Source organism: Arachis hypogaea, chromosome 10 (genome assembly GCF_003086295.3).
Source record: "Arachis hypogaea cultivar Tifrunner chromosome 10, arahy.Tifrunner.gnm2.J5K5, whole genome shotgun sequence".
NCBI classification, from domain to species: Eukaryota; Viridiplantae; Streptophyta; class Magnoliopsida; order Fabales; family Fabaceae; genus Arachis; species Arachis hypogaea.
The window spans coordinates 76,995,841-77,067,929 of NC_092045.1; the positions used below are offsets into that span (position 1 = coordinate 76,995,841).

At 40.1% G+C, this 72,089-nt stretch overlaps 1 protein-coding gene and 1 non-coding gene across 2 annotated transcripts; one reads left to right on the forward strand and one right to left on the reverse strand.

Moving 5' to 3' along the window:
• Nucleotides 1-24,328: 24,328 nt before the first annotated feature.
• LOC112718870 (small nucleolar RNA R71) lies at nucleotides 24,329-24,436 on the reverse strand. Its single transcript, XR_003161197.1, has one exon. It is a non-coding gene; the product is annotated as a small nucleolar RNA R71 (small nucleolar RNA).
• A 9,613-nt stretch (nucleotides 24,437-34,049) lies between these two features.
• Nucleotides 34,050-34,608, forward strand: LOC140175672 (uncharacterized mitochondrial protein AtMg00860-like). Its single transcript, XM_072204205.1, has 2 exons — nucleotides 34,050-34,301; nucleotides 34,420-34,608. The coding sequence occupies exons 1-2, from the start codon at nucleotides 34,050-34,052 to the stop codon at nucleotides 34,606-34,608; spliced, it is 441 nt and encodes a 146-aa protein (XP_072060306.1).
• Nucleotides 34,609-72,089: the final 37,481 nt, after the last annotated feature.

The window sequence follows — 72,089 nt, forward strand, 5'->3', positions numbered from 1 at the left end:
GTCACAACTAGAGGCTAATTATTTATGTTACCTATCTATATTTTGTTTTATCTTATTCTTTTCGATGGACTTATCTTTACATCGTGATAAACCCCAATTTTGTGGTTTATCTTGTGTTGATTTTAGGGGATTTTGTCAATACTTTCTGCACTTATCCACATAAAATGCATGGTTTTGTGTTCCCTTCCTTATTTTGTCTCATGGTTGAAAACATTCTTATTTGACCCTAAAAATGCTATATTTTAATCTCCTCTATCACCATTCGATGCCGTAATGCATTTGTTAAGTGATTTCAGAGTTTACAGGGAAAGATTGGTCTAGAAGATAGAAAAAAAAGCATACACAAGTGGAAGGAACATGAAAAATTGGAGCTTTGGAGAAGTGCCACTGATGCGCACGCGTGACCCACGCTTACGCGTGGATTGCGAATTCATCGACGCGCACACGTGACAGACGCGTACGCGTGACGTTCAACACGTGACCCCATTAAAGAACTCGTGGCTGGCAATTTCTGAGGCTCTCCAGGCCCAAATTCAAGCTGATTCTACATGGAAAAGACCCAAGGAACCAATGGGGAGAGGGGGGAGGGATCATTCATTACACACCTAGACACAATTTTAGCTAGTTTTTAGTTCTTGTTCTTCTAGAGAGAGAAACCTCTATTCCTCTCTAGATCTAGTTTGATTTGATCTTCCATTGTTGAAATTATGGATTGGGTTTTGTTAATTTCTAGTTTTGATCACTTAATTTGAATTTCCTAGCATAATTTTACTTAGATCTTATATTGAGTTAATGTTATTTTGTTATTTCCCGATTTCTTCTCACTCATGAATTTTGTGGATCTTGAATCTCTATGAATACATTGATGTTTTCCATGATTATTAGTGTTGTTTGAGTTGTTTTCCATTGATAATTGTTAGTGGGTATCTTTACTTTCCAATTTAATTGCAATTTGAATATGTCTTTTCTTAATGCATGTTATGTGTTTGATGAAATGTTTCCTTTGATTATGGAGTCATTTTCCTTACTCTTGGCCTAGGCTAAGGGAATTGGGTAAACTTGAGTCATTGGGTCTAATTGATTTGGTGATTTGAGAACCTTTAGTGGTCAAGTTGATACCTGTTCATGCCCTGGGTCGAGCTGTACGACCCGAGCTGAGTGAAGACAAGTCGACCGACCTCTTCAAGTCTGGATTCCCCGATCTCTTCTCAAAGAGCTCGGCCAAATTACCAGAGGAGCCCAAAGAAGGCCCAAACGAAGGAACCCAACCCAAATCTAAAGGCAGTTAAAGCCTAGAAAGATAAAGGCGGTTCCCCTTAAAGATAAGATGACTTCACTCAAAGATAAGATAAGATAACTATCTTATCTCTAGAAAGGTCACTCCACACTATTATAAATACATTGGAGCACCCAGGTATAACTCATACTCTGATTTTACTCTAAAAACCTGCTTAAATCCCATGCTAACTTAAGCATCGGAGTCTCTTGTAGGTACCACCACCCTTCGGTGACGAAGCATCAGCTGCACCATCAAGTCCAACAAGTCGGACACGTCAACTCCAACCACCACCACAGATCTCATCCGAGATCGACCTACAGTTTCAGGTAACCCTCAGAACAATACCCATTGACATTAATCCACTACTAAGTCAATTGGTAGTTGGATTGGGACTTATGAGTTGAGATTGATCAAGCCACTTGACGTACCTCAAGCTTAGGAGTAGATATTATGTACTTAAAGCTCTTAGAGGTTGAATTAGTGAGTTTGGTTCCTCATAATTGTCAAGATACGGTTGTTAGACAAGGATGGTAACCCCAATTCCTATGCTTAGCCAAGAGTTCCTTTTATTATTCATATTTGAAAACAAAAAATCTCAATTGCTTGATTCTTGTCTTAGTTAATAGCTTAGTCTAAGAGTAGAAGTAGATTATATGCTCTTGTTAGATTGAAATTGCTCATACATTGCTTTAGTTATTTGATTCAGTTTCTTACAGTTTAAGATTCCTTGCATATTAAGTCTAGTAGTTTAAATCTTTGATCATGACTTCCAACCCCGGATTTCTAACCAATGTTGAAGCACATGTTTGCCCATTCCTTATGAGACGACCCGAGGTTTGAATAATTTGGTTTACTTTTATTGGGGTTGAACTTTGTAACAACCAAACTTTAAAATTTGATTTGAGGATCGATTATCGGCTTGGACTATACTATTAACGAAACCATTTTGTTAAATTCCGGACCGGTATAAGTCATTCTCTATCACATCGTCTCAGTTTGCGATTTTATTTTTACTCCTTTTCAGGCTTCTCGATTAATCTCCCTTCAATTATACTCATAAACTATGTACTAAAAATTCACCTTGAGAGTTGTACCACCTTATTATCATTAACTTATGACAGGAGCATAATGATTTGAATCAGCCCTCTAGGTGATTTCCTAATCATTGAACTCGTCTTCTTCTTCTTCGTCTTTATCGACCTCCTCTTCTTGAATATCGTTGTCCTCTAGTAGTAGTGTCTCATCATCTACCCTAAGGTCAATGATATCATCATCCATAATAGTTAATCTAAGGGTGATCGGATCATCCGTATCAACCACTATTTTCGAAGGAATTGGGTTATTAATTTGGTAAGGTTCTTGACCCTCTGTCCTATCATACTCGATGCGACCTCTTATCTTAGTCTTAACTATATCCACCCAACTAGACTTGCATGACTCCGAAAAAGGTAAATAGTATACTTGTCGTGCCATTTGAGGTAGAGTAAAAGGATCGTAGTGCTTATATTCATAGTCTTTGTGCTTTCATGTTCCTGGTCGCGAACTTAGATCATACTATTCATATTTAAACATGCACACCTTGTACATAGTGTGACAAAATACTCGAATTGAATGATATTGTTCAACACACCATACAAATCAAATGACCATCCACGTATGGAGGGGTTTGCGTACACATGCATTGTAGATTAGTCAAAAATTATGCAGAATTTCAATCTTACATACCGAACTTCCGATGCGCACAACTTTCTCATTTTAAAACATTTTTCATCCCTTCGAACGGCGTAAACTTCGTGGACTGAATTTTTATATGAAAGAAGTTTGAAACAATTTGGGAGTTCGAAAGCCGAGTTCTGGCTCGCCAAAGTTCGGCCAAATATTAGATTTTCACAAAAGTTCATAAACCTCTATTCTCACCAAAATCAATCAATACCAACACTCCTATCATACAAACAACATCATAACATATCATTCACAGAACTAAAATCTCCATATCCTATCCCAATCAACCATACCTCAATTAACCAACAAGATCATCAATAATTCATCACATATATATTCATTCTCATTATCCTCATCATTCATCATTAAAATCATCATGCATCAATACATTCTCCCCACAACATCAATTGCCAAAATTCATACTCCACCCAAATCAACAATCATCATCAAGAATACTAAACATTTAACACAATCATGCATTCCAACCAATCCTATGGTCATCTAGCCTAAGTTTTCACAAAAGCTTATATATTATATACGAGAAACCAAAACCATACCTTTGCCGATTTCCTGATAAACCCGGAACACCTCAAGCATTCTCGCACCACAATTTCCAAGATTCCAAAATCTCACCAACGAAACCCGGCCTCCGAAACTTGACCCTAAGCTTCCAAATCCTCCAATTGGCTCCATCCAACACTCAATTTCAATCTATTATCATAATGACCACTATAATCAAAATAGAGCTCACTAATTTAACATATATATACCAAGAGTTTGAGGGTGCTTACCTTGCCAACAACTTTAACAAGCTAACCTTGACAAAACCCACAAGCTAATTCAAACCTAAACACCAAAATCATATAAAATTCAACATGCATTCACATTGAATTTTGAAATTGAGGAAGAGAAAATTGAAAATAAAAATGTGGCTTCCTTACCTAATTAAGTTCTGGACTTTGTAGAGCTTGACGCTGCGGTAGTGTTGCCACAAACAGTGCGACAATCGGAGCTATGAATCAAAAGTTATTTGAGATTTAATGAAGAGTTAGGGTTTGGAATCTACCCCCTTCTTCCCCCTTGTGTTTTCTGCGTTCTTCACATGCCCGTTCGGTCTAATCGTGGGCCTAATTCTTTAAAATTGGTGTCAAAATTCATATTTTAACTAATTCTACCGCATTAAATTATAAAATTCTATTTTATAATTTTCCTAATTAATAACTAATTTATTCGCTAATTATTTTGTAATCTCTCGGGTTTTACATCCTACCCCCCTAATAAAAATTTTCGTCCTCGAAAATTTTCTCTCAAATCTTCACATACGGTCCCTTAGATTCATGTATAAGATCATAAGTTAATCAAATCCAAGCCTAAGTCATATCATTTGTTTCACTCTTAGCTTCGTCTAGCTCTTTCTCAATGACTGCAAACTTCCTTACCCTTCAAGAGTTCCATCTAAGTCAAATTGATCTCAAATCCTTCTTAGCTATCTCAATCACTAAACAATTCCTCAATCTCTTATTCTAAGTCAATCTATGATAATCTAAGCCACACATTCTCACTCTCCATTTCTCGATCTGATGTTAATCCTCGAATCATTCTCAGACCCCAAGACTTCTTCCTCCCATCATTACAACTCTAGAGTCACCAAAAACCATTGCGCTTCCACAGTGCCACTCTGTTTCTAAGCCACTAACATCTTAATTACACTTCTACTCTTCTAGAAGACTCTTTAAATCTCTTTATCTCTCTGACTAAACATTGTCAACCATTTATTTAGCTGCACGAGTTCTAGTCCTTGGTTGTCTCCCCACCAAATCCAACACCACCTCCATCACAATTCCAAAGTTAATTCCTCCATCCTTTTTAGTAGTAGCTCGCACAGCAGCAACTCTAAAATTAGTCGTATAATCTCGCTCGCATCCTTGAGACGCCATTTGGGTCTTGTCTACACCAAAAAATTAATATTAAGGTGATCAGTCTTAATATCTAAAGTCTAGTGCTTCAAATCTCCAAAGGTAATGCTCATGAACATTTATGCTATGCATGTCAAGCAGTGGTGCACGAAATTGCAATCACACTTTTGCAATCCCGCACAACTAACCAGCAAGTGCACTGGGTCGTCCAAGTAATACCTTACGTGAGTAAGGGTCGATCCCACGGAGATTGTCGGCTTGAAGCAAGCTATGGTTATCTTGTAACTCTTAGTCAGGATATCAATAATTATCAGGGTTGATTGTAAAAAGCAAAAGAACATGAAATAAGTACTTGTTTTGCAGTGATGGGGAACAGGTTGAGGTTTTGGAGATGCTCTGTTTTCCGAACCTCTGCTTTCCTACTGTCTTCTTCTCCAAACACGCAAGGCTCCTTCCATGGGAAGCTGTATGTAGGGTTTCGCCGTTGTCAAAGGCTACCTCCCATCCTCTCAGTGGAAATGTTCAACGCACCCTGTCACGGCACGGCTATCCATCTGTCGGTTCTCAATCAGGCCGGAATAGAATCCAGTGATTCTTTTGCGTCTGTCACTAACGCCCCACCTTCAGGAGTTTGAAGCTCGTCACAGTCATTCAATCCTTGAATCCTACTCAGAATACCACAGACAAGCTTTAGACCTTCTGGATTCTCTTGAATGCCGCCATCAGTTCTAGCTTATACCACGAAGATTCCGGTTAAAGAATCCAAGAGATATCTACTCAATCTAAGGTAGAATGGAGGTGGTTGTCAGGAACGCGTTCATAATTGAGAATATGATGAGTGTCACGGATCATCACATTCATCCGGTTTAAGAACAAGTAATATCTTAGAACAGAAGCAAGCATGATTGAATGAAAAACAGTAGTAATTGCATTAATCCATCAAGACACAGCAGAGCTCCTCACCCCAACCATGGGGTTTAGAGACTCATGCCGTGGAAGGTACACAAAGAAACGTGTAAAGTGACATGAGGTCTAGATACAATGTCAAAAGATCCTATTAATAGTGAACTAGTAACCTAGGGTATACAGAAATGAGTAAATGACGTAAAAATCCACTTCTGGGTCCACTTAGTGTGTGCTGGGGCTGAGCATTGAAGCTTTCATGTGTAGAGACTTTTTCTGGAGTTAAACGCCAGCTTTCATGCCAGTTTGGGCGTTTAACTCCAATTTTTATGCCAGTTCCAGCGTTAAACGCTGGGAATTTTGAAGCTGATTTGCAACGCCAGTTTGGGCCATCAAATCTCAGGCAAAGTATGGACTATTATACATTGCTGGAAAGCTCAGGATGTCTACTTTCCAACGCCGTTGAGAGCGCGCTAATTGGGCTTTTGTAGCTCCAGAAAATCCACTTCGAGTGCAGGGAGGTCAGAATCCAACAGCATCTGCAGTCCTTTTCAGTCTCTGAATCAGATTTTTGCTCAGGTCCCTCAATTTCAGCCAGAAAATACCTGAAATCATAGAAAAACACACAAACTCATAGTAAAGTCCAGAAAAGTGAATTTTAACTAAAAACTACTAAAAATATACTAAAAACTAATTAAAATATACTAAAAACATACTAAAAACAATGCCAAAAAGCGTACAAATTATCCGCTCATCACAACACCAAACTTAAATTGTTGCTTGTCCCCAAGCAACTGAAAATCAAAATAAGATAAAAAGAAAAGAATATACTATAGACTCCAAAATATCAAGGAAACTTAGCTCCAATTAGATGAGCGGGACTAGTAGCTTTTTGCTTTCGAACAGTTTTGGCATCTCACTTTATCCTTTGAAGCTCAGAATGACTAGCATCTATAGGAACTCAGAACTCAGATAGTGTTATTGATTCTCCTAGTTAAGTGTAATGATTCTTGAACATAGCAATGTCATGAGTCTTGGCTGTGGCCCAAAGCACTCTGTCTTCTAGTATTACCACCGGATACATACATGCCACAGACACATACTTGGGTGAACCTTTTCAGATTATGACCCAGCTTTGCTAGAGTCCCCAATTAGAGGTGTCCAGGGTTCTTAAGCACACTCTTTTTTTGCCTTGGAACACAACTTTATTTCTCTCTTTTTTTTTGAATAAACTGCTTTTTCTTGCTTCAAGAATCAATTTGATTATTTTTCAGATCCTCAATAACAATTCTCCTTTCCCATCATTCTTTCAAGAGCCAACAATTTTAACATTCTCAAAACAACAAATTCAAAAGACATATGCACTGTTCAAGCATTCATTCGGAAAACAAAAAGTATTGTCACCACATCAAACTAATTCAACTAGTTTCAAGGATAAATTCGAAATCCTGTACTTCTTGTTCTTTTGTGATTAAAGCATTTTTCATTTAAGAGAGGTGATGGATTCATAGGACATTCATAGCTTTAAGACATGAATTTTAAATTTTATTAATTATGAATTAAGAACAAGACTCAAAAATAGATATAAGATGAGATTAAAAAAAATAGAAAACAAAAATTTAAATAGGCTCCTAATGATAGAGGTTTTCACAGAGTTAGGACTCAACAACCTTGATTTTGAGAAGTGGATGCTCCCTCAACTTGAGAGGAGAGATTTTGGCGTTTCAACTCTTGGAGTTCACGCCCCTGCTTCTCTTGTTCCTTCAACAATTTGCAGAGCATGCAGTTCTGATTCTGCTGTTCTTCCTTAAGTTGCTCCATAGTTTCTTGCAACTTGGTGATAGATGCTTCTAGGCTAGCCCAGTAGCTAATTTCAGGAAATTCAGGGAGGAACTCCTGCGCCCTCCTCTTGATAGAGTTGTCTTGCATTTGTCCTTCCATTGACTTCTTGGTGATTGGATGTTCAATGGGTATGAATTCATCTACTCCCATCTTTACCCCAGCCTCTTTACAGAGCAAGGAGATTAAGCTTGGGTAAGCCAGTTTGGCTTCAGTGGAATTCTTATTTGCAATTGTGTAGATCTCACAAGCAATTAGATGATGGACCTCCACTTCTTTTCCAAGCATAATGCAATGAATCATCACTGCTCTCTTGATAGTGACCTCAGAACGGTTGCTAGTGGGCAATATGGAACGCCCAATAAAGTCTAGCCAACCTCTTGCAATTGGCTTGAGGTCTCCCCTCTTGAGTTGGTTTGGGACACCCTTTGAATTGGTTATCCACTTAGTTCCAGGGAGGCATATGTCCTCTAGAACTTGATCCAACCCTTTATCTGCTCTCACCATTCTCCTATTAAAGGATTCAGGATCATCTTGCAGTTGAGGCAATTTGAAGATTTCTCTTATTTTGTCCAGATGGAAGTAGATAACTTTCCCTCTGACCATGGTTCTGTAAGTATGGTAAGCAGTTCCAGTCATTCTCTGCTTATCTGTTAGCCACAGATTTGAGTAGAATTCCTGAACCATATTTCTTCCAACCTTTATCTCAGGATTGGTTAGAACTTCCCATCCTCTGTTTCGGATTTGCTCTTGGATCCCTGGATATTCATCTTCTTTCAGATCAAATTTAACTTCCGGGATCACTGACCTCAGACCCATTATTTTGTGATAGTGATCTTCATGTTCCTTGTTTGAGAACTTCTCTTGATTCCAAAGATTCTTTGGATTATTCTCTTTCTTTCCTCTTAGATTGGTTTGTTTTCCCTTAGGAGCCATGATCTTGATGAATTTTGACTTAGTGATCCGGAGAAAGCACACCAAACTTAGAGGTTTGCTTGTCCTCAATCAAAAGAAAGGAAAGAAGAGAGACAAGAGAAGAGCAAATTCGAATGGTGTGGGGGAATAGGGAGGTCGAACGTGCTTTTATAAAGGGGGGAAGGAGAGATTTCGAAAATTTGGAAGGAGATTTGAGAAGATATGGAAAGAAATTGAGAGGAAGGTGAGTTTTTGAACAAGATTTGGGAAAGATTTGAAAGAGTTTTGAAGAATGATTTTGATTTTTGAAGATTTGAAGATGATTGATGAAAGTTTGAAATAGGTTTGTGTAGAAAAGAATGATTGAAAAAAAGAAAGTTTGAAAAATATTTAAGCAGAAAGCAAAATCTCTGTCCCCCACCTTTCTGGCGTTAAACGCCCAGAATGGTATCCATTCTGGCGTTTAACGCCCAATTGTTAGCCAATGTGGGCGTTTAACGCCCAGCCAGGTGCCCTGGCTGGCGTTAAACGCCAGAATTCCCTTTGTCACTGGGCGTTTTGCTAAACGCCCAGGATGCTGCACACCTGGCGTTAAACGCCCAGAATGGTGCCCATTCTGGCGTTTAACGCCCAAAATGGCACCCTTATTGGCGTTAAACGCCCAGAATGGTGCCCATTCTGGCGTTTAACGCCCAAAATGGCACCCTTATTGGCGTTAAACGCCCAGAATGCCCCTTACTGGCGTTTTTTTGCCAGTAAGCTCTTTTTCTCTGCTTTTTGTACTGAATCCTTCTGTAACTCTGTGGATTCCTTCAATTTTGATGATTTCCTCTGTAGAAATAAAACATATAACCTGCTAACGACTGGGTTGCCTCCCAGCAAGCGCTTCTTTATTGTCTTTAGCTGGACTTTTACTGAGGATTATTCCAGTCTCAGTTTTGAGCATTCCTGCTCAAAATTGCTCTCAAGATAATGCTTAATCCTCTGTCCATTAACAATGAACTTTTTGTCAGAATCAATATCCTGAAGCTCAACATATCCATATGGTGACACTCCTGTAATCACATACGAACTCCTCCACCGGGATTTAAGTTTTCTTGGGAACAATCTGAGCCTAGAGTTGAAGAGCAGAACTTTTTGTCCTGGCTCAAAGACTCTGGATGACAACTTCTTGTCATGCCACTTCTTTGCCTTTTCCTTATAAATTTTTGCATTTTCAAAGGCACTGAGTCTAAATTCATCTAGCTCATTTAGCTGGAGCAATCTCTTCTCACCAGCTAACTTAGCATCCAGGTTTAGGAATCTGGTTGCCCAGTAGGCTTTATGTTCCAGTTCCACGGGCAAATGACAGGCCTTCCCATACACAAGCTGGTATGGCGAGGTTCCTATTGGGGTCTTAAATGCTGTTCTGTATGCCCACAGAGCATCGTCCAAGCTCCTTGCCCAATCCTTTCTTCGGGCCATCACAGTTCGTTCTAGGATTCTTTTCAGCTCTCTGTTAGAGACTTCAGCTTGCCCATTTGTCTGTGGATGATACGGGGTAGCCACTTTGTGGCTGATTCCATATCGGACCATAGCAGAGTACAGCTGTTTATTGCAGAAATGAGTGCCCCCATCACTGATTATGACTCTGGGAACACCAAATCTGCTGAAGATGTGTTTCTGGAGGAATTTCAGCACGGTCTTAGTATCATTAGTGGGTGTAGCGATTGCTTCTACCCACTTAGATACATAGTCCACTGCCACCAGAATGTAAGTGTTTGAGTATGATGGTGGGAATGGACCCATAAAGTCAATTCCCCATACATCAAACAACTCAATCTCTAAGATCCCTTGTTGAGGCATGGCATATCCGTGAGGCAAGTTACCAGCTCTTTGGCAACTGTCACAGTTACGCACAAACTCTCGGGCATCTCTATAGAGAGTAGGCCAGTAGAAGCCACATTGGAGGACTTTAGTAGCTGTTCGCTCACTTCCAAAATGCCCTCCATACTGTGATCCATGGCAGTGCCATAGGATCCTTTGTGCTTCTTCTCTGGGTACACATCTGCGGATCATTCCGTCTGCACATCTCTTAAAGAGATATGGCTCATCCCATAGGTAGTACTTGGCATCTGAAATTAATCTCTTTCTTTGCACTCTGCTGTACTCCTGTGGTATGAACCTCACAGCTTTATAATTTGCAATATCTGCAAACCATGGAGCTTCCTGAATGGCAAAGAGTTGCTCATCTGGGAAAGTCTCAGAGATCTCAGTAGAAGGGAGGGACGCCCCAGCTACTGGTTCTATTCGGGACAGATGATCAGCTACCTGGTTCTCTGTCCCTTTTCTGTCTCTTATTTCTATATCAAACTCTTGCAGAAGCAACACCCATCTTATAAGTCTGAGTTTTGAATCCTGCTTTGTGAGTAAGTATTTAAGAGCAGAATGGTCAGTGTACACAATCACCTTGGATCCCACTAGATAGGATCTAAACTTGTCAATGGCATAGACCACTGCAAGTAATTCTTTTTCTGTGGTTGTGTAATTCTTCTGTGCATCATTTAGAACACGGCTGGCATAATAAATGACGTGCAAAAGCTTGTTATGCCTCTGTCCCAACACTGCACCAATGGCATGGTCACTGGCATCACACATTAGTTCAAATGGCAATGTCCAATCTGGTGCAGAGATGACTGGTGCTGTGACCAGCTTGGCTTTCAGGGTCTCAAATGGCTGCAGACACTGTGTGTCAAACACAAATGGTGTGTCAGCAGCTAGCAGGTTGCTCAAAGGTTTTGCAATTTTCGAAAAATCCTTTATGAACCTTCTGTAGAATCCTGCATGCTCAGAAAGCTTCTGATTGCCTTAACATTGGCAGGTGGTGGTAATTTTTCAATTACTTCTACCTTTGCCTTATCCACCTCTATTCCCCTGCTTGAAATTTTGTGCCCAAGGACAATTCCCTCAGTCACCATAAAGTGACATTTCTCCCAGTTTAAAACCAGGTTAGTCTCTTGGCACCTTTTCAGGACAAGTGCTAGGTGGTTAAGACAGGAGCTGAATGAGTCTCCATATACTGAGAAGTCATCCATGAAGACTTCCAGAAATTTCTCCACCATATCAGAGAAGATGGATAGCATGCATCTCTGAAAGGTTGCAGGAGCATTACACAGACCAAAAGGCATCCTCCTGTAGGCAAACACGCCAGAAGGGCAAGTAAATGCTGTTTTCTCCTGGTCCTGAGGATCTACTGCAATTTAGTTGTAACCTGAATAGCCATCCAAAAAGCAGTAATAATCATGACCAACTAGTCTTTCTAGCATTTGGTCTATGAATGGTAAAGGAAAATGATCCTTTCTGGTGGCTGTATTGAGCCTTCTGTAGTCAATACACATACGCCACCCTGTGACTGTTCTTGTAGGAACCAATTCATTTTTTTTGTTATGAACCACTGTCATGCCTCCCTTCTTGGGGACAACTTGGACATGGCTCACCCAGGGACTATCAGAAATAGGATAAATAATCCCAGCCTCTAGTAATTTAGTGACCTCTTTCTGCACCACCTCCTTCATGGCTGGATTTAGCCTCCTTTGTGGTTGGACCACTGGTTTGGCATTATCCTCCAACAGGATCTTGTGCATGCATCTAGCTGGGCTAATGCCCTTAAGATCACTTATGGACCACCCAAGAGCTGTCTTGTGTGTCCTTAGCACTTGAATCAGTGCTTCCTCTTCCTGTGGATTTAAAGCAGAGCTTATAATCACTGGAAAAGTATCACCCTCTCCCAGAAATGCATACTTCAGGGATGGTGGTAGTGGTTTGAGTTCAGGTTTGGGAGGTTTATTCTCCTCCTGAGGAATTTTTGAAAATTCCTTTATTTCCTCTGTTTCTTCTTGATCAGATTGAGCATCCTTGAAGATGTCCTCAAGCTCTGATTCTAGGCTTTCAGTCATATTGATCTCTTCCACCAAAGAGTCAATAATGTTGGCGCCCATGCAGTCATTTGGTGTGTCTGGATGCTGCATAGCTTTTACAGCATTCAACTTGAACTCATCCTCATTGACTCTCAGGGTTACTTCCCCTTTTTGTACATCAATGAGAGTTCATCCAGTTGCTAGGAAAGGTCTCCCTAGAATGAGAGTTGCACTCTTGTGCTCCTCCATTTCCAGCACCACAAAGTCAGTTGGAAAGGCGAATGGCCCAACCTTGACAATCATGTCCTCTATTATGCCTGATGGATGTTTAATGGAGCCATCAGCAAGTTGGAGGCATATCCGGGTTGGTTTGACTTCTTCAGTCAACCCAAGTTTTCTGATAGTGGATGCAGGTATTAGATTGATACTTGCTCCAAGATCACATAGGGCTGTCTTGGTGCAAGCACCTTCTAATGTGCATGGTATCATAAAGCTTCCTAGATCTTGAAGCTTTTCTGGTAAGCTTTTCAGAATGACTGCACTGCATTCTTCAGTGAGAAATACTTTTTCAGTTTCTCTCCAATCCTTCTTATGACTTAAGATCTCTTTCATGAACTTAGCATAAGAAGGTATTTGCTCAAGTGCCTCTGCAAACGGAATCTTTATTTTGAGAGTCCTTAGATAGTCTGCAAAGCGGGCAAATTGCTTATCCTGCTCCGCTTGGCAGAGTTTCTGAGGATAAGGCATCTTGGCTTTATATTCTTCAACCTTAGTTGTTGCAGGCTTATTCCTCACAGAAGTGGTTGAAGAAGCCTTTTTAGAGGGGTTATTGTCAGCACTCTCAGGTGTCTGATCCCCCTTTTGCGTTTGAACGCCAGGATTGGGTGGAAAATGGGCGTTTAACGCCAACTTTTCCCCCTTTTCTGGCGTTTGAACGCCAGGACTGGGCAGGGAATGGGCGTTTAACGCCAGCTTTCCCTCCTTTTCTGGCGTTTGAACGCCAATAGTATTCCTCTCTGGCGTTTGGATAGTGGTTTGGCTCTCCTCTGTCAGTTGTTCCTTATTTGGCTTTTTGCTCTTTTGAGTGGTGTTGTTCAATGTCTTCCCACTCCTCAGTTGAACTGCTTGACATTCTTCTGTTATCTGTTTAGATATCTGCTATTTTGCTTGATTCAACTACAGTTCTATGTTCTTGTTAGCAACTTTAGTTTCATGGAGCATCTCTTTAAATTCTGCTAACTGTTCTGTCATCAGGAGCAATTGTTGATTAAGCTCAATCATCTGTTCTTGAGGATTAGGATCCGTGGCTACTGCCATGACTTCCTCTTTTGGGGAGAACTCATTGCCAGAGTACAAATATTGATTTCTAGCAACAGTGTCTATGAGCTCTTGAGCCTTTTCAATTGTCTTCCTCATGTGTATAGATCCACCAGCTGAGTGGTCTAAAGACATCTGAGCTTTTTCGGTAAGCCCATAGTAGAAGATGTCTAATTGTACCCACTCTGAAAACATTTCAGAGGGGCATTTTCTTAGCATACCTCTATACCTCTCCCAGGCATTATAAAGGGATTCATTATCCTCTTGTTTAAAGCCTTGGATGTCCAGCCTTAGCTGTGTCATCCTCTTTGGAGGGTAAAAGTGATTCAGGAATTTGTCTGATAACTGTTTCCATGTCTTTATGCTTGCTATAGGTTGGTTATTTAACCACCTCTTAGCTTGATCTTTTACAGCAAATGGAAACAGTAATAGTCTGTAGACATCCTGATCCACCTCTTTATCATGTACTGTGTCAGCAATTTGCAAGAATTGTGCCAGAAACTCAGTAGTCTCTTCCTGTGAAAGACCGGAATACTGGCAATTTTGCTGCACTATGATAATGAGTTGAGGATCTAGCTCAAAGCTGCTTGCTTTGATGGGAGGTGTACAGATGCTACTCCCATATGCAGCTGTAATGGGGTTAGCATATGACCCCAGAGTCCTTCTGGACTGTTCAATTCCACTTATGTCCATGATGGATAAAGGGGAATAATATGGATTGCAAGTAGATAAGAATATTTTTATATATATTATTTTTTTTGAATTAACCGAAAAATAAAAACAAAAGGAAAATAAAATGATAAAAAAATTCGAAAATTAAAAGACAATAAGATCAAAGCAAATTGAAAACTGAATCAATTAGTTAATTAAAAAGATTTTGAGATTAGCAATTAGAAAGATATGATTGAAAAATTTTTATGAAAAAGATTTGATTTTTGAAAAAAAAAGAAAGAGAAAAACAACAAAATGACACCAAACTTAAAATTTTTAGAAAATCAAACACTAATTTTCGAAAATTTTTAAGGGAAAAACACAAAGAGGACACCAAACTTAGAATTTTTATGGATCAAAAAGGGACTAAGGACATGCAAATTCGAAAATTAAAAGAAAAGCAAAAGCATGCAGTTGACACCAAACTTAAAATATGAAACTAGACTCAACTAAAAGACTCTAAACCAACAAAAATAAAACAGTCCTAATCTAAGCAACAAGATAAGCCGTTAGTTGTCCAAACTCGAACAATCCCCGGCAACGGTGCCAAAAACTTGGTGCACGAAATTGCAATCACACTTTTGCAATCCCGCACAACTAACCAGCAAGTGCACTGGGTCGTCCAAGTAATACCTTACGTGAGTAAGGGTCGATCCCATGGAGATTGTCGGCTTGAAGCAAGCTATGGTTATCTTGTAACTCTTAGTCAGGATATCAATAATTATCAGGGTTGATTGTAAAAAGCAAAAGAACATGAAATAAGTACTTGTTTTGCAGTGATGGGGAACAGGTTGAGGTTTTGGAGATGCTCTGTCTTCCGAACCTCTGCTTTCCTACTGTCTTCTTCTCCAAACACGCAAGGCTCCTTCCATGGCAAGCTGTATGTAGGGTTTCACCGTTGTCAATGGCTACCTCCCATCCTCTCAGTGGAAATGTTCAACGCACCCTGTCACGGCACGGCTATCCATCTGTCGGTTCTCAATCAGGCCGGAATAGAATCCAGTGATTCTTTTGCGTCTGTCACTAACGCCCCGCCTTCAGGAGTTTGAAGCTTGTCACAGTCATTCAATCCTTGAATCCTACTCAGAATACCACAGACAAGGTTTAGACCTTCCAGATTCTCTTGAATGCCGCCATCAGTTCTAGCTTATACCACGAAGATTCCGGTTAAAGAATCCAAGAGATATCTACTCAATCTAAGGTAGAACGGAGGTGGTTGTCAGGCACGCGTTCATAATTGAGAATATGATGAGTGTCACGGATCATCACATTCATCCGGTTTAAGAACAAGTAATAACTTAGAACAGAAGCAAGCATGATTGAATGAAAAACAATAGTAATTGCATTAATCCATCAAGACACAGCAGAGCTCCTCACCCCCAACCATGGGGTTTAGAGACTCATGCCGTAGAAGGTACACAAAGAAACGTGTAAAGTGACATGAGGTCTGGATACAATGTCAAAAGATCCTATTAATAGTGAACTAATAACCTAGGGTATACAGAAATGAGTAAATGACGTAAAAATCCACTTCTGGGTCCACTTAGTGTGTGCTTGGGCTGAGCATTGAAGCTTTCATGTGTAGAGACTTTTTCTGGAGTTAAACGCCAGCTTTCATGCCAGTTTGGGCATTTAACTCTAATTTTTATGCCAGTTCCAGCGTTAAACGCTAGGAATTTTGAAGCTGATTTGCAACGCCAGTTTGAGCCATCAAATCTCGGGCAAAGTATGGACTATTAGACATTGCTGGAAAGCCCAGGATGTCTACTTTCCAACGCCATTGAGAGCGCGCCAATTGTGCTTCTGTAGCTCCACAAAATTCACTTCGAGTGAAGGGAGGTCAGAATCCAACAGCATCTACAGTCCTTTTCAGTCTCTGAATCAGATTTTTGCTCAGGTCCCTCAATTTCAGCCAGAAAATACCTGAAATCACAGAAAAACACACAAACTCATAGTAAAGTCCAGAAAAGTGAATTTTAACTAAAAACTACTAAAAATATACTAAAAACTAATTAAAATATACTAAAAACATACTAAAAATAATGCCAAAAAGCGTACAAATTATCCGCTCATCAAGCAGACATCCTAAATAGCATGTACACACAGCCAGAGTATGCTCAGAAGCATAGTCAATTCATTCTCGAGGCTCTACGGAAACGAACTGCTCTGATACAATAATATAACACCCTACCACACAGAGTCTTATGCTTAAGTCATATAACTGAGGTGGCAAGGTAGTACGACCTCTAAAAGTAAAAATATATATAATAATAGATGAAAGAAATTTTGTAACGAGGAGCCTTTGAAGGAAAGTTTAAAACAAAAGGTGCAACCCTCACGTAAACGAAAGACTTGCGTACGAAGAAATGTAATAAGTATACACAAGTCCCAAGATCTAAATTACTCAAAACAACCTTAATTCTCCATCAAGCCTCTATGAGGCACAAGAGTAAAATATATAGAAGGAAAAGTCTAAACATATATATATATATAATACACAAAAGCCCCAAGTCCCATCTTCGCTGCAGAGTAAGTCCAGACGCCTAGCGAGGTGCATCTCGACCTGCATTTGAAAAACAGCAATAATGTATGGGATGAGATCCGGGGCTTCTCAGTATAGTTAAGGTTCCCATAGATATAATAAATAAGGTCCCGGGAAAACCAGAGGCAATCCTAGAACTCTGACATTTAGATTATAAAACTAAAAGATTAAAAACGAAGGCCATAAGTACGGGTGTTGTCTAAGGTTCTAAACTAAACCAACTCTATCCAAAACCCTCAATTCTTTGCATTTCCTCTAATCCTCCGACTACGGTGAAACCACAGACAAACAAATAGGCAAAGCAAGCACAGGTAAAATACAAATACAACATGTATCAATTTAGCAAGTAAACAAAATAATCATGTAGGCAAGCCTAATAAATGCACAAGGAAATAAAACATACAAATGCATATGATGCATGTCTGTCTTATGGCTGATAATATCATCTGTCGGTTATATAGCCAACCCAACACGTCTTGGTAGCTAACCATAGACAGAAACACCCATTGCAGAACAAGTGAGTTTGAGCTACAACCCCCTTGCTACTACCCGCTTAACCCAGAGCCAGTAGAATAACAATTACTATAGCTACTACCCAGGCGGGTGTTTAAAAGCTCAACCTAGAGCAAGTGGAATAATCCACTACTGCTGCTACTACCCAGGCGTCACAAACAATGACCTAAAGCAAGCGGGATGAACCACAATCCTTGCTACTGCCCAGGTATCTAAAACATACATTCATTCAATTTATAATCAATCATCATTATTATCAAATCTCAAACATTGACCTGAAGCAAGCGGGACGAACCACAATCCTTGCTACTGCCCAGGTATCACACATATACTTCATATTTTTGCATTTTTATACATAATTCATCATTTTAAATCTTACTTCACCCCCAAGTTACCACTTTTCCTAGATTTATCTTATTACTAGACATTCCACAAAGGTCTAGGGGCTGAAAGAATAAAAATAGAGGTTTAGAGGTTCGAAATTAAGCTTTAAAACACAAAATTCATGTTTTTCGAAACAAGGTCACACGTACGCATGCATGCCAAATAGAAATGCTCATCCGCGTATGGAGGGGTTTGCGTCCGCATGCATCGCAGATTAGTAAAGAATGTTTAAGTCTACAGAATTTCAATCTTACATACCATTTTTCTGATGTGCATAACTTTCCCATTTTAAAATATTTTTAATCTATTCTTTGAATGGCGTAAGCTCCACGGACCCAATTTTTATATGAAACAAGTTTAAAACAATTTGGGAGTTCGGAAGCCGAGTTATGGCTCGCCAAAGTTTGGCCAAAAATCAAATTTTCACAAAAGTTCATAAACCTCTATTCTTAGCAAAATCAACTCAATACCAACACTCCTACCATACAAATAGCATCATAACATATCATTCATAGCATTAAAATCTCCACATCCTACCACAATCAACCATACCTCAATTAACCAACAAGATCTTCAATAATTCATCACATATATATTCATTCCTATTATCCTCATTATTCATCATTAAAATCATCATGCATCAATATATTCTCACCACAACATCAATTGCCGAAATTCATACTCAACCCAAATCAACAATCATCATCAAGAATACTAAACATTTAACACAATCATGTATTCTAACCTATTCTATGGTCATCTAGCCTAAGTTCTCACAAAACCTTATATATTATATATGAGAAACCAAAACCACACCTTGGCCAATTTTCTGATAAACTTGGAACATCTCAAGCGTTCCTGCACCACAAGTTTCTATGATTCAAAGACCTCACTAACAAAACCCGGCCTCCAAAACTTGACTCCAAGCTTCCAAATCCTCAAATTGGCTCCATCCAACACTCAATTTCAATATATTATCATAATTACCACTATAATCAAAATAGAGCTAACTAATTTAACATATATATACCAAGGGTTTGAGGGTGCTTACCTTGCCTACAACTCAAATCAGCTAACCTCGACGAAACCCAAAAGCTAATTCGAACTTAAACACCGAAATCATAAAAAACTCAACATGAATTTACATTGAATTTCAAAATTGAGGAAGATAAAATTGAAAAGAAAAACGTGGATTCCTTACCTAATTAAGTTATGGGCTTTGTAGAGCTTGACGCTGCGATCGCGTAGCTCTAAACGGTGTGATAGTCGGAGCTCCGGATCAAAAGTTTTTTGAGATTTAGTGAAGTGTTAGGGTTTGGAACTTACCCCCTTCTTCCCCCCTTGTGTTTTTTGCGGTCTTCACATGCATGGGAAGTAAAATAAGCTTGAAGCTCATTTATATTTAGGAATTGGGTTGGGCCTTGGGCCCAATACGGGCCCGGTTTGCCTAGTTCAGTCAAATCTTGGGACAAATTCTTTAAAATTAGTGTCAAAATTCATATTTTAATTAATTCTATCACATTAAACTATAAAATTCTATTTTCTAATTTCCATGATTAATAACTAATTTATTCGCTAATTATTTACTAATCTCTCGGGTTTTACACGTGACGTGACCAACTCCTCAGGTTTGGTATCTCGCGTACGCGAGCAAGGGGATGCGTACGCGAGGATGACAAAACGAGACCCCGCGTACGCGAGCAAGGTGCTTGCATATGCGATGCCCCTAGTTTCAGCAAAATAAGTTTTTTTTGTTTTAAAACCTAAATTTGAACCTCTAAACCTCTATTTTTACTCGTTTAGCCCTTAAATCTTAGTAGTATGCTTAGTAATGAGATAAAGCTAGGGAAAGGTGGTAACTTGGAAGTGAATTAAGGTTGAAAAATGATGAATTACGTATGAAAATTGTGAAGAAGAAAAGTATATATGATGCCATGGCTATAATGACTGATGGTGCAAATATTATGAATGAATATGAATGTTTTTGAGGCTTATGCTCTTTATTTATCTGAGATATGAGTTTCCTGGGTTAAGTACTGTGGCTTGCTACTACGTGCTCCAGGTTAAGACTCGATACTCTGTTGACCTTACGTTGTAAGGGTGACCGGGCACGTATTAATTCTTGGAAAGGACATCCCCAATGAGAAGATTTTATATATGAGAAAAGCTATGCATAGACTCTTGGGGATGCGTGACGGAAGACAGTCTAGGATTTAGCAGCCAGACTTGTCGAGTTGGCTTGATAACCGACAAATGAGACTCATCAGCCATAGGACAGGCATACATCATATGCATATTGTTTGATTTGCTTGTTTGTACACTAATTAGGAAGCCCTATGTGATTTTTCATATGTCTAATTATATGTGTTATCTGGATTACTTGTACTCTATCTGTGTTTTTGATGAGCGGATAATTTGTATGCTTTTTGGCATTGTTTTTAGTATGTTTTTTGTATGATATAGTTAGTTTTTAGTATATTTTTATTAGTTTTTAGTTAAAATTCACTTTTCTGGACTTTACTATGAGTTTGTGTGTTTTTCTGTGATTTCAGGTATTTTCTGGCTGAAATTGAGGGACCTGAGCAAAAATCTGATTCAGAGATTGAAAAGGACTGCAGATGCTGTTGGATTCTGACCTTCCTGCACTCGAAGTGGATTTTCTGGAGCTACAGAAGCCCAATTGGCGCGCTCTCAACGGCGTTGGAAAGTAGACATCCTGGGCTTTCCAGCAATATATGATAGTCCATACTTTGCCCAAGATTTGATGGCCCAAACCGGCGTTCAAAGTCACCTTCAGAAATTCCAGCGTTAAACGCCGGAACTGGCACCAAAATGGGAGTTAAACGCCCAAACTGGCACTAAAGCTGGCGTTTAACTCCAAGAAGAGTCTCTGCACGAAACTTCTTCATTGCTCAGCCCAAGCACACACCAAGTGGGCCCGGAAGTGGATTTTTATGTCATTTACTCATTTCTGTAAACCTTAGGATACTAGTTTTCTATAAGTAGGACCTTTTACTATTGTATTGAGAGTCTTTCGATCACTAGAGCTTTTTGATCATACATTTTTATGATTGAACCCTCATTGGGAGGCTGGCCATTCGGCCATGCCTAGACCTTATGCTTATGTATTTTCAACGGTGGAGTTTCTACACACCATAGATTAAGGTGTGGAGCTCTGCTATACCTCGAGTATTAATGCAATTACTATTGTTCTTCCATTCAATTCCGCTTGTTCTTGTTCTAAGATATCACTTGTTCTTCAACTTGATGAATGTGATGATCCGTGACACTCATCATCATTCTCACCTATGAACGTGTGACTGACAACCACCTCCGTTCTACCTTCGATTGGGTGAATATCTCTTGGATTCCTGATTGCACGATGCATGGTTGATCGCCTGACAACCGAGTGCTCGTCTGACAAACGAGCCAACCATTCCGTGAGATCAGAGTCTTTGTGGTATAGGCAAGAACTGATGGCGGCATTCAAGAGAATCCGGAAGGTCTAACCTTGTCTGTGGTATTCTGAGTAGGATTCAATGACTGAATGACTGTGACGTGCTTCAAACTCCTAGCAGGCGGGGCATTAGTGACAGACGCAAAAGAATCGATGGATTCTATTCCGGCCTGACCGAGAACCGACAGCTGAATTCCGCTATGCTGTGACAGAGCATATGCAATCACTTTCACTGAGAGGATGGGAGGTAGCCATTGACAACGGTGAAACCCTACACAAGCTTGCCATGGAAAGGAATAAGAAGGATTGGATGAAGACAGTAGGAAAGCAGAGAGACGGAAGGGAAGGCATCTTCATGCGCTTATCTGAAGTTCCTACCAATGAATTACATAAGTATCTCTATCTTTACCTTTTTGTTATTTTCGTTCATCACCATTACTATTTGAGTTTGCCTGACTAAGATTTACAAGATGACCATAGCTTGCTTCAATACTAACAATCTCCGTGGGATCGACCCTTACTCGCGTAAGGTTTATTACTTGGACGACCCAGTGCACTTGCTGGTTAGTTGTGCGAAGTTGTGTAATGCCATGGTATTGAACACCAAGTTTTTGGGGTTCATGACCGGGGATTATGAGAGTTGTGAAAAAGTATTGTTCACAATTTCGCGCACCAAGTTTTTGGCGCCGTTGCCGGGGATTGTTCAAGTTTTGAGCAAGCTTTTGGTAACATCAGTGCCAAGATCCGGCAACAACACCAAGTTTTTGGCGTTATTGCCAGGGATTGTTCAGTTTGGACAACTGAAGGTTCTTCTTGTTGCTTAGATTAGGTATTTTTTTTTCGAAATTCTTGAAGATGAATTCTAGAGTTTCATGATGATTTGTTGAAATCTGGCTGGCTGAGAAGCCATGTCTAATCTCATTGGACCGAGGTTTCAACTTATCATCACAAGAGCTTGTTGATTTCTATCAATCTTGCTTTTGGAGCAGTGATCTGCTAAGGCTTGGCTGGCCTCTGGCCATGTCTAGTGTTTTGGACCGAAGCTTTCTTTGGAAGCTTGGCTGGCTGTGAAGCCATGTCTAATTCCTGGACCGGAGTCTTAGACTAGCATTGCACTGATTCCTGGAATTCTCATTAAGAATTTTGATACCTTTTTCCACTTAAATTTCGAAAAACACAAAAAAAATTAAAAAAATCATAAAATCCAAAAAAACATTTCTTGTTTGAGTCTAGTGTCTCATCTTAAGTTTGGTGTCAATTGCATGCATTCATTCATGTATCTTGGTGATCTTCAAGATGTTCTTGATGATTTACTTGCTCTAATCTTTGAATTCAATTGACTTGAGAGTTTTGTGTGTCTCATATGCATTTTCATCCTGTTAGTGTCAGCAGTATACAAACTGCTAAGTTTGGTGTCTTGCATGCATTGTTATTTGATTCTTGTTGCATTTTGATTTTTCCTTATTATTAAAAATCCAAAAATATTTTTAATTTGTGTCTTCTCAAGTCAATAATACAGAGAATTGAAGATTCAGAACATACAGCAGAGGAATTGCACAGAAAAAGCTGGGCGTTCAAAACGCCCAGTGAAGAAGGACAGACTGGCGTTTAAACGCCAGCCAGGGTACCTGGTTGGGCGTTTAACGCCCAAAAGGGTAGCATTTTGGGCGTTAAACGCCAGAATGTGCACCATTCTGGGCGTTTAACGCCAGGATGGCTAGAAGGGAAGATTTTGTTTTCAAATCAAATTTTTTCTAAGTTTTCAAAATCTTTTCAAAATCAAATCTTTTTCAAATCAATTTTTCAATCAAATCTTTTTCAAAACCAATTTCTTTCCATTTTTAAAGATACTTACTATCAATTAATGATTTGATTCAACATTTCAAGTATGTTACCTTTTCTGTTGAGAAAGGTTTAATGTTTGAATCATATCTTTTCTTGTTAGTCAAGTTTTTAATTTTCAAATCAAATCTTTTTAAAATGTTTTTCAAATCATATTTTCTCAATCACATCTTTTTAAAACTAATCATATCTTCTTAACCACATCCTTTTCAAAATAGTTTTCAATCAAATCTTTTTGATTTCTAATTTCAAAATCTTTTTCAAAAATCACTTTATTTCTTTCCCACTCTTCATTTTCGAAAATTTAGTAATGTTTTTCAAAAATGTTTTCAAATTTTCCACTTAATTTTCGAAAATCACTTCCCTCCTTCTCACATCCTTCTATTTATGGACTAACACTATCCCTTAATGCAAAATTCGAACTCCATCTCCTTTGATAAGTTCGAATTTTCTACTTCTGTCTTCTACTCTTCTTTTCCTCTGACACTTCAAGGAATCTCTATATTGTGACATAGAGGATTCCACATTTCTTGTTCTCCTCTCTTTCTTATGAGCAGGAGCAAAGACAAAGGCATTCTTGTTGAGGCTGATCCTGAACCTGAAAGGACCTTGAAGAGAAAGCTCAGAGAAGCCAAAGCACAACTCTCCTTAGAGCACCTAACCGAATTCTTCAAAGAAGAAGAACAAATGGCAGCCGAAAACAACAACAATGCCAACAATGCAAGGAAGGTGCTGGGTGACTTTACTGCACCTACTCCCGACTTCTATGGGAGAAGCATCTCTATCCCTGCCATTGGAGCAAACAACTTTGAGCTTAAGCCTCAATTAGTTTCTCTAATGCAACAGAATTGCAAGTTCCATGGACTTCCACTGGAAGATCCTTATCAGGTTTTAGCTGAGTTCTTGCAAATCTGTGACACAGTCAAGACTAATGGGGTTGACCCTGAGGTCTACAGACTTATGCTATTCCCTTTTGCTGTAAGAGACAGAGCTAGAACATGGTTGGATTCTCAACCTAAAGAAAGCCTGGACGCTTGGGAAAAGCTAGTCAATGCCTTCTTGGCAAAGTTCTTTCCACCTCAAAAATTGAGTAAGCTTAGAGTGGAAGTCCAAACCTTCAGACAGAAGGAAGGAGAATCCCTCTATGAAGCTTGGGAAAGATACAAACAATTAATCAGAAAATGTCCCTCTGACATGCTTTCTGAATGGAGTATCATAGGTATTTTCTATGATAGTCTCTCTGAACTGTCCAAGATGTCTTTGGATAGCTCTTCTGGAGGATCTCTTCATCTGAAGAAGACGCCTACTGAAGCTCAAGAACTGATTGAAATGGTTGCAAATAACCAATTCATGTACACTTCTGAAAGAAATCCTGTGAACAATGGGACTAGTCAGAAGAAAGGAGTTCTTGAGATTGACACTCTGAATGCCATTTTGGCTCAGAATAAAATATTGACCCAACAAGTCAATATGATTTCTCAAAGTCTGTCTGGAATGCAAAATGCACCAAGCAGTACTAAGGAAGCTTCATCTGAGGAAGAAGCTTATGATCCTGAGAACCCTTCAATGGAAGAGGTGAATTACATGGGAGAACCCTATGGAAACACCTACAATCCTTCATGGAGGAATCATCCAAATCTCTCATGGAAGGATCAACAGAAACCTCAACAAGGTTTCAATAACAATAATGGTGGAAGAAACAGGTTTAGCAATAGCAAGCCTTTTCCATCATCTTCTCAGCAACAGACAGAGAGCTCTAAGTAGAATACCTCTGACTTAGCAACAATGGTCTCTGATCTAATCAAAACCACTCAAAGTTTCATGACTGAAACAAGGTCCTCCATCAGAAATTTGGAAGGACAAGTGGGTCAGCTGAGCAAGAAAATTACTGAACTCCCTCCTAGTACTCTTCCAAGCAATACAGAAGAAAATCCAAAAGGAGAGTGCAAGGCCATCAACATGGCCGAATTTTGGGAGGAAGAAGAGGCAGTGAACGCCACTGAGGAAGGCCTCACTGGGCGTCCACTGGCCTCCAATGAGTTCCCCAATGAGGAACCATGGGAATCTGAGGCTCAAAATGAGACCATAGAGATTCCACTAGACTTACTTCTGCCATTCATGAGCTCTGATGAGTATTCTTCCTCTGAAGAGGATGAGTATGTCACTGAAGAGCAAGTTGCTAAATACCTTGGAGCAATCATGAAGCTAAATGACAAGTTATTTGGAAATGAGACTTGGGAGGATGAACCCCCTTTGCTCACCAAAGAACTGAATGACTTGTCTAGGCAAAAACTGCCTCAAAAGAGACAGGACCCTGGGAAGTTTTCTATACCTTGTACCATAGGCACCATGACCTTCAAGAAGGCCTTGTGTGATTTAGGGTCAAGTGTAAACCTCATGCCCCTCTCTGTAATGGAGAAATTAGGGATCTCTGAGGTGCAAGCTGCAAAAATCTCACTAGAGATGGCAGACAACTCAAGAAAACAAGCCCATGGACCTGTAGAGGATGTTCTGGTTAAAGTTGAAGACCATTACATCCCTACTGATTTCATAGTCCTAGAGACTGGGAAGTGCATGGATGAATCCATCATCCTTGGCAGACCCTTCCTAGCCACAGCAAAGGCTGTGATTGATGTTGATAGAGGAGAGTTGATCATTCAAGTGAATGAAGAATCCTTGGTGTTTAAGGCTCAAGGATGTCCCTCTATCATCATGGAGAGGAAGCATGAAGAGCATTTCTCAAAACAGAGCCAAACAGAGGCCCCACAGTCAAACTCTAAGTTCGGTGTTGGGAGGCCACAACCAAACTCTAAGTTTAGTGTTGAACCCCCACATTCAAACTCTAAGTTTGGTGTTGGGAGGGTCCAACATGGCTCTGAGAATCTGTGAGGCTCCATGAGAGTCCTCTGTCAAGCTAATGACAATAAAGAAGCGCTTGTTGGGAGGCAACCCAATGTTATATTTTTTAATTTTATTTTGTTATTTTCTCTTTTTTGTAGGTTGATGATCATAAGAAGTCACAAAATCAATGAAAAAAGCAAAAACAAAATGAAAAACAGGAAGAAAAACAGCACACCCTGGAGGACGCACCCACTGGCGTTTAAACGCCAGTGAGGTTAGCTGTTGGGCGTTTAACGCCCAGTCTGGCACCATTCTGGGCGTTTAACGCCAGAAAGGGGCACCAGACTGGCGTTAAACGCCAGAGAAGGGCAAGAAGCTGGCGTTAAACGCCAGAAATGGGCACCAGCCCGGCGTTTAATGCCAGAAAAGGCACAAAACGTGATTTTGTTTGCCATTTGGTGCAGGGATGACTTTTCCTTGACACCTCAGGATCTGTGGACCCCACAGGATCCCCACCTACCCTACAACTCTCTCTCTCTTCTTCACCACTCACATCCATCCTTCATAAAACCCCACCTACCCCACCATTCAAATTCAAACCAATTTCCCACCCAAACCCACCCTCAAATGGCCGAACATCCCTCTCCCCCCTCCTATATAAACCCTCCTTCACTCCTTCATTTTCACACACCTTAAACACCATTTCTCTCCCCTTTGGCCGAATACAAAGCCATTCCCTTTCTCCTCATTTCTTCTTCTTCTACTCTCTTCTTTCTTCTTTTGCTCGAGGACGAGCAAACATTTTAAGTTTGGTGTGGTAAAAGCATTTCTTTTTGTTTTTCCATAACCATTTATGGCATCCAAGGCCGGAGAAACCTCTAGAAAGAGGAAAGGGAAGGCAAAAGCTTCCACCTCCGAGTCATGGGAGATGGAAAGATTCATCTCAAGGGTGCATCAAGACCACTTCTATGAAGTTGTGGCCTTGAAGAAGGTGATCCCCGAGGTCCCTTTTTCACTCAAGAAGGGTGAATATCCGGAGATCCGACATGAGATCCGAAGAAGAGGTTGGGAAGTTCTTACCAACCCCATTCAACAAGTCGGAATCTTGATGGTTCAAGAGTTCTATGCCAATGCATGGATCACCAAGAACCATGACCAAAGTGTGAACCCGAATCCAAAGAATTATCTTACTATGGTTCGGGGGAAATACTTGGATTTTAGTCCGGAAAGTGTGAGGGTGGCGTTCAACTTGCCTATGATGCAAGGAGATGAACATCCTTACACTAGAAGGGTCAACTTTGATCAAAGGTTGGACCAAGTCCTCACAGTCATATGTGAAGAGGGCGCCCAATGGAAGAGAGATTCAAGAGGAAAGCCGGTTCAATTGAGAAGGCATGACCTCAAACCCGTGGCTAGAGGATGGTTAGAGTTTATACAACGCTCAATCATTCCCACTAGCAACCGGTCCGAAGTTACCATAGACCGGGCTATCATGATCCATAGCATCATGATTGGAGAAGAAATAGAGGTTCATGAGGTTATAGCCCAAGAACTCTATAAGGTGGCGGACAAGTCCTCTACCTTGGCAAGGTTAGCCTTTCCTCATCTCATTTGTCACCTCTGTTATTCAGTTGGACTTGACATAGAGGGAGACACCCCCATTGAGGAGGACAAGCCCATCACTAAGAAAAGGATGGAGCACACAAGAGATCCCACTCATCATGAGATCCCTGAGATTCCTCAAGGAATGCACTTTCCTCCACAAAACTATTGGGAGCAATTAAACACCTCCCTAGGAGAATTGAGTTCCAACATGGGACAACTAAGGGTGGAGCATCAAGAACACTCCATCATCCTTCATGAGATTAGAGAAGATCAAAGAATCATGAGGGAGGAGCAACAAAGACAAGGAAGAGACATTGAGGAGCTCAAGCACTCCATAGGATCTTCAAGAGGAAGAAAGAGCCGCCATCACTAAGGTGGACCCGTTCTTTGATTTCCTTTTTCTTTGTTCTTCTGTTTTTCGAATTTTATGCTTATGTTTATCCATGTTTGTGTCTTGTGATCATTAGTGTCTTAGTGTCTATGCCTTAAAGTTATGAATGTCCTATGAATCCATCACCTTTCTTAAATAAAAATGTGCTTAATTGATAAAAGAAAGAATTGCATGAATTTTGAATTTTATAACAGTTTCATTATTTTGATGTGGTGGCAATACTTTTGTTCTCTGAATGTATGCTTAAACAGTGCATATGTCTTTTGAATTTGTGGTTCATGAATGTTGGCTCTTGAAAGAATGATGAAAAAGGAGACATGTTACTGAGGATCTGAAAAATCATTAAAAATGATTCTTGAAGCAAGAAAAAGCTATGAAAAAAAAATCGAAAAAAAAAGAGAAAACGAAAAAGAGAGGAAAGAAAGAAATAAAGTTGTGATCCAAGGCAATAAGAGTGTGCTTAAGAACCCTGGACATCTCTAATTGGGGACTCTAGCAAAGCTGAGTCACAATCTGAAAAGGTTCACCCAATTATGTGTCTGTGGCATGTATGTATCCGGTGGTAATACTGGAAGACAGAGTGCTTTGGGCCACAGCCAAGACTCAATAAGTAGCTATGTTCAAGAATCATCATACTTTACTAGGAGAATCAATAACACTATCTGGATTCTGAGTTCCTAAAGAAGCCAACCATTCTGAATTTCAAAGGATAGAGTGAGATGCCAAAACTATTCAGAGGCAAAAAGCTAAAAGCCCCGCTCATCTAATTAATACTGATCTTCACAGATGTTTTTGGAATTCATTGCATATTCTCTTCTTTTTATCTTATTTGATTTTCAGTTGCTTGAGGACAAGCAACAATTTAAGTTTGGTGTTGTGATGAGCGGATAATTTGTATGCTTTTTGGCATTGTTTTTAGTATGTTTTTGGTATGATATAGTTAGTTTTTAGTATATTTTTATTAGTTTTTAGTTAAAATTCACTTTTCTGGACTTTACTATGAGTTTGTGTATTTTTCTATGATTTCAGGTATTTTCTGGCTGAAATTGAGGGACCTGAGCAAAAATCTGATTCAGAGACTGCAAAGGACTGCAGATGCTGTTGGATTCTGACCTCCCTGCACTCGAAGTGGATTTTCTGGAGCTACAGAAGCCCAATTGGCGCGCTCTCAACGGTGTTGGAAAGTAGACATCCTGGGCTTTCCAGCAATATATGATAGTCCATACTTTGCCCAAGATTTGATGGCCCAAACCGGCGTTCAAAGTCACCTTCAGAAATTCCAGCGTTAAACGCCGGAACTGGCACCAAAATGGGAGTTAAACGCCCAAACTGGCACTAAAGCTGGCGTTTAACTCCAAGAAGAGTCTCTGCACGAAACTTCTTCATTGCTCAGCCCAAGCACACACCAAGTGGGCCCGGAAGTGGATTTTTATGTCATTTACTCATTTCTGTAAACCTTAGGATACTAGTTTTCTATAAGTAGGACCTTTTACTATTGTATTGAGAGTCTTTCGATCACTAGAGCTTTTTGATCATACATTTTTATGATTGAACCCTCATTGGGAGGCTGGCCATTCGGCCATGCCTAGACCTTATGCTTATGTATTTTCAACGGTGGAGTTTCTACACACCATAGATTAAGGTGTGGAGCTCTGCTGTACCTCGAGTATTAATGCAATTACTATTGTTCTTCCATTCAATTCCGCTTGTTCTTGTTCTAAGATATCACTTGTTCTTCAACTTGATGAATGTGATGATCCGTGACACTCATCATCATTCTCACCTATGAACGTGTGACTGACAACCACCTCCGTTCTACCTTCGATTGGGTGAATATCTCTTGGATTCCTGATTGCACGATGCATGGTTGATCGCCTGACAACCGAGTGCTCGTCTGACAAACGAGCCAACCATTCCGTGAGATCAGAGTCTTCGTGGTATAGGCAAGAACTGATGGCGGCATTCAAGAGAATCCGGAAGGTCTAACCTTGTCTGTGGTATTCTGAGTAGGATTCAATGACTGAATGACTGTGACGTGCTTCAAACTCCTAGCAGGCGGGGCGTTAGTGACAGACGCAAAAGAATCGATGGATTCTATTCCGGCCTGACCGAGAACCGACAGCTGAATTCCGCTATGCTGTGACAGAGCATATGCAATCGCTTTCACTGAGAGGATGGGAGGTAGCCATTGACAACGGTGAAACCCTACACAAGCTTGCCATGGAAAGGAATAAGAAGGATTGGATGAAGACAGTAGGAAAGCAGAGAGACGGAAGGGAAGGCATCTTCATGCGCTTATCTGAAGTTCCTACCAATGAATTACATAAGTATCTCTATCTTTACCTTTTTGTTATTTTCGTTCATCACCATTACTATTTGAGTTTGCCTGACTAAGATTTACAAGATGACCATAGCTTGCTTCAATACTAACAATCTCCGTGGGATCGACCCTTACTCGGGTAAGGTTTATTACTTGGACGACCCAGTGCACTTGCTGGTTAGTTGTGCGAAGTTGTGTAATGCCATGGTATTGAACACCAAGTTTTTGGGGTTCATGACCAGGGATTATGAGAGTTGTGAAAAAGTATTGTTCACAATTTCGCGCACCAGTTTTCTATTGTCTGCTTGTTTATCTGTGTGGTTTCATTGATGTTGGAGGATCAGAGAAAAGGCAGAGAAGTTGAATACTTTAGTTAGGTTTTGATTAAGTTTGGAACCTTAGAGAACCACCTGTTTATGGATTTTGCTTTACTTCTTTAAGTTTTATAATCTGAGTGTCAGAGTTCTAGGATTGCCTCTAGCTTTCTTGGGACCTTATATCTTATGTATGTGGCATCGTTACCATGCTGAGAATCCTCGGTTCTCATTCTATACGGAGATTTGTGTTTTGCAGATGTAGGTTGAGAGGCATCTCGCTAGGTGTCTAGAGTTTCTGCAGCGAAGTGGATCTTTTGGGACATTATTTTGTGTACCATTTCTGTATGACCTTTTATATAGAATTCTCCTAATAACTTGTTTTACTTTTGTACCTCATAGAGGCGTACAGAGAGCTAGGGTTACTTTTGTATATTTTAGGTTATGGGTTTCATATTTATGTATGTAAATATTCTCCAGCCAGGCTTAGCTACGTAGGCTGAGTTAGGAGCTTATTATTTTGCACTCTTGACCCTCGATTCTCATTTTCTGTATATATATGTCATGAACCTTAATTTTCTTCGTATGCAAGTAATCCTTATTCCAGAGTGTTAGGCTTTTAATTTTACAATTTTTCCTTACCTATCCTTTAAGGATCCTCGTATACTATATTGTTTTAAGTATTATATGTATATATGTTTTTTTTAGAGGTCGTAATAACAAACCCCCTCTGTTTTATGACTTAAGCATAAAGCTCGTGTAGTAGGGTGTTACATTATGGTATCAGAGTAGTTCGTTCCTATAGAGCCTGAGGGACTAACTGACTTTGCTTTTGTGCATTCTCTATTTTTTTGTGTGTGTGTGTGACTATGTGCTATTAGGATACCTAACTGATATATGTGGAATAAATGTTCATGAGCATGCATTCGGCACTTTGATGCACTAGACTTGCGATATTGAGACTAATCAACTTGATATCACTTATTTGGTGTGTATAGGAACCAGATAGCGCCTCGTGGATGCGGTCGCAGGCAAGGCAGAGGTAGATTAGGCAATGCAAGTCCTAAATTGATAGGGAACAACCCTATGGACTATATGGCTATCCTAGAAAATATGGCTACGGCTATGCAGGCGACAGCCGAGGCATTGGGAAATCAGATGAACAACAAAAATAATGGAAACAACAGTGAGGAAGGTCCTATGACGCTCGCTTCTTTTCTGAAGGTGCACCCTCCGACCTTCTTGGGGACCACAAATCCTACTAAAGCAGATAACTAGCTTCAGGCAATAGAGCGGGCACTGGAGGCTCAGCAGGTTCCTGAGGAACAGTGTGTTGAGTTCGGAACCTATCAGTTGCAGGGTGAAGCCCTATATTGGTGGCAGGGAACACGACGTATCCTATAGCCTGATATTACTGTGATACCTTGGGAAGTGTTTCGAATAGAGTTCTATAGAAAGTACTTTCCCAGTTCAGTCAGGAACGCAAAAGAGCTTGAGTTGCTACAATTAAAATAAAGGAGCTTGAGTTGCTACAATTAAAACAAGGCCAGATAACTGTTACTGAGTACACTAACAAGTTCGAAGAACTGTGCTGGTTTTACCACATTTGTTAAGGCGTTCCTGGGGATTTTACTGAATGAAGTGCATAAAATATGAGGGAGGTCTCCGGAGTGATATTCTGAGCTCCGTTGAGCCAATGGAAATTAGAGTATTCTCCTAGCTTGTCAACAAAAGCCGAGTGGTTGGGGAGTGTCTGAGGAAGGCAGTAGTGGGGAGAGGAAGTTAGAGGATGCCTTTGTAGAGGGCTCAAGGAAGGAATTTCGCACCGAGAGGCATAAACTTTAAGTGTGGAGGTTTTGTTCCACAGCATACCCAAGGTCTGAATAACTTTAGAAAGACGAATAACAATGCAAATCAAGGAAAAAGGTATAGAAAACAGCCACAGACCGATCTAAATTGTCAGAGGTGCAGAAAATATCATCCTGGAGTCCCGTGTAGATTGGAATAAGGGGTGTGCTACTTTTGTGGACAACCCAGGCACCTGGCCTAGAATTGTCTAGAGAAGAAGAAGTATGAGACTGGTAAAGTGCAGCAACCGGGAAGAGTGTTCACTGATCAGAGCTAACTACGAAGTAGCCAGTAAATCTTTAAATGCTTTGTTTGATTCTAGAACGACTCATTCATTTATAGCATTTGAAAAGGCTACTGAACTAGGATTGAAGATTGTGGTCTTGAGTTATGATCTGAAGGTGCATAATGCCACTTCTGAAGCCATTGTGACTAGGTTAGGATGTCCACAAGTGTCATTCCAAGTTAAACAGTCTAATTTTGTTCATGATTTGATTTGTCTGCCGATGACTGGTCTTGATCTCGTCTTGGGATTGGATTGGTTGTCTAAGAACCGCCTGTTATTGAACTATTCTGAAAGGACGTTGCACTTTATGTCAAAAGGGTCGGAAGGGCCGGTTGTAGCGAAAGATTTTTATCTGAACTCTGTAATTGTGAACTGGAGTACGTGTGAATGCGAGAGTGTTATTCTGTTGGCAGCAAATGTGTTGGGTGAGAAACAAAGCTAAGAGCAAATTCCAGTTGTATATGAATTTCCTGAAGTATTTCCGGATGACATTCCTGAATTCCCTTCTACTTGAGAGATCGAGTTTGCGATTAAGTTGGTGACTGGAGCTGGGCCAATCTCAATTTCTCTTTATCGAATGTCACCACTAGAATTGACTGAACTCAAATCTCAGCTAGAAGAGCTAATGAGTAAGAGCTTCATCCGGCCGAGTGTTTCTCCATGGAGAGCGCTAATGTTACTGGTAAAGAAGAAGGATGGGAGCATGCACCTATGTGTTGACTATCGGCAGCTAAACAAGGTTACCATGAAGAATAAGTATCTATTAAGAAGGATTGATGATCTATAGACCAACTACAGGGAGTCAGAGTATTTTCCAAGATTGACTTGCTATCCAGTTATCATCAAATAAGGGTTAGAGACGAGGACATTCCGAAGACTGCTTTCAGAATGCAATATGGTCACTACGAATGCACCGTAATGTCTTTCGGGTTAACCAATGCCCCAGCGGTATTCATGGATTATATGAACCGAATATTTTGCCTATTTCTTGATAAGTTTGTTGTCGTCTTCATTGATAACATACTGATTTACTCCAAGAATAATAAAGAACATGCAGATCACTTACTCATTCTGCTACAAATCTTGAAGGAGAGAAAATTGTATGCTATGTTATCTAAATGCGAATTCTGGAAGAGTGAGGTGAAGTTTCTTGGCATGTGGCAAGTCAACAAGGGATTGTTGTGGATCCTGCTAAGGTTGAGGCAGTAATGGAATGGGGGCGACCAACTTTTGTGACGGAGTTTAGGAGTTTTCTCGGTTTGGTGGGTTATTATCGGAGGTTCATTAAAGGATTTTTGCAACTCACTTTGCCTTTAACCAAGCTGACTAGGAAAGATGCGCCATTTGTCTGGCCTTCTGAGTGTGAGGAAAGTTTTCAAGCATTAAAGCACAAGTTGACCACTGCACCTGTATTACTATTGCCTAAGCCGAGTGAACCACGCATCGTTGAAGGGTCTGGGGTGCGTGCTAATGTAGCACCATAATGTCGTGGCATGCGCCTTACAACAGTTAAGGCCACACGAAATGAATTATCTGACTCATGACTTAGAGCTTACTGTAGCTGTGTTTGCTTTAAAGGTTTGGAGACATTACCTATATGGTGTCAAGTTTCAAGTTTTCTCATATCACAAAAGCTTGGAGTACCTCTTTGAGCAGAAAGAATTGAATATACATCAGAAGAGGTGGATAAAGCTATTAAAGGACTACGACTTCGAGTTAAATTATCACCCTGGGAAAGCAAATGTCATGGCGGATGCTTTGAGCTGAAAGTCCCTATGTGCTACTTGGATGATGCTAAGAGAGGAGAATTGCTAAAGGCATTCGAAAGTCTGAAATTGGGGGTCAGAGAGGAATCTGGTACTCTATGTCTAAGCCAGTTGAAAATTTTGAGTGAGTTTAAATCCAAGATCGAAAAAGCTCAACAAGACGAAAAGGAATTGTAGAAGGTGTGGCCGGATGTTGGAACCTGACGACAGGATATCTTAAAGGAAGCTGGTGCGTGAAATTTACACTCGCACAACTAAACTGGCAAGTGCACCGAGTCGTCTAAGTAATGCCTCAGCTGAGTGAGGGTCGAATCCCACGAGGATTGCTGGATTAATCAATATGTGGTTATCTTCTAGATCTTAGTCAGGAGAATAGAAGGATAGTAGTTGTTTGTTGTAGGCGCATAAACAAGCAATAACAATCGAACGCAGAGACAATAATTAGCAGTAGTTAAGGCTTCGGAGGTGCTTATTCTTCTAAAGTAACATGTTACACTCTCTACTTCAACGATGAATGATTTATTCAATGGCAAGGCTGTAAGTGATTTAGCCATGGGTTGTGTCATTAATCTCCTCAGGTCCATACCAAACATCCGAACGGACTAGATAAATTTGGGAGAGGGTGAAGCACGCGTAAGTCAATCTCTTTGTTGATCCTACTCAAAACACTACAGACAAGGTCATATCTTCTCGATCAGAGACTGCTGCTCTTATGGGTCTAGCCCTTAGAGTCACAGGAACCTCAATTGCCCCTGACTAACGAGGTTATATGTCACATACCCAATTAATCCAGATAATTCTGTTGGAACCCATGATGCATCCTCAAGCTGTAGCTCAATACTATCTAGGTCAGGATTCGTAAGAACTCATGTAGAATCGAGATTCATAAAGATGAAAAATGACAATGCATCATAGAATAGAATAACACATTGATTGAAATAGAAAAGTACTTGTATTATTTCATAGGAATCAGCAGAGCTCCTAAACTTTACCTAGGAGGCTTAGTTACTCATATTGTACAGAAAATAGTTCAAAAGTAATAAGAGATAAAGATTGGCGAAGATGAAGATCCTAAACAAGGGTGATATTTCTTCTAACTTGAAGTAAACAAAGTAAAATGATGCGAAAATCTACTTCTGGGCCCACTTGGTGCGTGTTTGGGCTGAGCTTGGCTTCTAACTTGAAGGAGTGGGCGTCCAACGCCCATTAGGGGGTGTATCCACGCTGCCTTGTGCTCTTTGATGGCGTTGAACGTTGGATTGAGTCCTCTTGGGGTGTTGAACACCGCACAGAGGCTAGTTTGGGTGTTCAACGCCCATTTTGGGCAGTCCTATCTGAAGAAAAGAATAGACTATTATATTTTTTTAGAAAGCTCTGCAATTTAGCTTTCCAAAACCATTGAGAACACGTTTTTTTGGATCTCTGTAGCTCTAGAAATACTCGTTTGAATGCACAAAGGTCAGATTCTGACAACATCTGCTATGCTTTTCTTACCTCTGAATTAGACTTTTGCTAGAACTTGCCAAATTCATCCAAAAATCATCTAAAAACATAAGAAGACATGAAAGCTCAAAGTAGAATCCAAAAAGTAAATTTTGCAATAAAAAGATAATATAACTCAACAAAACGTACTGAAAACACTAAGAAAATAACATAAAATAGCGTATAAAATATCCGCTCATCAGAACACCAAACTTAATCTGTTTCTTATCCTCAAGCAACCTAAAAAATGTAAGACTAAAAAGAATAGAGAGATACAAAAAATATTAAAGTTTTTCAATGAAGCTCAGCTCCAAATGATGAGCGGGACTAATAGCTCTTTACTTATGAACAGTTTTGGCATCTCACTTTCCTTTGAAGCTCAGAAGTATTGGCTTCTCTTGAAACTAGAATTCGGATAATATTATTGATTCTCTTAGTTTAGCTTTTCTTGGTTCTTGAATATAGCTTCTTTTGGTGCTTTGCACCTTTTTAAGCCTAGCCGTGTGGTGCACGAATCCCCACACCTTTGTACAGCTATACCAGCAAGTGCACTGAGTTGTACAAGTAATACCTAAGCGACTCAGGGTCGATTCCACGAGGATTGTGGTTTGAAGTAAGCTATGATTATCTTACAGGTCTTAGTCAAGCAAAATCAGAAGGTTGTTAGATATGGAATTGAGTTAGGATTATTGGAATCAGTAATAGGAATATGGTTAAGGATCGGGGTTGCTTTGTCTTTCTGAATTAACTCTAGCATTACTGTCTTCTTTGCTTGTGAGTGATCTCTTCAATGGCAGGCTATAAATGATTAAAGCCTTTATTGAGAGGTCGTCAATACTCCTCTAGATCTGAACCTCAGGGTTAGTGTGGATCCATTTCTGCTTGAGGGTGAAGCGTGTACAGTCTATTCTCCTTAATGATCCTACTCAAAACACCACAGACAAGGTCGGATCTTCCGAATCAGAGAATGCTACATCTTTGGGTTCTAGCCTCTACCACAGAGACCATAATCTCTCTGTAAATCGGTTGAACTGGTGTCTCGAGAAGTCCCCAACGAAGTCGTGGATTAGCCGTCTAAGAGATGTATGATTCAAGCTGGCACAAACCCAAGTAGATGCAGGTGTTTGTCAGGTACGTTCATCTTAGTATGATGAACAGCTGATTTTCATTTATCATCCTATTCACCATGTTGAAGTACGAATATACATATTAGAATTAATCACACACGGATTGAAGAAGAAATAGTAATACTTTTATTAATTCATAGGACTCAACAAGGCTCCTCCCCTCAACCTAGGAGGTTTAAAAACTCATACTGAACCAAAATACCATGTGAAAAACGTGTATGATGGGCAAAGATCTTAAACAAAGTGTGATCTTATACTTTAAATACTAAACAAATGACTAGTAAGGGTAAAATAGTTTTAGTGTGAAAATCCACTTCTAGGGCCCACTTGGTGAGTGTTTGGACTGAGCTTTGATGAGATCCATGTGTTATGAGGTCTCTAGAGTGTGAAGCATTGGCTAGGGGATCCTCTTTGGGCATTGTGACGTTAGTCTCTACTCTTTGGGCGCTGGATGCTAGGAAGGGGGTAGGAAGTTGTAGTTGGACGCCAGTTTTGGGCCTTCTATTCTGAAACAAAGTATGAACTATTATATATTTCTGGAAAGCTCCAAAAGTCAGCTTTCCATAGCCATTAAGAATGCTCCATTTGGACTTCTGTAACTCCATAAAATCTCTTCCTAATGCAAGTAGGTCAGATCCGGATAGCATCTACAGTGCTTTCTTTGTCTCTGAATCAGACTTTTGCTCCAGCTCCTCAATTTCAGCCAAAAAATACCTGAAATTGTTCAAAGACACAAAAACTCATAGTATAATCCAAAAATGTGAATTTAACATGAAAACCTATAAAAACTTAATAAAAACTAAACAAAATACACTAAAAACTATATGAAAATGATGCCAAAAAACGTATAAAATATCCGCTCGTCACAACACCAAACATAAACTGTTGCTTGTCTCCAAGCAACTAAAAACACAGTAGGATTAAAAGAAAATTAAGATACAATAAATCTCTAAGTTTCCAATGAAGCTTAGTTACAATTAGATAAGCGAGACTTAGTAGCTTTTTGCTTCTGAGTAGTTTTGGCATCTCACTAACCATTGAAACTTAGAGATGTTGGCATCCTTAGGAACTTAGAATCAATATGATATTATTGACTCTCCTAGTTAAGTTCTTTTCGATTCTTGAACACAACTTTTTAGAGTCTTGACTGTGGCCCTAAGCACTTTTTTTTTCCAGTATTACCACTAGATACATAAATGCCACAGACACTTTAACTGGGTGAACCCTTTTAGATTGTGATTCAGCTTTGCTAGAATCCCCCAAATAGAGGTGTCCAGAGTCCTTAAGCGTACTCTTTTTGCTTTGGATCACGACTTTAATTGCTCAGTCTCAAGCTTTTCACTTAACACCTTCACACCACAAGCACATGGTTAGGAACAGCTTGGTTGAGCCGCTTAGGCCATAATTTTATTTCTTTAGGCCCTCTTATCCATTAATGCTCAAAGCCTTGGATCCTTTTACCCTTGCCTTTTGGTTTAAAGGATTATTGGCTTTTTTAATCTGCCCTTCTTTTCCTGCATTTTTAAGCAGTAATGGATTTTTCTACTTTTCATTTTTTTCTTTTCGCCATTTTTTCTTTCTTTTTTGCATGCATATATCGTTTTATTTTTCTTTTGCAACATGCTTTTTCTTTTTCTTTTTGCTGTTTTCTCTTGCTTCAAGAATCAATTGTTAGATTTTTTAGATTACCAATAATACTTCACTTTCATCATCATTCTTTCAAGAGCCAACATTTATAAATTTCAACTTCAAATATGCATTATTTAATCATACATTCAGATAACAAAATCAATGCCACCACATCAACATAATTAAACTATTCTTATTATAAACTTGAAATTCATGCATCTCTCAATTTTTTTAATTAAAATTTTCTTGTAAGCAAGGTGAGAGATATATGGAAGATTTTATATCTTTAAGACATCAATGGAAATGATCATGCAACTAGAACAAGAGAACAGATAATATAACAGAAAACAAAAAAATAATAAAAGGGAAAGTAAAAGAGAACGAATCCACCTTTAATGGTGGCAGCTAGTGCTCCTCCTTGAGTATCCAATGTGATACTTGATATCTTCAATGTCACTCCTTTTCCTTTGTTGCTCGTCCCTCATAGCCCTTTGATCTTCTCTAATGGCTCTTTTGTCTTCTCTTATTTCGTTGAGGGTGATGGAGTGCTCTTGATGCTCCACCCTTAATCGCTCCATGTTAGTGCTTAGTTCTCCAAGAAAATTTTGCCATTGATCTCAATAGCTTTGAGGAGGAAAATACATCCCTTGAGGAATCTCAGGGATCCCATACTAAGGCGGTTGCACATGCTCTTATACATGCTCTCTTGTTTGTTCCATCATTTTCTTAGTGATGGGCTTATCCTCCCCAATAGAGATGTCTCCTTCTATGATAATTCCAGTTGAATTGCATAGATGATAGATGAGGTGTGGGAATGCCGACCTTGCAATGGCATAAGGCTTCTCAGCTACCTTGTACATTTCTTGAGAAATCACCTCATGAACTTCCACCTTACTTCCAATCATGATGCAATGGATCATTATGGCTTTATCAACAGTCATTTTTGACTTATTACTAGTGGGAATGATAGATCTTTAGATGAATTTCAACCATCCTCTAGCTATGGCCTTGAGGTTAACCCTTCTTAGTTGAATGGGCTTACCTTGGGAATCCCTTTTCTACTATGCTCCTTCCACAAAGATGTCTGAGAGTACTTGATCTAATCTTTGATAAAATATGACTCTCCTAGTGTAAGGATAAGGATCTGCTTGCATTAGAGGCAAGTTGAACGCCAACCTTACACTTTCTGGGCTGAAATCTAGGGTTCTCCCTCGGATCATGGTACTTTAATTCCTTGGATTTGGGTTCACAATAGTGTCATGGTTTTTAGTAACCCATGCATTAGCATAGAACTCTTGCACTATTAGAATCCCAACATCTTGAATGGAATTGGTTAGGACTTCCCAACCTCTTCTCCAAATCTCTCTTCGATTTTCTGGATACTCATTCTTCTTGAGCCTAAAAGGGACCTCAGGGATCACTTTCTTCTCTACCACTACTTCATATAAGTGGACTTGGTGGGATTTGGTGATGAATCTCTCCATCTCCCAAGATTCAGAGGGAGTGGCTACTGCCTTTCCTTTCCTCTTTCTAGAGGGTTCTCCAACCTTGGGCGCCATGAATGGTAATGGAAAAGAAAAAAAGATATTTTTTTCTAACACCAAACTTAAAACTTTGCTCGTCCTCGAGCAAAAATAAAAGGTAAAGAAGAATGGAGTAGAAGAAGAAGAAAATAGAAGGAGATAGAGGGAGAGAAAGGGCTCGGCCTTGTGGTTTTATGAGTGTATGAGAGGTGTATGTATGAAGGGTTAAGAAGAGGGGATATTTATAGGAGTAGGGATGGGTAGGGTTCGGCCATGGGTTGGGGTTTGGGTGGGAAATTTGATTTTAAAGTGGGTGGGGGTTGGTGGGAGTTATCATGGTTCTGGGAAGTGGTATGGATGTGATTGGGCTAGGATTTATAGGGAAATATGTGTGGGGAAGTGTAAAAGTAAGTAGGGGTAGGTGAAAGATGCTATGGGACCCACTGGTCCTAAAAGGCTAGGGAATCCAGATTCCCTACTTCTCTGTACTGGCGTTTGAATGCCCATGGTCTGCTCCCTGGCTAGCGTTCAATGCCAGCAATGCTACCCATGAGGGGCGTTAAATGCCCAGTAGGGATACCCTGGTTGGCGTTCAACTTTAACACTCCATCCAAAGTGTTCTGTTTTCACTACTGTGAATTCTATCTCTATTCAGACTAATGCACATGATCATGACTTTAAAAATAACAAAACAAAATAAAACCAAATAAAAAAATATACTTAATTAAGGTTGGGTTGCCTCCCAACAAGTGCTTCTTTAACGTCATTAGCTTGACGATTAGCTCCTTACGGAGGTGAGTATGGGCTCAGATTTTTGTCCCTGACAGTGAACCTTTAGCCTGACTTTTCATGTATGAGCTCTATATGCTCTAAAGACAGGACACTAATCACTATATGTGGTAAGATTGGCTTCTTAGTGAAGACAACTCTCACGCCAGGTGAGAGCCCTTCAGTTGGGACTTTCTTGTCCCTCCAACCTTTAGGTACTTTCTTCTTAGTACCTTTATGCTTAGAACTTGTTGATGGCTGCCCAATACCAAACTTAGAATTGATGTCTGGAGACTCTATAATACTCTACACAGAAAGAGAGGATTGAAACACTAGGTGTTGTACAATTATCTCTCTTTCTTATCAGAGGGAGAATTGGGATTGGACATCTTGAACAAGATGTAGTCCTCTCCTAGTTGGAGGACTATTTCTCCCCTTGCCACATTTATCATGGCTTTTACAGTAGCTGGAAAAGGTCTTCCAAGAATGACAGAGCCATCTTCATCCTCTCCTATGTCCAAGACTATGAAGTTTGAAGGGATGTAGTGGTTTTCAACTTTTACCAAGAATCCTCTACTAAGCCATATGGCTTCTTTATTGTCTTCGTCTGCCATCTCTAATAAGATGTTTGCAGCTTGTACCTCAAGGATGCCTAGCATCTCCATTACAGAGAATGGCATGAAGGCTATGCTTGACCCTAGGTCATACAGAGCCTTCTCAAAGGTCATGGTGCCTATGGTGCAAGGGATCAGAAAGCGTCCAGGATCTTGAAGCTTTTGAGGTAGCATCTGCTGAACCAAAGCATGGAGTTCTTTGGTAAGCAGGGGAGGTTCTTCCTCCTTCAACTTTATAAGAGCTCCTAGGTACTGAGCAACTTGCTCTTCCCCAGTGTCTTCATCCTCATCAAAGGATGAGTAGTCAACAGAACTCATGCACTGTAGAAGTACATGCAAAGGAACCTCAATGGTCTTTATGGTTTGGTTCTGGAATAGAGGTTGCTTGAGTGGGACTTAAGCACTCAAAGGATGTGCTTTTACTAGCGTTCAACACCAGCTCTGTGAGTTTATAGGGCATCAAACGCCCATGCTATGCACCCTTCCTGGCGTTAAACGCTAGTTCCTTTGTCCTTTTGGGCATTGAACGCTCAGCAGAGGTGTCCTTGCTGGCGTTGAACACCAGCTTCCCTAGGTGTGTGGGCGTTGAATGCCCAGTGAGGGGTTCCTCACTGGTGTTCAGTGCCAGAAAGCCTATGTGTTTGAGCGTTGAACGCCTAGCCAGTGCTCCCTGACTGGCGTTCAACATCAGCTCTACTGCCAGGATGGGTGTTGAACGCCCAGTGGGGGGTTTTTCACTGGCGTTCAGCACCAGGCTTGCTGCCAGATTGGGCATTGAATGCCCAGTGATATGTCTTTCACTGGTGTTCAACGCCACCCCATTCTCTCCAGATTCGGCCTCTATCTCCATGGTTATGGCCTTGCACTCTTCTCGTGGATTCACCTCAGTGTTACTAGGAAGAGTGTCAAGAGGAGTCTCAAGGATCCTCTTGCTCAGTTGACCAACTTGCACCTCCAAGTTTCTAATGGAGAACCTTGTTTCATTTATGAAACTTTGAGTGGTCTTAGAGAGGATAGAAACCAAAGTGACTAAGTCACAGAGGTTCTGCTTAGAGGTTTCCATATTCCCTTGAGAAGATGGGAATGGTGGTATGTTGTTGAACCCATTCTGGTTCCTTCCACCTTGATTGTTATTGAAACCTTGTTGAGATTTCTGTTGATCCTTCCATGAAAGGTTAGGATGGTTCCTCCATGAAAGGTTGTAAGTGTTTCCATAGGGTTCTCCCATGTAGTTCACCTCCTCCATGGTGGGTTTATCGGGATCATAAGCTTCTACTTCAAAAGAAGCTTCCTGAGTATTGTCAGCTGCAGTTTGCATCCTAATCAGATGCTAAGAGATCATATTGACTTGTTAGGTCAAGATCATATTCTGAGCCAATATGGCATTCAGAGTATCAACTTTATGAACTCCTTTCTTCTGAGGGATTCCATGGTTTGCAAGATTTCTTTTAGAAGTGTATATGAATTGGTTGTTTGCAACCATCTCAATGAGTTATCTTGCTTATGCAGGTATTTTCTTCAAGTGGAGTGATCCACCTGCAGAGCTGTCCAATAAAATTTTGGACAATTCAAATAGACCATCATAGAACATGCCTATGATAGGCCATTTTGAGAGCATGTCAAAAGGACATCCCCTAGTCAATTGCTTGTATCTTTCCCAAGATTCATTGAGGGATTCTCCTTCTCTTTGTCTAAAGGTTTGAACTTCTACTCTAATCTTGCTCATCCTTTGAGAGGGAAAGAACTTAGCCAGAAAAGCATTAACCAGCTTTTCCCAAGAGTCTAAGCTCTCTTTTGGTTGGGCATCCAACCACAGCTTAGCTCTGTCTCTTACATCGAAGGGAAAGAGCATAAGCTTGTAGACTTCAGGATTAACTCCATTAGTCTTTATAGTATCACAGATCTGTAAGAACTCAACTAAAAACTGATGTGGATCTTCTATTGGAAGTCCATGAAACTTGCCGTTCTGCTGGAGAAGAGAGACTAACTAAGGCTTGAGCACAAAATTGTTAGCTCCAATGGCAGGCACAGAGATACTTCTGCCATAAAAATCAGAGGTAGGCATGGTAAAGTCACTAAGAACCTTCCTTGCTTCCTCTTGAGGTTCGGCCATGTCTCCTAGTTCTTGTTCAAAACTTTCTGAAAAGTCTCTGATGAATCCATAATTGATGATGAGTTTTTGCTAGAATTGAATGGATTTCATCACATAAACTTTCACTTATTCCCTTGAATAGCATATTTTTTATCTTTCCTCCCAAATTATGCTTGATTGTGAAAACATGCTCTTTTATGCTTTATTTGATCTATTTTTATTCTATTTGCCTTCCATTCGATGTCTTGATATTGTTTGTGAGTGATTTCAGGTGTATAAGGTAGGAATGTGTTGGATAAAATGGAAAGAGAGCATGCAAAGTAGAGGAAACATGAAGAATCAAAGGAAAAGAGTTCTGAGATGTGTGCGTGCACACAGCCCCCTGTGTGTCCGCACAAGAACCCAATCAAGAGCGCATTGACCAATCAGAGTGCGTCATGTGTCCAGCCAAGCATCGCCTAGTGTGCGTGCGCACAGCCTCTCGTGCGTGCACACAGGAAGGAAAATTTGCAAAGTGTGCGGACGCACACGCTTGTGCGTCCGCACAAGTGTTCGCACATGAATTCATTAAAAAGGTACGTGACTCGTGATTTGAGGGTTTCGGAGGCCCATTTCTGAAGTCTCTTAGCTCATATTGGATGAAGAATGAAGGGAATAGCATAGCATATCATTAGGGTTATTTTAGGAGTAGTAGTAGGAAGTTTTAGTTTAGTTTTTCTCTAAGTTTTCTTCAACCTCTACTAGGGTTTTCATTAGGGTTTTATATTCAAGTGCCATTTTCTATTTTTGATCTTGGATTTTGCTAAGTCTCATTGTAAGTATTCTCTTGTTATTACTCTTTCTAGTTACTTTGTTCTTACATTTTCTTCTAATGCAAGTTATAGTTCAATTTTACTTCTCTCTTGCAATTTAAATTTCTTGTTGATGAATTTGATATTTGATGTTCATTTCATGCTTTCTTATGTCATTCTTGTTGATTGAGATCAATTGTTGCTTTTAATTTCAAGTCTTTTCTCATTTTCACCATGTTTAAGCTTTTTTCCCACCAAGTGTTTGACAAAATGTCAAACATGGTTTTAGGCTAAGTTTTTACCTCTTGGCTTGGGTAAAGTGAGCAATTGGGTTCCTAGAGTTGGGATGTCCAACATTTAGTGTCAATTCTTGGATTGTTAATTTCTCTTGTTCCCAATAACGCTAAGTTGTTGCTAAGGCAATTAGCAAGCAATTTAGGATTTGTGGGTTATGGACACTTATGCTCATTTAACTTATCTTCCGATGTGAGGGTTGATCAAGTGAGACTAATCCATTATAATTGTCATAGTGGTGGTTCCAACAAGGAAAGGATCCCTAGCTCACTCCAAGCCAAGACCCATTTTTATGCTTTCAATCTTTCATATTTTGTTATGTTAATCTCTTTCATACTTTACTTGTTTATGTTACACACTCAGTTCAATCATTACAATTTTGCATGTTCTTTTATTGTTTTATATGTTCATCTCTTCATTGAAAACCCCTTGATCACTACAATCAAAATTTGTACACTCATTGCCATTTAGTGATTCCTGGGGAGAACGACCCGAGAGCTAAATATTCTCGGTTATAATTTGATTTGAATTTATTATTTGATTGATGGTCACTTTGTTGGGTTAGGACTATACTTACAACGCCAATTCAATTTTGATGGAAAATTCCTAACCTATGCAATTTGAGCATTGTCAGTCTCTTCCGGAGCGTTGTGCTTTAACTTGTTGTAAACACCTCCTTAGAGTCTTCTCAGGTTCAAGATCAGAAGTCAAGAGGATTTTTTTATCCCTATTCCTGGTCATAAATAAGAAGAGAAGAATAAAGAAAGAAAGCTTTTTGTGCCACTTGGATCAAAGAGATTCCAGTGAGATGTGAAAAAAGAAGAGAGAAATAAAAGTGAAGATGGAAGATGGGAGACAGGAAGAGTTCGAATAACATAAATAGAAAAAAGAAGAGTTAGAAATAGAAAAGATAAATAAGAATTAAAGTATTTTTTATTTTATTTGTTAATTAATTTCTAAAATTAAGTTAATTAATTTAAAAAGATTTAAAATTTAAATGTTAAATTTTCAAAAATAGAAGAGAGAGAAGAGAGAGTTTTCGAAAATTGAGAGAGAGAAGTTAGTTAGAAAATTTTAAAAAAGAAGAGAGAGAAGATAAGATATTAATTAAGAAAAGATTTTAATTTAAAATAAGATAAGATATAAGATAAGAAAAGATTTGAAATTCGAATTTGAAATTAGAAAAAGATAAGATAAGAAATTTAAAAAGATTTGAAAAAGATTTTAAAAAGATAAGATTTGAAATTTGATTTTGAAAAAGATAAAATTTTAAAATTTGAAATTTTGAAAAAGGTAAGATAAGATTTTTGAATTTTAAAGAAAGATAAGATTTTTGGAAAAGATAAGATTTATAATTTTAAAAAGATTTGATTTTTGAAAATTGAAAATTAAGATAAGATAAGATAAAAATTTTAAAATTGAAATCTGAATTTTTAATGTAAATTTTCGAAAATATAGTTAAAATAAAAATAGAAATGATATTTTTTATTTTTGAATTTAATGATGAAAGAGAAAAATAAGTAAAAGACACAAAACTTAAAATTTTTAGATCTAGCACCCCAAGTTTTCCGAAATTTAAGGGAAAAATATCAAGGGACACCAAACTTAAAAATTTTACGATCAAAACACAAAGAAGACGTAAGAACACTTTGAACACTAACAAGAACACAAAGAACAAGACTCAAGAAATTTAAAGAACACAAGAACAAACAAAAAACACCAATCTTAAAATTCTTTGAAAACTAAACACAAATTTTTGAAAATTAAAAGAAAAATAACAAGAAGACACCAAACTTAAAGAATTCACACAAGATTTAATCAAAGAAACTATTTTTTAAAATTTCTTGAGAGCAAGACTCAAGGCTTTCGAAAATTGACTCAACAAGAACAAAAACAAAAGACTCAAACAGAAAGCTTAGGATGCTTGAAAATAAACTGCTTGAAAAAGGTTTTTAAAAAAGTATTAAAATTTTTGGTATAGAAAACAGAAAACAGGTATCACTCAAGCAAAGAACAAAGATTAAACAAAGAAAATAAAAATAATTTTGAAAAAGTTTTTAAAAATTTTTTCAAAAATAAGAAGAAGAAAACAAAAATAAAAGACTCAAACTAAGAACAAAGATGAAACAAAGAAAATAAAAAATATTTTTGAAAAGTTTTTAAATTTTTTTTCAAAAATTAAAGAGGAGAAAAAAAAATAAAAGACTCAATTAAAAATGATCAAGAAATAAAGAACCTGATCTAGGGAGTAAGATAATCTGTCAGTTTGTCCAAACTCAACGATCCCCGGCAACGGCGCCAAAAATTTGGTGAACGAATCCCCACACCTTCGTACAGCTGCACCAGCAAGTGCACTAGGTCGTCCATGTAATATCTTGTAGGTCTTAGTCAGGTGCAATCAGAAGGTTGTTGGATACGGAATTGTGTTAAGATTATTGGAATCAGTAATAGGAATATGGTTAAGGATTGGAGTTGCTTTGTCTTTCTGAATTAATTCTGGCATTATTGTCTTATTTGTTTGTGAGTGATCTCTTCAATGGCAGGTTGTAAATGATTAATGCCTTTATTAAGAGGTCATCAATACTCCTCCGGATCTGAACCTCAGGGTTAGTGTGGATCCATCTCTGCTTGAGGGTGAAGTGCGTACAATCCATTCTCCTTAATGATCCTACTCAAAACGCCACAGACAAGGTCAGATCTTCCGGATCAGAGAATGCTACATCTTTGTGTTCTAGCCTATACCGCAGAGACCCTAATCTCCCCGTAAATCGGCTGAACTGGTATCTCGAGAAGTCTCCAATGATGTCGTGGATTAGTCATCTGAGAGATGTATGATTCAAGCTGGAGGTTAGTGCTTTCCACTGAAGTATTCACACGAACCTAAGTAGATGCGGGTTTTTGTCAAACATGTTCGTCTTAGTATGATTTCTGCTTTTAGGGCCCACTTGGTGAGTGTTTGGACTGAGCTTTGATGATATCCACATGCTATGAGTTCTCTAGGGTGTGAAACGGTGGTTAGGGGGCCCTCTTTGGGCGTTTGGATGGTGGTCTCTGCTCTTTGAGCGTTGGAAGCTAGGAAATGGGCAAGAAGCTGGCGTTGGACGCCAGTTTTGGGTTTTTTATTCTAAAGCAAAGTATGTACATTTATACATTAATCGAAAGCTCTGGAAGTCCGCTTTCCATAGCCATTGAGAATGCTCCATTTGAACTTCTGTCACTCCAGAAAAGCTCTTCCGAATGCAAGTAGATCAGATCCGGACAGCATCTGCAGTGCTTTCTGTGTCTCTGAATCAGACTTTTGCTTCATCTCCTCAATTTTAGCGAAAAAAATACTTGAAATTGTATAAAAACATAAAAACTCATAGTAGAATCCAAAAATGTGAATTTAACATTAAAACCTATAAAAACTTAATAAAAACTAAACAAAATACACTAAAAACTATATGAAAATGATGCCAAAATGCGTTTAAAATATCCGCTCATCACCGTGACTCTAAGCGTTTTGTTTTTCTGTATTACCACCTGATACATAAATGACATAGCCATTTGATTGGGGGAACCCTTTGGATTCAAATTTAGCTTTGCCAAAATTCCCAATCAGTGGTACCCAGAGTTTTTAAGTGTACTCTTTTGCTTTAGATCACGACTTTAACCGCTCAATCTCATGCTTTTCACTTGACACCTTCACACTATAAGCATTTAGTTAGAGATAGCAACTCATTTGAGCTTTTTAGGTTGATTTTTACCCCTCCTAACCATTGATGCTCAACGTCTTGGATCCTTGCTCTTTTGATTTTTCTTTTATGAGCATATATTTTTTTCTTTTTCTTTTAATTTTTCTTTTCCTACTGCTTTTTCTTGCTTCAAGAATCAATATTTTTTATTTTTAAGAGAGTCAATAATATTTCTATAAATCCTTTATTCTTTCAAGAGCCAATATTCTCAATTCCAATATCAACTATGTATTATTTAGTCGTACATTCAGAAATAAATGCAAGGCCACCATATCAAATTGATTGCAATAACTCATGATATACTCAAAAATTAAGCATCTCATTGTTTCTTTTTCAAATAATTTTCTTTTTAAGCATGGTGAGGATACAATGGATATTTCATAACAAAAAATGGAAATAAAACTAGAACGAGACTACTTGTGATCATGACTTAGAAAAGAAAACAGATAATAAATAAAAGTACAGTGAAAACAGAAATAGCACAAAGAAGGGTAATGGGACTTAACAAACTTAGTGACGGCAGCTGCTGCGCCCTCTTGAGAGTCCAATGGAGCATTTAAGCTCCTTTATCTCGTGCCCTTCCTCCACTGCTCCTCCATCATCCTTCTCTGATCCTCTTTCATTTCGTGGAGGGTAGTGGCGTGCTCAGTGTGTTCCACTCTTAGCTGCTCCACGTTTTAGCTTAGGCCCCCTATTGAGATATGCAGTTGATCCCAATAGTCTTGGGGAGGAAAATACATCCCTTGAGGTATCTCAGGGATCTCTAGTGGAGGCGGCTGCAGAGTCTCTTGATGTGGTGCGTGTGCATGCTCCTTAACATGCTCTATCCTTCTTTTCGTGATGGGCTTGTCCTCCTCAATGGGGATGTCTTCTTATATGACAATTCCAACTAAATTGCATAAGTGACATATGAGATGTGTAAACACCAGCCTTGCTTGGGTGGAGGGATTTTCTACCACCTTGTATAGCTCTCAGGTATCACCTCATGTACCTCCACCTCATTGCCAAGTATAATGCAATGAATCATTATTACTCGGTCAATAGTAACCTCAGATCGGTTACGTTTAGGGATGATGGAGCGTTGGATAAACTCCAACCATCCTCTAGCTATTGGCTTGAGGTCAAACCTACTCAGTTGGTAGGGCCTACCTTGGGCATCTAGCCTCCATTGGGCTCCTTCTACACAGATGTCAGTGAGCACTTGCTCCAACCTCTGATCAGAGTTGACCCTTTTGGTGTAAGAGTGTGGGTCTCCTAGCATTTGTGGTAGCTTGTACGCCACTCTTACACTTTCCAGGATAAAATCCAGGAGTTGCTCTCTCACCATGGTGCACCAGTTCTTGTGTTGTGTGTTCACACTAGTATCATATTTTTTGGTGACCCAAGCATTGGCGTAAAATTCTTGCACCATTAGTATTCCAACCTTCGGGATACGAATGGTTAAGACTTCCTAATCTCTTCTCCAGATTTCTTATTAGATTTTTGGGTACTCATCCTTTTTGAGCCTAAACAGGACTTGATGAGCCATGGTGAGGAATCTCTTCATTTCCCAAGGTTAAGAAGAAAAAGCGGGAGCCTTTCCCTTTCTCTTCCTTGAGGCTTCACTAACCTTGGGTGTCATATTTAGGAGTGGTAGAAATAAAAAAGCAAAGCTTTTGTAACACCAAACTTAAGAGCTTTGCTCGTCCTTGAGCAAATAAGAACAGAAAGGAAAGAAGAAGTAGATGAAAAAAGAAATATAGAGGAGGAAGGGATAGAAACCTTCGGCCAAGTGGGGGTAAGGAAGAGGAAGAATGTGTAGAGTGTATAAGGGAAGGAGAAGAGAGTGTTTAGGTGTCATGAGAATGAGAGGAATAAAGGGGTATTTATAGGGGTGGGAGGGTTAGGGTTCGGTTATGAGGGAAGGAAGAATGGGTGGTAATGGTTTTAATTTGAAGTGGGTGGGGTTGGTGGGAATTGAATGATGGGAGTGATGAAGGGTTTTCGGAAGAGAAAAATGTGATTGGGATGTGATTGGTTAAGGGTGTATAGGGAAGAGTGTGTGTGGGAAAGTGGGAAAGTAGGAGAGAGAAGAATGTGGGGTAGGTGGAGATTCTGTGAGACCCACTTAGCTGAGAAGGTTGCAGACTCAATTTACCTTCCACCAACCTGGCGTTCAATACCAGGAATGGGCGTTGAGCACGGGGGGTAAAGGGTTGTGGCTGGCTGCCCCCTATGGGGCATTTGAACGCTCAGAACTTCCCCTTTCTGGCATTCAATGCCAGGCTTCTCTCTTTTGGGGGCATTGAATGCCCATAATGCTCCCTTCTTGGCATTCAACGCCAGCTTTTTGTCCCCTTGGGGCATTGAACGCCCATGTCCTTCCTTGTCTGGCATTCTTTCCAACAAGGGGGTTACTCTAGGGTGTTCTGTTTCAGTTCTGCAAGCTTCTAACACTGTTCTAAGTGTTGTACATGAGCACAAACATCAAAAAGCAAGAGAAAAACTAATGGGAATAAATTAAACAAAATCAAATGACAAGAAAGAAAATACTATTACTCTAATTATGGTTGGATTGTCTCCCAACAAGTGCTTCTTTACCATCATTAGCTTGACGAACAGCTCCATCACGGAGATAGGTAGGAGCTCAGAATTTCACCCCTTTCAGTAAACTTCCTTTTTGTGCTCTCATGAATGAGCTCCACATGCTCTAGAGATAAGAGTCTACTCACTGTGTATGGAAGGACTGGATTTTGGGTGAAGATAACTCTCATTCCTGGTGAAAGGCTTTCAATATGGATCTTCTTGTTCCTTCAGCCTTTAGGTACCTTCTTTTTAGTACCTTCCTTCTTTGTGCTTGATGATAGTTCCCCAACACCAAACTTAGAGTTGGTGTCTGGGGGTTCTGTAAAGCTCTACACTGAGAGGCAAGGTTGAAACACAATGTGCTGCACAATGGTACCAACTCTATCAGATGGAGGCTGAGGATTGGGGATCTTGAACAAGATATGATCCTCCTGTAGTCTAAAGACTAACTCTCCTCTTTATACATCAAGTATGGCCTTGACAGTGGCTAAAAAAGGGCTTCCAAGGATGATGGATTCATCTCTGTCCTCCCCATTATCTAAGATTATGAAATCAACAGAGATGTAAAAGTTGTCGACCTTTACCAGGACATTTTCCACCGTACCATATGCCCTTTTCAGGGACTTGTCTGCCATTTCCAATGAGATCTTGGCACTTTGCACTTTTAGTATTCCTAGCCTCTTCTTTATAGATAGAGGCATCAGATTGATGCTTGAACCATGATCACATAATACCTTCTCAAAGGTGATGGTCCCTATAGTACAGGGAATCAGAAAGCTTCTAGGATGCAGCAACTTCTGAGAAAGCGTCTTCTGGACCAAGGCAGTACAGTCCTTGGCCAGCACCATAGGCTCATCTTCCTCCTCCAATGCCTCTATTTGGAAAGAGTTGGCTTTCAGCTTCCTGAGTATGGCCAAGTACCGAGCGATTTTCTCTTCCTTGGACTCCCCATCCTCTTCTGAAGAAGAGTATTCTTCAGATTCCTCTCTCAGCTGAGGGGCATGTAAGGTGACTTTCTCAGTCTCCTTACGAGCTCTGATTTCCTTGGCAACCCCCTTGGGTTCGGGCATGACCTCTATAGTGAGGGATTTGCACTCTTCTTTTAGATTAACCTCTATGTTACTTAGAAGAGTGTTTGAAGGAATCTCTGGTATCCGCTTGATCAGCTGACCAATCTGTATCTCTAGGTTCTTGATGTAAGAGCTAGTTTCAGTCATGAAACAGTGTATGGTCTTAGAGAGATTAGAGACTATAGTAGCCAAGTCAGAGAGGCTCTGTTTGGGTGTCTCCATCTACTACTAAGAGGGTTCAAATAGTTTATTGTTGAACTAGTTCTGGTTTATTCCATTTTGATTGTTGCTGAAGCCTTGTTGAGGCTTCTGCTAATCTCTCCACCCAAAGTTAGGGTGGTTCCTCTATCCCTAATTGAAAGTATTCGAATAGGGATTATTATTGGAGTTTTTGGAGGAGTTTCCCGTATAGTTAACCTCCTCCATGGTAGTCCAGGCGTTATCACCTGTGTCCACCTCATAGGCTGTCTCTAGACAGTAAGCCTCTAAACTCCGTGTCCCACTCAAGTGTTGAGAGATTATGTTGATCTGTTAGGACATGAGCTTTTTTTGAGCTAAAATAGCGTCTAAGGTATCTACCTCTAGAATGCCTATCTTCTGAGTTACCCTATTATTCACAGGGTTCCTTTTAGAAGTGTACATGTACTGGTTGTTAGCAACGATGTCAATAAGCTCTTGTGCCTCTACAGGCATTTTCTTCAAGTAGAATGATCCACCTGCAGAGTGGTCCAATGCCATCTTGGACATCTCAGATAGACTATCATAGAAGATATCTAACATGGTTCAATCTGAGATCATATCAAGAGGACATCTCCTAATTAGTTACTTGTATCTTTTTCAAGTTTCGTAGAAGGATTCACCCTCCTTCTGTCTAAAGGTTTGTACTTCCACCTTGAGTTTGCTTAGCTTTTGAGGTGAAAAGAACTTGGTCAAGAATTCATTGGCCATCGTCTCCCAACTGTCTAGGCTTTCCTTAGGCTGAGAATCCAGCCATAGGCCTTGCTCTGTCTCTTACAGCAAAAGGGAAGAGCATGAACTTGTAAATCTCTGGGTTTACTCCATTAGTCTTGATAGTGTCACATATCTATTGAAAGTCCGATAGGATCTTGTTTGGATATTCCTATTGAAGTCCATAAAACTGGCAATTTTGTTGTAATAGAGTGACCAGTTGAGGCTTCAGCTCAAAGTTGTTTGCCTCAATGGCAGGAATGGAGATGCTTCGCACATAGAAGTCAGAGTTGGGTGTAGTGTAAGATCCTAGGACCTTTCTTACATCACCTCCATTGTCTGGATTAACTGCCATTGTTGTTTCTTCAGATTCTTCTTCTAGAGCACCTATTAGATTCCTTACGGATATGCTAACTTGAGCTTGTTGCAGATGCCTTCTCAGAGTCTTTTCAGGCTCAGGATCTGGATTAAAGAGAGGTTCTTTATCCCTGTTCCTGTTCATAAACAAGAAGAAAGAAACCAAGAAAAGAAGAAATAATTCTCTATGTTAGAGTATAGAGGTCCTTTGTTAGAGATAAGTAAAGAAGAGAAAAAAAGAAGATGTCTTTTATTTCAAAAGAAAAAGTTTTTGAAAATAAAGAGGCGGAAGAGAAGATTTTCAAAATTAAAGAGAGAGAGAGAGAGAGAGAGAGAGAGAGAATAGAAGATTTTTTAAAAAAGATGAGAGAGAAAGAGGTTAAGAATATTTGAAAATAGAAGAGAGAGAGAGGATAGAAGATTTTGAAAAAGAGGAAAGAGAATTAAGAATTAAAGAGATGCCAATCTTTTAAAATTAAAATAAAACAAACAACTAATTAAAAAGATTTGAATTTAAAATAAAAGATTTGATTTTAGAAATTGAAAAAGAAAGAGTTAATAAAATATTTGAAAGATTAATATTTGAAAAGAAAAAGTCAAACAAGAGAAGATAAGATTTAAAAATTTTAAAGAGAAAAGATTTGATTTTAAAAAGTTTTTAAATTAAAAAGAGAAAGTCAAGGAAGGACAAACACTAAAGGACACCAAACTTAAAGATTTTAAAGATCAATGACACAAATTTTCAAAAAGTCTGAAAGAAACACACCAAAAGACACCAAACTTAAAAATTTAGAAATCAAACAAGAAAAATGGCAAGAACGATTTAAACATCAAGAAAGAAAATAAGAATATTTTTTCAAATAGACTCAAGAAAAGAATAAAAACCAAAGTGACACTAAACTTGAAAATTGACACAAGACTCAAACAAAAGAAAAAGATGATTAAAAATAGAAATTTTTTTTTGAATTTTCGAACATTAATAGGAAAAGAAAGCTAGTAAAAAGTACCTGATCTAAGGAGCAAGCTAACCGTTAGTTTGTCAATCACAAACAATCCCGGACAACGGCGCCAAAAACTTTTTGCGCAAAATATACACTCGCACAACTGAACCGAAAAGTGCACCGGGTCGTCCAAGTAATACCTCAGGTGAGTGAGGGTCGAATCCTGCAGATCTGTGGTTATCCTGCAGATCTTAGTCAGGCGAATAGAACTATAGTAGTTGTTTGTTGTAGGTGCATAAACAAGCAATAACAATCGAATGTAGAGATAGTAATTAGAAGTAGTTAAGGATTCAAAGGTGCTTCTTCTTCTGAAGTAACACGTCATACTCTCTACTTCAACGATGAATGATTCATTCAATGGCAAGGTTGTAAGTGATTAAGCCATGGATCGTGGTCATTAATCTCCTCAGGTCTATACCAAACATCCGAACGGACTAGATCAATCTGGGAGAGGGTGAAGCACGCGCAAGTCAATGTCTTTGTTGATCTTAATCAGAACACCACAGACAAGGTCGAATCTTCCAGATCAGAGACTGCTGCTCTTATGGTTCTAGCCCTTAGAGTCACAGGAACCTCAATTGCCCCTGACTAACGGGGTTATATGTCACATACCCAATTAATCCAGATAATTCTGTTGGAACCCATGATGCATCCTCAAGCTGTAGCTCAATACTATCTGGGTCAGGACTTGTAAGAACTCATGTAGAATCGAGATTTATAAAGATGAAGAACGACAATGCATCATAGAATAGAATCACACATTGATTAAAATAGAAAAGTACTTGTATTAATTCATTTGAATCAGTATAGCTATTAACCTTAACCTAGAGGGTGTAGTTGCTCATACTGTACAGAGAATACTTCGAAAGTAATAAGAGATAAAGGTTGGCAAAGATGAAGATTCTAAACAAGGAAGATCTTTCTGCTATATATACTAAACTAATAATTCAGAATTAAAAAATTGAAGTAAACAAAGTAAAATGATGCGAAAATTCACTTCTGGGCCCACTTGGTGAATGTTTGGGCTGAGCTTGGCTTCTAACTTGAAGAAGTGGGCGTCCAACACCCATTAGGGGGTGTATCTATGCTGCCTTGTGCTCCTTGATGGCATTGAACACTGGATTGAGTCCTCTTGGGGTGTTGAACGCCCCACACGGGGTAGTTTGGGCGTTCAACGCCCATTTTGGGCAGTCCCATATGAAAAGACGTATTGACCATTATATATTTCCGAAAAGCTATGATAGTTAGCTTTCCAACGCCATTGAGAACGCTTCATTTGGACCTCTTTAGCTCCAGAAATACTTGTTTGAATGCACGAAGGTTAGATTCTGAAAGCATCTGCTATGCTTTCCTTGCCTTTGAATCGGACTTTTGCTAGAACTTGCCAAATTCTTCCAAAAATCACCTAAAAACATAAGGAATCATAAAAGCTCAAAGTAGAATCCAAAAACTAAATTTTGCAATAAAAACATGATAAAACTTAACAAAATATACTGAAAATTTAAAAGAAATAACATAAAAAAGTGTATAAAATATCCTCTCATCAGAAGCGCACAAAAGCGGCTTTTTTATCCACCCGGAAAGTACTATAATGTACCAAGATCTGAAAGGAATGTTCTGGTGGCTGGAAATGAAAAATGACATAGCATTGCATGTACTAAGTGTCTCACGTGTTAGAAAGTCAAGATTGAACATCAGAGACCATCAAGAACCCTTCAGCCTTTAGAGATTTCTCAATGGAAATGGGAGAGCATCCCGATGGGCTTTGCGTCAGGATTACCAAGAACTCGAGTTGATTATGACGCTGTTTGGGTGATTGTGGATCGACTGACAAAATTGGCTGACTTTCTCCCCATTCGAATGAGTTGTACGTTGGATGAGCTAGCACGTTTATATATTAAGGAGATTGTAAGGTTGCACGGCATGCCTACCACCATTATATCTGACAGAGATCCTCGATTCACATCAAGGTTCTGGGGGGCTTTCCAACGGGCATTTGGAACTCAATTGAGCCTTAGTACTGCATATCACCCTCAAACAAATGGTCAGTTAGGGAGAACAATTCAAACCCTAGAGGATATGTTGATGGCTTATGTTTTAGACCAGTTGGCAATCTGAGATCGGTATATGCCACTAGTGGAGTTTGGATATAACAATAGCTACCATGCGAGCATTGGAATGGCTCTGTGTGAGGTTCTGTATGGAAATAAGTGTCAATCTCTGCTATGCTGGTATGAAGCTGGAGCGAAAACTTGTTAGGGCCTGAAATGATAGCTAAAACTACTAAACAAATAAAGAAAATTCAAAGCCGAATGCTTGTCGCTCAAAGCCGTCAGAAGATGTATGCTGATCAGAGGCGGAAGCCTATAGAATTTGAGGAAGAAGAGCATCTGTTTCTGAAGGATTGCCTTACTGCCGCATCTTTCTAAAGTATGATTGATTGTGGTAGGATGTGGAGATTTTCGTGCTATAAATGGTATGTTGTGGTGCTATTTGTATGAGTGGAATGTTGGTATTGAGTTTTATTTTGGTAAGAATAAAGGTTTATGAACTTTTATGAAAATATTGTTTTTGGCCAAACTTCGACGAGCTATAACTCGGCATCCGGACCCTAAAATTATTTCAAACTCATTTCATATAAAAATTGGGTCCGTGAAGTTTATGCTGTTCTAAAAGATTTTTTTGGTTTTATAGAACTCGCGGATGCAACCACCGCATGCGACGCGACCATTCCATTTGGGTTGGGCATCTCGCATACGCGGGCTGGTGCATGCGTACGCAAGCAAAGAATTTTAAGGGGTTGCGTACGCGAGCACTTGCACGCGAAGTGACCAACCCTTTCGGGTTTGGAATCTCGCGTACGCGAGCAAGGGGATGCGTACACGAGGACGACAAGACGAGCCCCCGCATACGTGAGCAAAGTGCTTGCGTACACGACACCCAAGTTTTAGCAAAATGCGTTTTTGTGTTTTAAAACCTAATGTTGAACCTCTAAACCTCTATTTGTACTCGTTTAGCCCCGAAATCTTAGTAGTATGCTTAGTAATGAGATGAAGCTAGGAAAAGGTAGTAACTTGGGGGTGAATTAAGGTTGAAAAATGATGAATTATGTATAAAAAGTGTAAAGAAGCGAAGTATATGTGATGCCATGACTATAATGACTGATTGTGCAAAGATTATGAATGAATATGAATGCTTTATAGGCTTATGCTCTTTATTTATCTGAGAGACGAGTTTCTCTGGGTAAAGTACCGCGACTTGCTGCTACGTGCTCCAAGTTGAGACTCGATACTCTGTTGACCTTACGTTGTAAGGGTGACCGGGCACGTATCAATTCTCGGGAAGGATACCCCCAATGAGCATATTTTATATATGAGAAAAAGCTATGCATAGACTATTGGGGAAGCGCGACGGGGGACAGTCCAGTGTTTAGTAGCCGGACTTGTCGGGTTGGCTTGATAACTGACAGATGAGACTCATCAGCCATAGGACAGGCATACATCATATGCATATTGTTTGAATTGTGTGTTTGTACTCTAATTGGGATTGCCTATGTGATTTCCATATGTCTAATTGTATATGTGCTATTTGCATTACTTGTACTCTATTTGTGTTTGCTATTGTCAGCTTGTTTATCTATGTGGTTTCACCAAAGTTGGAGGATCGGAGGAAAGGCGGAGAAGTTGAAGACTTTAGTTAGGTTTTGATTAAGTTTGGAACCTTAGAGGACCACCTATTTATGGATTTTCCTTTAGTTCTTTAAGTTTTATAATATGAATGTCGGAGTTCTAGGATTGTCTCTGGCTTTTCCGAGACCTTATATCTTATGTATGCGGCACCTTTGCCATGATGAGAAGCCTCGGTTCTCATTCCATATGGATATTTGTGTTTTTTAAATACAGGTCGAGAGGCATCTCTCTAGGCATCTGGAGTTTTTGCAGCAAAGTGGATCTTTTGGGACATGTGTACTGTTTAAGTATGACCTTATGTATAAATTTCTCCTAATAACTTGTTCTACTTTTGTTCCTCTTAGAGGCGTATGGAGAACTAGGGTTACTTTTTTATATTTTGTGTTAAGTTTCATATTTATGTATGTAAATATTCTTCGGCCAGCTTTAGCTTCACAGGCTGAGTTAGGAGCTTGTTATTTTATACTCTTGACCCTCTATTCTCGTTTTCTATATATATATATATATATATATATATATATATATATACATCATGAACCTTAGCTTTCTTTGTACGCAAGTAATTCTTATTCCTGAGTGTTATGCTTTTAATTTTATATTATATTCTTTTAAGTATTATACGTATATATGTTTTTTTTTAAAGGTCGTAATACCACACCACCTCTGTTTTACGATTTAAGCGTAGAGCTTTGTGTGGTAGGATGTTACACTGCCCATACACTTATCCATGTTTCATCCACATCCAATACCCATCCTTGAACCCATAACGGTAGAGGTGAAGTGTTATATCTAAAGGTCCTTACCACTTATTCAGGCGACACTTATAGCACGGATACCTAGATACTGCTTGAGACCTAAATGATTCCATGTTGAAGAAATATACAACAAACTCGTCAACCCCCTTAAAGAACTCAGGTTTTAAAGCACTCTAGTACGCTGTTATCCCTATCATACATTCACAAACAATGACCTGAAATCATTTTGCAACAAATAGCCTAGAATTCAACCAACAACACAACTTATTAAAATTTTTAAAAATTTGGCCGAGTTTCTTCTATAATGAGAATCTTTCACCAAATCCAATTATCATTTTCTCACACACCAAACATGTTATTTTAAACAATTTAAATGAAAGTTTGACAGAACTTTGATGACCAGAATTCACTCCCCATATAAAATTGATGAATCCATTCTATTGCCAAGTGCACCAAAATTGTTGTCAAGTAATAACTCACAATAGAGTGGGATCGTATCCACAGAGATTGGTAGATTTGAGCAATTTTAATTAATGGGTGAATTACTCAAGCTGAGCAATATAGAGTGTGATTGCAGAATTGTAAATAAGTAGGAATGTAAATGACTCAAAAGTAAAGAGAAGTAGTAAAGTGCAGAAAAGGAAATGGGAAGAATGTAAAGTGCAGAAACATAAATGACTTAATTGTAAATGGGAATGGGGATTAAGAGAATTTAAAGAAATCTATAAAGAATGTGGAAGATAAGAATAGGGGAAATTCATTGAGATCAGGAGATGTTGTTCTCTTTAGATTAAATCCAGCTCATCTCTTCTTCAATCATGCAACTCATTGACCTCTTGGCAATCATGATTGATTGAGCCCCAATCCCTTGGTGACTCAGTCTCTCAAATCTTGATAATCAGCCAATTCCTTGGTCTAATTGCTCATGAAGAGAGATATGCTTGGTCCCTGATTATACCACACATCCTTATAGATCCAAATAGTGGGTGGATTATATGTCACCATATCCAATCACCAAAACCCAAATTCTACTCAAGTGTGAGAAGGGATTTCAAGCATGGTTTCATGTTTTCTTTTCCAAGGTTTCCATGAAACCCATTTTGCATTCAACCTCTTTCCCAAGATGATTGAACACTAACATTAAAACGAAATTCCTTCTAGCAAATCAACGAGAAGTTGAAGAGAAGAAGAAATTCACTATCATTAATCCATCAAGTACAACAGAGCTCCCTATTTCAATGAGAGAGAATTTAGCTACTCATAGCTTAAGAGAAAAGTACAAGAGATGGAAGAGAAGATGTGAAAAGTAAATTTAATTATGCTTCAACAAAACTACTACTACTCAACAACCCCCTTCTCAATACTTTCAGGGGTTATTTATACTACTCCAAGCAGTAGAATTAAAAAAATACAAAAGAGAAAAGAAAATTACAATTGGAGGGAAAGAAAACTCAATAAACGTGACCTTCTAGCTTGGCGTGTGGCTGGCGTTGAGGTGGCGTGCCATGCCCAGCCTCCAATTTGGCTTGACACGCCACGCCCAACTCTTCAAGTGGCACGCCCCATGCGTTGGTGTCTATGGCGTGCCACGCCTTCTAGCCCAAGTGGCACGCCCAGGCCTTTGTCTTCTTCTTCTCCTCTCTGGAAAGCTGAACTAGCATGGCACGCCCAGGGTCTGGCGTGCCATGCCCCTTGTATGTTCTTGGTTTCTTTGTTGGCGTGCCACACCCAGGCTCTCCTTTCTTGTGCTTCTTCTCTAGAATTTATTACTGGTGTGCCACGCCCAACAGGTGGCGTGCCACGCCCATGGAGAACCTTCATCACTTATCTAAAGAATAGAACTGGTGTGCCACGCCCAGCATTCAGGTGGCACGCCTAGGTGAATAATGAGAGTTGGCGTGCTACGCCTTCGTCCTCAAGTGATATGCCCAACTTTGCTTGGCCTTCTCTAGTTTTGGCGTGCCACGCCTGGGTCTTCAAGTGGCACGCCCAAGTGAGGATGAGAGCTAGCCTACCACACCTTCAACACCAAGTGGCACGCCCAAGTGCTTGGACCTTCAACCTCCTTTCTGAAAACTTGTACTAGCGTGCCATGCCTTGATGTTCAAGTGGCACGCCCATCTTAAGGTGACTTCTGCAAGCTTGGTGTGCCATGCCCATGTAAACTTTGAGGATCCTTTCTGGAAATCATTACTGGCGTGCGACGCCCAGCTCCTGGCGTGCCACGCCCTCATACTTTCATGGCGTTTGTTCAAAGTGGCACGCTAGTTTCACACACCCAGCTTTATTTTGTTGTTTTCTTCCCTTTTTGTTGTTCTTTTCACCTGAAATTCAGCACAAACCCATTTCAAAGTAATGTACCATAATATTCATCAATTAGTTCATGAATTGCAATGATCAATTGAGATTATGCTATTTTATGGTCCATTTTAGATAAGACAAAAGGCTAAATGATGCAACTCATCAAACTTATCCTTAATTCAAATACATCCACAAAATAAATTTAACACTTTTCACCGAGAAAACAACTGCAGACATAAATTAAAACAAACTTGAATTCAATAAACTATTAAATCCTAGTCGTTCTAGTGCGCATCCCCTTATTACTCCACAAATTTTTAGCAAACAAAGGTTTCGAGAAGGCGTCACTACGCAATATTCTCTCACTTCCATCCTAAAAATCTATCATAGGAAAAATAAGTCCAGCATACAATATAAATAATTCATTATATTTAAAGATAGAAAACAAACCTAAAATATGACTGTACTCTGAAAGGAGCGAACTCCAATTGATTTTTTAAAAATTAACACCGTCTTAAAAAAAAGACAACCTATTAAATTCACAAGGTGAAACTAATTCAAAAACTAATTTGTAGGAAATAAGTAAAACTCAACATTGCAATTAATTAAATCCAAATTCTAATTTCACAAAATTAACAACAGACATAACAAAAATAAACGATATAAATTCAATGTAATTAAAATAACCTTTTCATACCCTGGGTCGAGATGTCCGATCCGGAATATTCTACAGACAAAGCGAACGACCTCTTCAGGTAAGGACAAACCGACCTCTTCTCAAAGAGCTCGGCCAAGTCACAGGAAAGCCCAATAAAGGGCCCAAATAGAGGAACATGACCCCAATCCAAAAGGCAGCCCAAGCTTATAGAGATAAGGGCGGTTCCCATGAAAGATAAAAGATAAAGATAAAGATAAAGATAACTAATTTATCTTATCTGCAAAGGTCACTCTACACCATTATAAATACACTGGAGCACCCAGGTATAACTCATACTCTGATTCTACTCAATACCTGCTTAATACCTTTGCTAACTTAAGCATCAGAGTCCCTTGCAGGTACCCCCACCCTCCGAAGATGAAGGATCAGCACCATCACCAAGTCCAACAACTCGAACATAACAACTCCGACCCACACAGAAGATCTCGTCTGAGATCGACCTACAGTTTCAGGTAACCCTCTGAACATTGGTGCTGTTGCCGGGGAACTCTGAAGTCATCCCATCACCATGGCAGATGACCATGACAATGACCACACTTCAGATTTAGAGGAAAGAACGCCGCACAAAAACGCGGATACCACACCAAAAGATACTTCTCAAATCAACAACAAGAATAACTCCCCAAATGAGGGAGCCATGGATGCATTTCAAGACCGGTTAAAACAACTTGAGGAAGAAGCCCTACGCCAACGAGAGGCCGAGAAGGACCTATAAAGGGAAATAAGGTGACGCCGGGAATTGGAGAACAAACTTCTAAAAGTTGAGGCCGATGTCAAGACGAAAGCCAGCCGATCTACTCTTGAAGATAGCAACCGCAAGGAGCAAGATCCATTCACCAAGGAGATCATGAAGACAAAAATCCCAAAGGACTTTAAACTTCTAGACATGACCTTATACGACGGCACTACAAATCCTAGCCATCATATCAGCAACTTCAAAAGCAGAATGTATCTCACCGTCGCTTCAGATGCGGTTCGTTGCAAAGCCTTTCCAACTACTTTAACAAAAGCAGCAATTAGATGGTTCGACAACCTCCCTCCTAGGTCCATTTCAAGTTTCGACAACATGGCTAAGAAATTTCTGGCCAGATTCTCCATCCAAAAGGACAAAGCTAAACATGCTCCAGCTTACTGGGAATCAGACAAGGAGAGCGGGAAACCCCGCGTAACTACATGGAGAGATTCAACAAGACATGCATGGATATACAGAACCTGCCAACAGAAGGCGCTATTATGGGCCTCGTTAATGGCTTGCGAGAAGAGCCCTTTAGTCAATCTATATCAAAGAAATATCCCACATCTCTGAATGAGGTGTAGGAACGAGTGGAAAAATACATCAACATGCAAGAAAACTCCCGATTGGGAGAGACCTCGAAGGTCGGGTTCACCCCCCGGGATAAAGACAAAGATTCTAGAAAGAAGGAAGATCGACATGGAGAGAAAATAAAAAAAATACCACAATTATGCCCCTCTTCGGGTATCTCTTGTGGATGTATACAGAGAGGTTTGCAACACAGAAAAAATACCACCAGCTCGACCTCTCAAAGGCAAAAAAGGAGGAGAAAACCGGGCTGAATATTGTGAATACCATCGGATCCGCGGGCACTCCACCAATGAGTATTTTGACTTAAAAAATGTCATAGAAAAGCTCATACGAGAAGGAAAGCTAGATCGATATCTAGCCACCAATGATGTTGAACAAAGAAAAAGAAGATGAGCAGAAGATGTTGGACCAACTGTGCGATCATCTCGAACGCCAGAAAGACATGTCCACATGATACATGGCAGATTTGCCGGGGGAGGAATCTCTATATCATCTCGCAAAAGGCATCTCAAAGACGTATATCACGTCGCAGGATAGGAGGAAGCACCCGACATCCTGGCGATCACTTTTACCAAAGAAGACGCATCCGGCGTCGCCTCAGGGCATGACGACCCCATGGTCATCACTATTATACTAGCAAACGCAAATATTCACCGCACATTGATAGACCAGGGGAGCTCTGCCGATATCTTATTCAAAACTGCTTTCAACAAACTCGGCTTGGAAGAAAAAGAACTCAGAGCATATCCGGACAGCCTGTTCGGGCTAGGAGATACCCCAGTTCAATCGATGGGATACATCTCGCTCCACACAACTTTCGGGAAAGAAAGTCAGTCAAGAACACTCAAAATAGATTACATTGTAGTCGACGTAAGTTCAGCTTACAATGCCCTAATAGGTCGGACAAAGTTAAATCAGCTCGGCGCAATAGTCCCGACTCCACATCTATGCATGAAGTTCCCAACTGCAGAAGGAATAGCCACGATAAAGGCAGATCAGAAGATGGCACGCCGCTGTTACAACAAAAGTCTAAACCTCAGAGGCAGAGGAGAAGAATTTCACACAATTGAGCTCGGTGGAGTTCAGAGACGGGAGGAGCTCCGTCCACAACCTGAAGGAGAAATAGAGAAAATCCAGATTGGGGACACCCCGGACCAAACAACCAACATCGGCACACTCCTAAAAAGAGACATAAAAGAATCACTCATACAGTTTCTACGAGACAACGCCGACCTCTTTGTGTGGAAGACCGCAGACATGCCAGGCATAGATCCCAAACTAATATGCCACAAACTAGCAGTCTACCCAGGATCTCGGCCGGTACAACAAAGGCGTAGAAAGCTAGGACCAGAATGCTCTCAAGCCGTGGAAGAACAGGTACGAGCTCTACTGGAGGCAGGTTTCATAAAAGAAGTCAAATACCCGCTATGGCTTGCTAATGTTGTATTGGTAAAAAAGTCAAACGGGAAGTGGAGAATGTACACTGACTATACCGATCTCAACAAAGCCTGCCCAAAAGATCCCTACCCACTCCCGAACATCGACGCTTTGGTAGATGCCTCCTCCGGATATAAATACCTCTCCTTCATGGATGCATACTCAGGATATAACCAAATTACAATGTACCCACCCGACCATGAAAAAACCTCGTTCCTAACCCCAAAGGCAAATTACTGCTACATTGTTATGCCCTTCGGTCTTAAAAATGCGGGAGCCACTTACCAAAGATTAATGAACAAAGTTTTTTCGGATCACATCGGAAAGATCATGGAAGTCTACGTAGACGACATGTTAGTGAAGACGCAAGACAAAAAGATGTTATTATCCAACCTAACGCAAGTATTCAACACCATAAGACAACACGGCATGCGACTCAATCCTGCAAAATGTACCTTCGCAGTAGAAGCTGGTAAATTCTTGGGTTTTATGATCACACAGAGAGAAATCGAGGCAAACCCGGACAAGTGCAGGGCCGTACTCGACATGAAAAGTCTAACTTGTTTCAAAGAGGTACAACAATTCAACGGGAGGTTGGCAGCCTTGTCCAGATTCCTGGCTGGATCAACAATAAGATATCTCCCCTTCTACGCTACCCTAAGAAAGGGAAAGAAGTTTGAATGGACAGCAAAGTGCGAGCAAGCCTTCCAAGACTTCAAAAGTTTCCTGGGACGGCCACCTATACTAAGTCAGCCACAAGAAGGAGAACCACTCATACTGTACCTCGCGGTGGAAAATCAGGAAATAGCCTCAGCACTGGTCCGAGAAGACAACAGTGGATAACAACCCATATACTTTATCAGCAAAGCATTACAAGGATCTGAGCTGAACTACCAAAAATAGAAAAGTTTGCTTACGCTCTCATAATAGCATCTCGACGACTTTGCCCATATTTGCAGTCTCACACCCTTAAAATTCGGACCAACCAGCCCATAAAAGGGATCTTATTGAAAATAGACTTGGCAGGAAGAATCTTGCAATGGGCAGTTGAACTGTCCAAATTCGACCTTCAATATGAAGCTCGGACGGCCATCAAATCTCAGTATCTGGCCGACTTCATTAATTCACGGACACACCAGAAATCCCCACAGAATGGAATCTATATGTGGATGGTTCCTCAAATAAAATGCGAAGTGGCGCAGGCGTAATAATTGAAAGCGACCAGGGAACCCAAATCGAACTCTCCCTCAAATTCGGGTTCCCTGCCTCAAATAATCAAGCGGAATATGAGGCACTACTAGCTGGTCTAAAGCTGGCTATGGAGGTTGGAGCTCAAAAACTTATCGTCTTCAGCGACTCACAGGTAGTCACCTCACAAATAACAGGAAGCTACCAAGCCAAAGATCCCACTAGAAAAAAGTACTTGGACAAAACCAGGGAATAGTTCGGACAACTCGAAGAGTACGAAATTTGTCACATACCCCGAGAACAGAATGCCTGGGCCGATGTACTCTCAAAATTAGCCAGTACCAAACCAGGAGGCAACAATAGAAGCCTTATCCAAGAAATTCTACATAATTCATCAATCTCAGAAGAAGAAAAAATCTTAGCCATAACAGGTCACAATCAGGGATGGATGACTCCCATAATTAATTACCTTAAAACAGAAGCCCTCCCTACAGATGAGAAAGAGGAAAAGAGGTTAAAATGGGAAGCACAATACTACACCATCATAAATAATACTTTATACAAAAGAGGGATTTTAATACCATTGCTAAAATGCATGCCGACTTCCGACACAAAATACGTCTTAGAGGAAGTACACAATGGCATTTGTGGAAATCACCTCGGAGCGCAGGCACTCGCCAAAAAAGTACTTCGGGCAGGATTCTATTGGCCAACTCTACAAGAAGAAGCCACAGAATTCGTAAGGACATGTTCACCATGTCAGAAACATGCCAACTTTCACACGGCTTCGCCAGAGGAACTCATCAGCGTAACCTCACCTTGGCCATTCGCAAAATGGGGACTCGATCTCCTCGGACCTTTTCCTCAAGGATCAAGACAAGTCAAATTTCTCATAGTAGGAATAGACTACTTTACAAAATGGATCGAGGTAGAACCCCTAGCCAACACCACAGCTCAAAGAAGTCAGAAATTCCTATATAGAAACATCGTCACAAGGTTTGGAGTTCCATACTCCATCACCACAGACAATGGTACCCAATTCACAAACGCAGGCTTCAGAAAATTAGCGGCCGACTTGGATATAAAATAACAATTCACCTCTGTTGAGCACCCCCAAGCCAATGGAGAAGCTGAAGCTGCTAACAAAGTTATATTAGCAGGGTTAAAATGGAGATTACAGGATGCAAATGGAGCTTGGGTTGAGGAGCTCCCACAAGTCCTATGGGCGTACCGAATGACTCCACATTCCACGAAAAAGGTGTCACCTTCCGATTAGCTTACGGAATGGAGGAAATGATCCCAGTAGAGGTCGAAGAAGGATCACCCAGAGTAATCCATTTTAGCGAAAAAGCCAATTCCCAACTTCAAAGGGAAGAGCTCGACTTACTTCCAGAAATCCGAGAAAAAGCTCGGATAAGGGAAGAGGCATTGAAATGACGAATGGCCTCTAGATATAACCTAAAAGTAATACAACGGGCCTTTGCTGAAGACGACCTCATCCTAATCCGAAACGACATAGAAACAACTCGACCTGGAGAAGGAAAGCTGGCAGCAAACTGGAAAGGACCCTTCCGAGTCATAAAAGTACTAGGAAAAGGGCTACTACAAACTTTCTAACTCGACGGGTGAGAGCTTCCTAGATCATGGCACGCCTGCAACCTAAGAAGGTACTATAGCTAGAGATGATAAAAGATCTTGGATAAGGCGCACTCTTTTTCCAAAAAAAGGTTTTTTAACGAGGCGCCCTGCCAAGACCTACAAATCACCCGACTTAGGAAATTAACTCCTCATGTATATTTGCATTCTCTTTTAATAAAATTTGTTCAGATTCTCAAGTCGTATTATTCTGAAATCATTCATCGCCCGATTGTAAAGCTACAGATCGACAGAAAGTGAAAACCGAATTCACTGCGTGATCACGATAAAAACGAGGGCTAAAACCCAAATTCTACAAAATCGACAAAGATGAAAATAGAATAATGCAAGAAGTTATAGAAAGTGATCCATAGAAAGGACCTGACGAGGTCCTAATAAAATGGATTGCTATAAAATAACTTAAAGACTGGCCGTCACAAAAAGTCAGACCAGCCACAACAACCCAAGTTATAAGTAAAGCCCTGGAAAGAGGTCTGGCCAACCCTATAAAAGAGGATTACTATAACTTTGAAGAGCCCGACATGAGGAAGTCGGACTCCTACAAAGATAAGTTACAAAAGACAATCCCTGAAAGAGACCCAAACAAGGTCCAAAAAAAAGGATTATCAAGTAACTCGACAAGGCCCGACATGACAAAGTCGGCCTAGAAAGATAAGTTACAAAAGATAATCCCTGAAACAGACCTAAAAAGGTCCAAAAAAGAGGATAATCAAGTAACTCGACAGGGCCCGACGTGACAAAGTCGGCCCAGAAAGATAAGTTATAAAAGATAATCCCTGAAAGAGACCTAAAAAGGTCTCTTAAAAAGAGTATTATCAAGTAACTCGACAGGGCCCGACATGATGAAGTCGGCCCAAGATACAAAGTTACAGAAGGAGATCCCTGAAAGAGACCTGAACCATGTCCAAGAAAGAGGATTACCAAGTAACTCGACAGGATCCAACGTGACAAAGTCGGCCCAGGATGTAAAGCCACAGAAGGTAATCCTTGAAAGAGACCTAAAAAAGTCCAAGAAAGAGGATTACCAAGCAAACTCGACAAAGTCCAAGATACAAAGCTACAAAGGTAATCCCTGAAAGAGACCTGAACAAAGTCCAAGAAAGAGGATTACCAAGTAATTTGATAGGAACCAACATGATAAAGCTACCCTTGGAAGAGACCTTAAGTAAAGTCCAAAAAGGAGGGCTACAAACGAACAAAAACCAAGTTGAAAAATCGGCAATCTCAGTATTGCGACTCCAAGCGAAAAATAGCAGTTTAAGATTGATGAGAGCAGCGACAGGCCAAAGAATCAAGCTGATCATGTCAGACAAAAACCTACGAAGGTGCCAAGACGAGTGCAAAGTAGACAAGATATAAAAACTACTAAGTTATGATAATAGCAAGCTTCAGAGGCCACCAAAATCAGCCCCGAAAGCTCGAAAGCCACTTTGTTTTTCAAAACAAAGTTGCTAAACAAAGCAACAGAAGTATCAACAGTTAACAAAACACCATTTACAAAATAAAAGAGTTCAAAGCCCACAGACCGGGCTATACACAAATACATCAAGAATAATCAAAGAGAGTCCAAAGGTTTCCTAGTAGCAGCATCCCGGGGTGAAGGAGGACGAGTCTGAAGAGGCACTGCATCTACCCTCCCATCATTCTGGTTTAGGATCTGGACATCAGGATCGGACTCAGGCTGAACGACTTCAGCTGCCTGAGAAGAAGAGGGCGGCACAACGGAGACTTTGGTAGAAGGAACAGGAGGAGGCTCAACATCATCATCATCAAGGTCCTCGGGAACGATTTTGCCATCCTTCACAACATTATCCAAGCTAAACAAGGCAAGGTCAGCCTCCGGGGCAATAACCCAAACCTGTTCCTTCAGGTTCTCATAAGCAGCAGTTACGCTGCCCACAAGATGACCCTGGAGCTCGGAATAATCATCCCGGACCGATTCTAGCTCCTCCCGAAGATGCATCACTTCTCGGTAGGACGTGACATAGCTTTCTTTGTGCTTCAAAGCCACATCCTCAGCCAATCTCACAGAGGCCGCCAGAGCAAGAAAGCTGGCCTTCTCCCCCTCCAGCTCCTTCTTCAGTTTAGTCACCTCCGCTTCAAACTCCTCCTTGAGACCCTTCATCCGATCAAATTCTTGCTTAGCTTCCTCCATAAAAGCTTTGGTAGCAAGCAGAGGCAGATTTTGGGCAATGCGATACAAAGCAGCTCCCATATGAGCCATCTTAACACTACTCCGAGTTATAAAATCCAAGTGATAAAGGAGAGATACATCATCCATTGAAAGAGAACCATAAGGTGCGATCTGCTGGTCCACAAAACCAATAGGATCAAAATTCGGGACATCTAGATTGAAAGGTTCAACAGTTCGAGGTCTTTTTGGAGGAGGGGAGGCCGAAGAAGAAACCACAGCAGCAGTAGAAGATTGAGGGGGATCCACTAAATGAACCTGAGGTGTATGGATCATTCTCCTCGAGCCAGGAGAGTTTGGCACGGATGGCTTCGAAGGAGCTTGGGAAGTTCTTTCCCCATCAGCCCGGGCCGAGATGTTTTGAGCTGCAGTAGCTTTCCTCGCCTTCTTGAAAGCCTTCATTGCATTATTATTCTTGGCCATCTCTGTAAAATGAAAAACAAACAATTTATCACGCCAGGAAAGAAAGCAGGAGAAAAACAAGATAACAAGATATATCAAGGCAAATACCCAATGCAGTTCAAATAAGGGACAGGTCTCCCAAAGATTTTTTAGTATCCAAGTAAGGAGGTTCTCCCCAAATATCCTCAAGGACATTTAGAAAGGCCTGCTCAACCTCAGCCAGCATCTCCCAAGTATATCGGGATACCACTATGTTTCTCTGCCACTCTAAGGGAAAGCAGGGCTCGTTATTTTTGTCCAGAAAGAAAGGCCGGGCTCCTTCAACAGCCCAGACCTTAAAGAAGTAGTTCTTAAAATCCGGGAAAGATTTGTCATACATGGAAAAAACCTTATGCCCTTGGGCAGACCTAAAAGAAACCTGTTCCGAGGGTTACCTGAAACGTGTAGCTCGGTCGTCTGGCAAGACCCGAGGTGAGGGTTCTGTGACCCGAGCTTGATGTGCCGAGCGGCTGGTGGTTGTACCTGCAATGACACTCCGATGCTTAAGTTAGCATGGGTCCAAGCAGATATTGAGTAGAATTAGAGTATGAGTTATACCTGGGTGCTCCAGTGTATTTATAGTAGTTGGTCGTGATCTTCCCTGGATACGATATTCTTATCTTATCTTATCTTTTGGGAGTTTTATCCCTATCTTTGTGGAACCGCCTTTCTTTAGGCCTTTTCGGCCTTTAGGTTTTGGGCTTCGTTCCTTCTGATGGGCCTTCTTAGCTTATTTGTCCGAGGTCCGACCTCAGGCGTGGGCCTTGGGACGAGGTCGGACCTTCTATGAACTTTCCGAGTTTGGGGAACTCGGTCAGGGTATGAACAGTGCCCCTGCCCGAGTTCGTCCTTTTTGGGAGGTCGAGCTCGGGCATAGTAGTTTTTTCAAAATTTGAAAACGGCCGTTTCAGCATTTATTGCTTTTTACCGTTTCTCCTCGATTTTCGTTCGGGCTCTGTGAAGGCATTATTTATTTGCCCCTTTCCTCATTTTCTTCGTTTATTCTGTTCCCTTTCCATTTTCTGAGTTTTTGCCACCTCTCCTTCGAGCGCCGCTCCTTCTTTGTTCTTCTTCTCCGATTCTTTCTGTGGGTTTTTCCGGGGTTTCCTCTGCGCCGCCGTTTTCGTTCTCCTTGCATCGGAGCTCGTCGTCTTCTTCCTTTCTTCCAGGTTTGTTCTCGTCTTCATTTTCTTTGCGCACATATGCTTCTGTTTCTTTTTCTTCTATGCCTGGGTTGCCCCGAAAAGAGGCGCCGCCATTGCTTTGGTTGTTTGTATGTGGGGGGGGGGCTCTTTTCTCTTGGTATTTTGTTTTCGGGTTTCTGTATTTTCTTCTAAAATAACTTGGTTTTCTCGCCTTGCTGAATGGGTTTTCGCTGTCTGCCTTTATGTGATTTTTGCCTTGCTGTTGTATTCTTCTTTGTAGGCAAGATTTTTATGTCTCGAAAGGTTCTTCAGGCGATGTCGACCAAGATTCCGAGTGGTCTTGGTTGGGTAGATCCCGTTCCCCTAAGAGTTCCTTCTGTGGTAGATTCTGAGTATTTAGCTAGGTTCCGTAGGCAATGTAGCATATGTGAAGATAGAGAGTCTGAGAGGGATTATGAATTAGTAGCCCCGGATTCTGAGGAGAGAGTGTGCTTTCCGCCTTTAGATAGTTCCGAGAAGCTCTTCTTTTATGCTTATGACTGTTTCTTCTCTAAGCTGAATGTCCGACTTCCTTTTACCGACCTGGAGTCCGAGGTGTTGTGGTCTTGTAACCTCGCCCCTACGCAGCTCCATCCGAATTCT

Coding starts and splice junctions, on each gene's coding strand:
- LOC140175672 (XM_072204205.1), top strand. CDS start 34,050: ATGGAATGGGGGCGACCAACTTTTGTGACGGAGTTTAGGAGTTTTCTC. Junction 34,302..34,419: donor GCATCGTTGAAGGGTCTGGG/GTGCGTGCTAAT, acceptor TTTGCTTTAAAG/GTTTGGAGACATTACCTATA.